The sequence below is a fragment of the Papaver somniferum genome, chromosome 8, assembly GCF_003573695.1.
Source record: "Papaver somniferum cultivar HN1 chromosome 8, ASM357369v1, whole genome shotgun sequence".
Lineage (NCBI taxonomy): Eukaryota > Viridiplantae > Streptophyta > Magnoliopsida > Ranunculales > Papaveraceae > Papaver > Papaver somniferum.
This window is the reverse complement of record NC_039365.1, coordinates 100,991,542-101,063,630: the sequence shown is the minus strand read 5'-3', so window position 1 is coordinate 101,063,630 and position 72,089 is coordinate 100,991,542. Positions and strand designations below refer to the sequence as shown.

The 72,089-nt window shown below is 37.4% G+C and overlaps 2 protein-coding genes across 2 annotated transcripts; both read left to right on the top strand.

The window, feature by feature from the left end:
* The first annotated feature begins 51,891 nt into the window (after positions 1-51,891).
* Positions 51,892-57,664, top strand: LOC113302306. The gene is made up of 8 exons (XM_026551214.1): positions 51,892-52,746; positions 53,625-53,789; positions 54,035-54,133; positions 54,301-54,402; positions 54,580-54,699; positions 55,238-55,375; positions 55,548-55,901; positions 57,211-57,664. The coding sequence occupies exons 1-8, from the start codon at positions 52,171-52,173 to the stop codon at positions 57,487-57,489; spliced, it is 1,833 nt and encodes a 610-aa protein (XP_026406999.1). The 5' UTR covers positions 51,892-52,170; the 3' UTR covers positions 57,490-57,664.
* A 2,197-nt stretch (positions 57,665-59,861) lies between these two features.
* LOC113302304 (photosystem I chlorophyll a/b-binding protein 3-1, chloroplastic-like) lies at positions 59,862-61,608 on the top strand. Its single transcript, XM_026551213.1, has 3 exons — positions 59,862-60,140; positions 60,658-60,719; positions 60,811-61,608. The coding sequence occupies exons 1-3, from the start codon at positions 59,955-59,957 to the stop codon at positions 61,424-61,426; spliced, it is 864 nt and encodes a 287-aa protein (XP_026406998.1). The 5' UTR covers positions 59,862-59,954; the 3' UTR covers positions 61,427-61,608.
* The last annotated feature ends 10,481 nt before the right edge of the window (positions 61,609-72,089 follow it).

Genomic DNA, 72,089 nt, shown 5'->3' with positions numbered 1-72,089 from the left:
AAGAATATATCAGACGAATTCGGAACAATTGTCAGAAATAAAGGTAGGCTCTTTGCTCAAGGATATTCTCAAATTGAAGGTATTGATTTTGATGAAACTTTTTCTCATGTTGCTCGTTTAGAATCAATTAGACTTTTACTTGCTTATGCCTGCCATATTAAGATAAAATTGTTTCAAATGGATATTAAGTCTGCATTTATGAATGGGGATTTAAACGAAGAAGTATTTGTTGCTCAACCAAAAGGATTGAAGACCCATTGTTCCCATATTATGTCTTTAAACTCAAAAAGCCTTGTATGGTCTAAAACAAGCTCCCATAGCTTGGTATGATAAGTTGACATCCTTCTTACTTCAAAAAGGATTTTCTAGAGGTGGTGCTGATAAGACACTTTTCACCAAATGGAGTGGTAAAAATGTTCTTGTAGCACAAATATATGTAGATAGCATCATAAATGGATCCACCTCAAAATCTCTAACAGATGAATTTCTAAATCTTATGAGTGGGGAATTCGAAATGAGTAATGTTGGAGAATTGTCATACTTTCTTGGTTTGCAAGTACAACAACAAAAAGACAACATTCTTCTTTCGCAAGAAAAATATGCAATGAATTTAGTTTAAAAATTTGAACTAAAAGGAGCAACACCTGCGGAAACTCTGATGCCAACTACCGGAAAACTTCAATCCAATCCAGGAGAAAAATCGGTTGATAAAAAACTATACAGATCTATGATAGGAAGCTTGTTATACTTAACGGCAACAAGACCAGACATTGCTTTCATTGTGGGATGTTGTGCTGGATTTCAAGAAGATCCTAGAGAATCACATCCAAAAGCTGTAAAATGAATCATAATATACGTTAATGGTACTGTAGATTATGGTTTATCATACTCTATGGATACGAACAACAACCTTGTTGCCTATTCAGATGTTGATTGGGCAGGATGTGTAGAAGATCGAAAAAGCACCTCTGGTGGTTGCTTCTATGTTGGTCAAAATCGTGTAGCTTTGCATGGCAAGAAACAGAATTCACAATCTTTTTCAACCTGTGAAGAAGAATATATTGTTGCTGGTACATGTTGTACCAACTTATGTGGATGAAAGAAATGTTTATTGACTATGGAATAAACATTTCAACTATGAACATCCTTTGTGATAACTCAAGTGTTATACGTTTGACTGAAAATCCAGTTGAACATTCTCGTACTAAACACATAGATATTAGATATCACTTTATTAGATAATTATATGAGAATGGACTTATCAAATTAGAGTATGTTCTATCTGAACGTAAACTTGTTGATATTCTCACTAAACCCTTAGATAGGGTTGTTAGATCATTGCTCGGTCGAACTCGCATGCGTTGCTATCTCAAGCATGTTTGTCAATGTTAGTGATCAAAACTATAAGTCTTGATTTCTAGTCTACTATAGATAAGTCTCGGACTAGGATAGAAAGTGTAGTTGAGCTCAAGAACTCCATGGAGGATCATCATACAAGACGAAGGACTACTCAAGGAACTGGTGGAACTTCATCGACTAAAAGGTATGTGGAGACTTGAACTTATCTATCACTCAAAAGCCTATCTACTCTATCTCTTATCTTGAGACAAAAGTCGTTTTGCTATATAGACTTTTATTATACACATTTGTTATTTCGAGCCGAGTTTATCTCACCTATCTATTTCTCGAAATATGTGTTGTTAAGCTTTCGCTTTGGCCAAGTTCATCTTTACCTAGTGACTTATGTCATGTTATGTTTCAATCACTTTGAAAATTGCTTTGACGAAAAATGGTTTGTGAATAACAACTATATAACGTCCTCTAAGAATGTTTCAGTGATTGAAATGAGAGTTTAGATTATATAACCAATGTTGGATATAAGCATTGTTGTGGAAAAACATAATGTATAAGTCCTTATTCCTTGAACCGAAGTTTGCAAACTTTGTTGATCAAGAGAACCGGAATAAGAGCCGCGAACCCAGTCCGCGAACTGGCGGAAGTTCTCGACCCGAGAAAATCTGTTGGAGTTTGAGAACTCATTCCGGGAACTTAAGTCCTCGAAACCAGTCCGCGAACTTGAGTTGGTTATATCTAAAGATGATTGTTTGTGAACTTATATTTATATAAACTAAGGGATGCTAATTACAAACCGTGGCTATAAAGTTCATGAACCGATTCGAGTGAATCAAATCGTTTTTGCTTCGATTGTGTCTTGTGTAGTTACATAAGATTTCCTTGCAATTGAACAACTCTCTAACTAGTTCATTTGAGTCATTTGAACTAGTTATGGTGAAGAAGAATATGGTTGATATGAAAGTGCTCATATGGATAACCTTTTGGTTAACTACTGTTGAACCAACAAATGTACATGCTTGGGTACGGTTACACAAACTTAGAATCGTGCATTTCATTTGTGTGTAACAAGCTAGGTTTCGATCTAACAATTGAAAGATATTAGCTTGAATCTAATCAGGTTTTCATCTAACGATGAATATTAAATGCTTTGTTACCAAGCTAAATTTGATTGCAAACCCTGATTTGAAAGACTATATAAGGGAGAACTATAGCAACTGGGAAACCTAATCCCCACACCTTATGTGTGATACTAGTTGTGTAATCTAGAGTCGATTCTCCTTTAAACTTTGGTTTCTTCTTTAAAACCAGGTTAACTACTTAAAGACTTCATTGAGATTGTAAAGCCAGACCGAAACTACTTTCACGTAGTTGTGTGATATGATCTTGCTGATTCTATTGTATTGAGTACAATCGTAACGATTGGCTTGAGATTGATATCTCTGATAAGCAAGATATAAAATTAGTCACAAACATCTTTGTATCATTGTTTGTGATTCCACGATATCTTCTTTCGCCGCGTCGATTAATATTATTTTGAGGTGATTGATAATACTAGGTTGTTCTTAGGGAATATAAGTCTGAGTTATCAATTGGTTCCTGTTCACCTTGATTTATCAAAAGACAAAACAAAAAAATTGTGGGTATTTCTGCGGGAGGCAGATTTATCTATTACCATAGACTTTTCTGTGTGATACAGATTTGTTTATTAAAGTCTTCGACTTTGGGTCGTAGCAACTCTTAGTTGTGGGTGAGATCAGCTAAGGGAATCAAGTGCGTAGTATCCTGCTGGGATCAAAGACGTAAGGAGCGCAACTGTACCTTGGATCAGTGTGAGATTGATTGGGGTTCAACTATAGTCCAGACCGAGGTTAGTTTGTAGTAGGCTAGTGTCTGTAGCGGCTTAATAATAGTGTATGTTCAATCTGGACTAGGTCCTAGGGTTTTTATGCATTTGCGGTTTCCTCGTTAACAAAATTAAGGTGTCTGTGTTATTTCTATTTTGTATTACATTTTGTTATATAATTGAAATATAACAGGTTGTGCGTTAGTTCAATCAATTGGAAATCCGACCTTTGATTGTTGATTGAAATTGATTGATACTTGAACATTGGTCTTTGGTACTGTTCAAGTGATTTCTATTGTATTCAATTAGACTCCCAAATTTATATTTTGCTTGAGTAAGAATTGAATCGATAAAGAGAGAGATAATTCTTTGATATGCTTTTTATAGATTGAGTCTTGTTGATTCTCTTAAAAGTATATTAGAGTTTGTCCATACAGATTGCTAAGCGAAATATTGGGTGTGGTTGTTGTACCCCCGCTTTTTCAATTGGTATCAGAGCAGGCAAACACCTTTAAAGACCTTACAAGTCTGTGTTTGCGGCAATATGAGTCTGAGGACAGAATCTCTTCTCTAGTTATACGCATACCAAGATGTCTTATAAAGCTTTTAACTATTCCAAATGTCTTGGGAACACCTCAAAGGATTACTCTTTAGCTGATTCTTCCGAATCCCGAGGTAGGAAGGTTGTTCCATCAAGTGTTAACATCTCTCTCTCCGATCATACATTGGGCTTTATGGAAAAAGTTGAAATGGAGCTTACGAAAATTTCAAAAAATTCTACTGAGATTATTGATCTTCAAGATCATGATCAGCTTATTGATGAATTTGAAAAGTCTCTTGATCGAGAGCGTGAACTCTATAACATCATCGAGTCCTTCTCCAAGATTATTGAAAAACTTCTCCAAGAAACTACTCTACAGCGTGAAAAGATTAGTGTTATTGAGGATATTGTTAAGGAAGACTCGATTAGAGAAAAACATTGCATCGAGACGCATTCATCAGATCTTAACAGACTTCGTGTCGAGAAAGAGAAACTAAGCGCATCTCTTATTCTAGCTCAGGAAAAGTGTAGATCCTTGGAAAAGTAAAACTATGTCTTAAGGAGAAACTCTTTTGTACAAACTAATTATCATGAATTACAGTACATGACGAAATGTTCTCCTGAAGAAGATTGTGTCAAGAAAAGTTTACATGACTTACAATCTTCTCATATGGATATGAAGTTAAAACAGGTGCCAATTATTGCTTCTCCTCCACGAACCTGTACATTCTGTGGAAAAAGGAATCACTATGCTATCCATTGTTTTTCCAGGAGGAAACAAATTTCTAAACTTCATAATTTGCTTCTTTCCACTGTCAATGGAATAAATATTCGGTCGACTACTGCAGTGAATCACATGCCCACAGAAAGCCAGAAACCTTATAAAAATGATCTCCTTGCTAGAAGTCATCACAGGGCTCAAGTGCATTCTAGTGGTATAAAATCTTGTGCTGCTGAGAAAAGCATTCCCTATGTTTATAACACTATTTCTGGTAAATCTAAGTCTAGAAAATGGATCCCCCTCTATCCTGATCCTCTTGAACCAATTGCAAGAGGTCCTAGATTTAATCCTCAGAGAAAGCCTTCTGACGGATCAAGCTGTGTCTTACTCTTCTGGGATGAAGGTCAACCAAAGAAATACGAAGAACACAAAGATCGAGCTGTCAGATGATATGTACAACTCCTTTCTCAATGATCATAGTGGGATTATTGATCACTCTACCACCTGATTCCAGGTATTCTTTTCCTTGTTCCTGACTTGAGAGGTGCAAGGACAATAATTGAGAATTACTCAAGTATGTTGTATATTTTACTGTTGAAGTGTTCCTTTGTGTGATGATGGTCCACAAACATTCACGTTCTCCTCTTGTGAGTTCATAGGGTTTCTAAAAAAAGAGTTTCCTTCTCCTGTTTACATACACATATATATTACTCTATATTGTGTTTTTCCATCCCTAACGAAAAATTATACGGAGAACTCTGCAAAATCTCAAGAGATTATGCATCTTGATATGGAGGAAGACGTTCAAGGACGTGAGTCAATTCAAGAGCTGGTTCTAAAGAAGATGCTTAAAAGAAAGGATCACAACTCCTGGATTGATGATTCTGTCAAGGATTTAATTCGTTTTCAAAACGATTCAAAGGTCGAGTTTGCAAATCTTCAACTTCAAATAAACCAACGCTTAGATGGTCAGGCCAGAATCCTTGCTAATCATAATATTCTGATACGGAATCAAAAGAAGCTCATCATGGACTGCGTCAAGGCTAGACAACTTGCTAGGGTGGTTGATCGTAAAGTTAGTGTTCTAACTCACGAACATGGTGTATCTATGGTCAAGAAAATAAATGAAATCACTGATACCTTCTTTGATGGATCCATTGAAAGGTACGAAGTTCTCAATGAACTTTGATTTTAGTTTGCCTAGTAAATCTTCTTTTATTGTTTTTATTTAGAAGAATAACTAGAGTTTGGAATAGCCATTATTGTGATTACACATAGCTATGTCCAACATTTTCATCTTCATGTTTTTAGAATTATTTGTTTAAATTCTAAAATTGTTTGGAAGATGATTTTTACAGTATTAATCTTTATGGTTTTATATATTACAATTTATTATGGGATATGTGTGTTTGCGTCCGTGAACTATGATTGTCCCATACCTTGTCAAAAGTTAAGTCTTTCGTAAGTCGATATGCATGTATTGATAAAAGAGTGAATGGACTTTTGACAAAATACATAAGTTAAGCCTATTATGTCATTATTGGTGGAAGATAGGATGAACTTTTGTTTGCAAGGATTATGTCTATTGTATGTCATTGTGCGAATAGTGATGGAAAATAGAATGAATCCTTGTGTATTCCGCAGTATTGATCTTCCCTGATCCAAATTTTATGTATTAATGTGAGGCTCCATAAGACATCTTATGTTGAGCATTATTGACTGGGTTGGTTATTTTATTATGATTAACTTAGTTATTGCTCCTTTGATTCTCTTATATTGAGCATGATCAATTAAATTCATCACTTTTTGTGGTTAATTTGGTTGTATATTTCCGATTAGATTAATTATGGGTTCTCTTGTGGTTAATCTAATTGAGTATGTTTGGATTCAAATTCATATTCGTATGTGATTTGTTATGTCCAAAGAAATCCTTCCTTTCTTTCGAAATTAAGGTCGCTCTTGTTGTTCTTTCGGGAATGACATATTATGGGGGAGAGTTCTTAATTAAAATTGTGCTTCATTGCCAAATCTTTGTGGGGAGTGCGGCTGTGTAATATTATAGGGGTTATCTTATATCTTTAAAATCCTTGATGAATGCATTTAGCTTCGACTTTATGATTGCATCTAAACAATTTGATATATGCTTTATTTTGGTCATGAAATATCTCTTTCGGAAATTTCATTAGGATCCTGTTCTTGTACCTTTGCCAATTTTATTGACAAAAATGGAGAGAATTAATATGTAGTTCGCACTACAAATACATATGGTCTTCGGATCATTATGTAAGGGGGAGTGGTTTCCATGTGAGATGGAGTATTGACTAAGGAGGAGTGATACATATCACCATAGTATTATTTTCAAAGTTGTGATACAATTGAACTTTGATGCCGTGTAATGATACTATGACACTGTATAACAATGATCGAGAATTTTGTTTTCTCATTGTTATTGCTACGGATTTTCAACAACGATGATGCTGAACTTACAACCTTTGGGATCATTGGAGTACTTGGAAGTGACGAAGATTTCGAGTAATGTTGAAGATTAGTCATGTGGAATAGGAGCTACAAAAGTTTATTTATCTTTTTTGTATTCCATATGTATTGATAGTTTTGTCACTAAAATTGACAAAGGGGGAGATTGTTAGAGAATTGCTCGGTCAAACTCGCATGCGTTGCTATCTCATGCATGTTTGTCAATCTTAGTGATCAAAAATATAAGTCTTGATTTCTAGTCTACTATAGCTAAGTCTCGGACTAGGATGGAAAGTGCAGTTGAGCTCAAGAATTCCATGGCGGATCATCATACAAGATGAAGAACTACTCAAGGAGCTGGTGGAACTTCATCGACTAAAAGTTATGTTGAAACTTGAACTTATCTATCACTCAAAAGTCTATCTACTATATATCCTATCTTGAGACAAAGGTCGTTTTGCTATATAGACTTTGATTATACACATTTGTTATTTCGATCCGAGTTTATCTCGCCTATCTATTTCTCGAAATATGTGTTAGTAAGATTTCGCTTTGGCCAAGTTCATTTTTACCTAATGACTTATGTCATGTTATGTTTCAATCACTTTGAAAATTGCTTTGACGAAAAATGGTTTGTGAATAACAACTATATAACGTCCTCTAAGAATGTTTCAATGATTGAAATGAGAGTTTATATTATATAACCAATGTTGGATATAAGCATTGTTGTGGAAACACATAATGTATAAGTCCTTATTCCTTGAATCGAAGTTTGCGAACTTTGTTGATCAAGAGAACTGGAACAAGAGACGTGAACTCAGTCCGCGAACTGGCGAAAGTTCTCGACCCGAGAAAATCTTTTGTAGTTTGAGAACTTTTTCCGGGAACTTAAGTCGGCGAACCCAGTCCGCGAACTTGAGTTGGTTATATCTAAAGAAGATTGTTTATGAACTTATATTTATATAAACTAAGTAATGTTAATTGCAAATCGTGGCTATAAAGTTCATGAACTGATTCGAGTGAATCAAATCTTTTTTGATTCGATTGTGTCTTGTGTAGTTTCATAAGATTTCCTTGCAATTGAACAACTCTCTAACTAGTTCATTTGAGTCATTTGAACTAGTTACGGTGAAGAAGAATATGGTTGATACGAAAGTGCTCATATGGCTAACCATTTGGTTAACTATTGTTGAACCAACAAATGTACATGTTTGGGTACGACACAAACCTAGAAACGTGCATTTCATTTGTGTGTAACAAGATAGGATTTCGATCTAACGGTTGAAAGATATTATCTTGAATCTAATCAGGTTTCCATCTAACGGTGAATATTGAATGCTTTGTTACCAAGCTAACATTGATTGCAAACCCTAATTTGAAAGACTATATAAGGAATAACTCTAGCAACTGGGAAACCTAATCCCCACACCTTACGTGTGATACTAGTTGTGTAAGCTAGAGTCGATTCTCCTTTAACCTTTGCTTTCTTCTCTAAAACCAGGTTAACGACTTAAAGACTTCATTGGGACTGTGAAGCCAGACCGATACTACTTTCTCGTAGTTGTGTGATATGATCTTGCTGATCCTATCGTATTGAGTATAACCGTAACGATTAGCTTGAGATTGATATCTCCGACATGCAATATATAAAAGTAGTCACAAACATCTTCGTCTCATCGTTTGTGATTCCACAACATCTTCTTTCGCCGCGTCGATTAATATTATTGTGAGGTGATTGATAGTACTAGGTTGTTAATCGGGAATATAAGTCCAGTTTATCAATTGGTTCCTGTTCACCCTGACTTGTCAAAAGACGGAACAAAAACTCGTAGGTATTTATGTGGGAGACAGATTTATCTGTTACTGTATACTTTTCTGTGTGATACAGATTTGTTTATTTAAGTCTTCGACTTTGGGTCGTAGAAATTCTTAGTTGTGGGTGAGATCAGCTAAGGGAATCAAGTGCGTAGTATCCTGCTGGGATCAGAGATGTAAGGAGCGTAACTGTACCTTGGATCAGTATGAAATTGATTGGGGTTCAACTGCAGTCCAGACTGAGGTTAGTTTTTAGTAGGCTAGTGTCTGTACCGGCTTAATACAGTGTGTGTTCCATTTGGACTAGGTCCCAGGGTTTTTCTGCATTTGCGGTTTCCTCGTTAACAAAATTCTGGTGTCCGTTGTATTTCTATTTCGCATTATATTTTGTTATATAATTGAAATATCACAGGTTGTGCGTTAGTTCAATCAATTGGAAATCCGAACGTCGGTTGTTGATTGAAATTGATTGATACTTGAACATTGGTCTTTGGTACCGTTCAAGTGATTTCTCTTGTATTCAATTAGACTCGCAGATTTCTATTTTGATTGAGTAAGAATTGTATCGAGAAAGAGAGATATAACTCTTTGATATACTTTTTATATATTGATTCTTGTCGATTCTCTGAAAAGTATATTGGAGTTTGTCCATACAGATTGCTAAGCGAAATATTGGGTGTGGTTGTTGTACCCCCGCTTTTGCAAGGGAAACTTTTGAAAATATAAGGAAGTCTATTGGAATTGTTAAGGTACATTTGTACCTTGTGTTTCGGGGTTTCAACTTTTGCTATGCATTAGTTAAAACCGATTTTCAACCTTTCTCTGGTAAAGGTTGGTTGTTGTTGTTCTTTTGTTCTTGCGAAAGGATGACAACATGATGATATTCTCCCCGGAAAGATGCGAATAAAAGGAGAATAGGATGCGGAACTTGAGGTAACGACTTTGTTAGTTAATCGTTTTCCTGTTTAAGAAAAGCCTGATTTTATTGCATATATCTATTGCTTTTGCTTAACAAAATTTCGGTACAATTGATGTTTTATTCCATTATTTGTGTATGGATGTGTGTGTGACTCAATTGTTTCCGGTTAAGAAAAAATATTGTTATCTTGTGTTATTGTTTGGTATCAATTGTTTAGTCTTACGAAATTACGATGCAATTGTGGTGTTTAATGTCTATGTTGTTTCAATTGCTTCCGGTTGAGATAATGTAAGTTGATTTATTTGATTTGTATGAATTGTTTATGGCTTAACAAAAGGATTTTCGGGATGAGTTGTTTAGTACAATTCAATTTCGTATAAGAGAAACTAAGTTAATTCTGATCTTAGTTAGACTTATCAAAGCGGAGGTTTCGGTTATTCAAGTCTAATCGAATGCCTTAACAAGAAATGCTAGTTAACTGACCTCGTACTTATCTTGTTTGAAAGTGAAAGGTCTAAGTTATTATTTGAATAATTAGAACCTGATGAAAAAAATAGAGTTAATTATGATCTTTATTTTGGTCTTGTCGAATAAGAAATTTTATTTGTGCAATCGGTTTAGCAAATGAACTAAGGTGCGTAGTCGATTTTTTGGTTTGCTAAACTATTAGGGAAAATTGTTTCCTTGATAACATATCAAAACAAAATTACTTGTAGTTTTTGTTTTAATATTGGTTATCTAAAATGGTATGTGGAACCCTCATGCTTAACTCTTATAGGTTGCAAGTCTTTTGAGATTTGTAAGATCCTTTCGTTTGTCCTTTATTTGCTCGTACCTTTGTCATTTTTTGACAAAAAGAGGGAGAAATATATGGAGTAAACAAGTGTTATTGGTATTAATTGGTATTGATTTGCTATCACTAAGGAAAGGACAATGGTGCTTAAACGTTTTATCTAACGAAAATAGTAAAGCATAGACTAAGGGGGAGTAGCATATCATACCTACAAAGGGAATAACAAAGACGTGCGGATTGAAAATTTACTTATCTTACCTTTAGGGGGAGTATTAGCTTTGTTATTATAGTATCAACAACGGAATTTACGGATTGAATGAATACATGTTATTATGTTGTTGAAATTGGGAATCAAGCGTATGTGTTATGAATTCTTGTAATTTGTTTATCCATATGATGTAAGAGTTTTGTCACTAAAACTGACAAAGGGGAAGATTGTTAGAGCATAGCTCGGTTGAACCCACCAAACGTTGGTATGTAAAGTTTGGTTGTCATATTTTAGTGAACCAAAACTCATTTAAAGAGTCGCTTGATTATTTACTAGAGTTAACTTCGTATAGGTTTACTAGAAAGTTATTAGCATATGAGACTTACAAGTATTACGTGAAGACTTGAAGAATGTGAAAACGTAAGGAGCTACAACGATCACATCATCCTTCCTATTGAGGTTAGTAATATTATACTTGAAAGGTTTCATTCCTAACGTATCTTTCAAGTTGTGCATATTGAAAACATAACTGCGAAGCTGTGAATAATTATACTCTAGTTAGACGTAGTAGTAAGGAATACAATACGAAGTATAATGCTTATCTTTTGAACTTCGTATATAGTACATCGACATAATCGTATGAATGCTATTGTGATTATGTGTATGGGTATGGGTGGAGATTTCGTCATAGGAAACAATGTTTTACATTCGTTTAAAGGAAGTAAATTCATAAACTTGTTTTGTGAATCTAAAGGGAAATCTCTAGGCTTATTGGTATTGTTATTCATTGCAAACCTTTGGATTACCAATATGTGTGTTTAGTATAACCGCTCATTACTTGCTTATGTTCGTGGTAAAACTATTCACAAGGCCTGACTTTTGTATTGGTATGACTTTTATTAGTGAAACCGATCTTAAGTAATCACCTGAGATGGTATGATCGATTTGTTGTAATTGGTATGACCAACTCTATACATTGGGCACCCGATCCTAGTAAGAGGTGCAACCGATCACAAGCAAAGGGGAATCGATCCTTGTAAGTGTTACAACAAGTCTTAGAGATTGGTAACCGATCCTATGACTTGTGCAACCGAATACAAGTTAGATACCATATATATGTGGTAACCGATCCTAGTACCTAGTCAACCAATTTTTCGAAAGCTAGTGTGACTGATCCTAGTACCCACATGGAGGTAAACCGAAACTTGTTTTTGGTAGAACCGTGAAACCCATGATTGGTGATTGAGTGTTCTTGATCAATCACATAGTTCTTGGAAGTCAGACGAACCAATTATAAACTTGTTTGGAAGTGTGGCAAATCGGTTCTAAGATGGTAAATATGAAAGATGATTTACCAAGTAAAGATGTCGACATACTGATAGGTGTAGAATACACCATATTTATTATCTATTGTGTATGCATTCTTTGTTATTTTTCTTTTGAATTATGTATTTTACGCGTGTTTTTGAGTTATTAGGTACTCTGGAGTCGTACGGAGGAAAAGTAGAAAAAATCACCCAATTTAAGAAAAAATGGCATAAAGTTCATTTCTCAGCGTCCGATAATGGCAGTCGAGTCAAGGATAAGAGGCAACTCTCTTTTGAAGAAGTATTATAAGACAACCAATAAAGGTTAGGGGAATGCTAGCTGGGTATCCCTTATCAAGGTGACCGGGCATCGAAAATAACCTACTTCTATAACCCTAGATCGATAATTTATTTCTCAATCATTCCCATTTTTATTTGCCTGAAAGTGAGAAAAGAAAGCAGCGCAGCTGCTGCCATTATTGCCGAGAGAGGAAATCAAAGTACAAAAAGAAGAACGAGTAGCGGCTGTTGTCGTTGATCTGGATTGAGGATATGGCAAGCTTGAGGTTGGAAATGTGATGATTTGCAGTTGGATTTCGAAGTTCAGAGACAGAATCGAAGGGTTTGGTGAATTTCTGATGAACTGAAGAGGAAAATTGATGGTGGAACTGGTTAGGGTTTGATGTTGAATAGAGAGAAGAGACGAAACCGCTCCTGTTAAACCTAGAAATTGAGATTAAATCTGGGAAAAAATGGGTTGAAATTGGTAGAAGTTGGAGGTCGAATTGACATATGGGTTCGAGTGAAGAAGAAGATGTTGCTGTCTATCTCAGAGATGAGAGTATTGTTGTTGTTCGAATCAGGGAAGAAGGTGGATTAATTGATGGCTCTAATGGCTGCTGTGGAATCGAAAAAGGGTTTGTTGTTACCCTTGAATTGAAGTTAGATGAATGGATTCAGTTGTTGTTGTTGATGTTCAATTGGAGTTGAGATGGATGAATTTGGAAATTGGAGTGTGTTGCTGTTGAATGATGAGATAGGAGATGAGTTCGATCTGATTTACAGTATCGAGGTTCTGCTGAAATGGGTATGGATTCTGGTGAGATGAAATTGCAGGAAAGAGTATGAGGTAGAGCTGAAGGACAAGGTGTTGTGGAATGGAGTTGCATATGCTTGAATGAATTCTTGACAATTTAGATGAATGTTAGGATATAGGCTGTGCAGGTACTGAAGAAAAGTGAGGTCTGAATTCAGGGAATAGACAAAAAATAAATGAAGTCTGTCGGATTTTTATACCGACGAGTTAACTCAGCGAGTCCGTTAACCAATCCAGACCTGTAATTCAGACCAGTAAGCTCAGTAAGACTGACTGAGAAGCTGATTCAAGATGGCTAACTCCTCCTCTCCTTGACTTCTTGACTGACGGTTGACCAGTCTGACTGTTAGCTTTAACTGCACTGTAAAGGAATATTCCGTTATCAGAGATGAATATATCAGCGACCGGCAGGGAGCTTTCTGGATGATTTCTGGTAATCCTAAGAACTATTCCGGCGACCCAAAATTTTAGATTTTTGTGTGGATTCTTATCATGGGTGTGAAGACTTAGACTTGGAATTAGATGAATAATTTGGCTCGAATTTGGAAGGAGAAGGTGGAAGAATTTTACAAAGACTTGAACTTGGAAAGAAGACTTACAAAGGAAAAGGGATTCTATTTCTAAGAGGATTGCAAGCAAATTAAAGCCTATAAATAGAGAAGTTCTTTACTTTTCACTATACACTTTTGCACACCTCTACACACACAACGCTTGTGTTTTTGCTTGCTTTTCAAAATTCTTCTTTTAATTATTTGTGTGAATTTCAAAAATTCTCCTTTTAATTATTTGTGTGAATTTCAAAAACATGAGTAGCTAATTTTCTTATTAATTGAGGATAAATTCCTAGTTATTAACATGTTTTGAGTTTTTTTTTAAATCTACTTTGAAGTTTTTCACATGATTATCGTTTGTTTTTACTAATTGGAATGTTTATGCATTCATGGTTGATTGATAGATTGTTTAGGTGGCCAACTAAATTGATTTGTTAATTGATCTAAAGCTAGTGAAAGTTAGGGGATAAGTAATCGTTTCTTGACTCTTTACACAAGTAGCAAACACGAGACCTTGTGGAGGGATTCCGTGGAGCAATTGTGTGTGAAAACAACTTTAGCAAGTAGACCTTGAGCTAAGAGTCTAACTACTAATATCAACCTAATAAATTCATAAATCTTAATGCGTTTAACTAAATTACATCTTGAGTGAGCTACTACTAGGTGGTTTGGTGAATAGAATCCGGTAGTCGAGAACTTCCGTATCCGGTGATACTAGGGATTTAGGAGTTTAGCACTGAGCTAGCTGCTTTACCTACGGTTGGTGATAATCTGTAACTAATAAAAAGTGAAAAAGAACATAACTTGATTTATTGTTTTTCAACGAAGAAGGATTCCTTGATCTAATCTCTCTTATTGGTTTCAACATACACTTTTAATTGCCTTGTTTATTTTATTTTGCTTTTCAAAACCAAACCCCCCCCCCCCTTTTCGTGACAACTTTATAACTAAAAATCTCTTGCTCCTCGTGGGAACGAACTTGACTAAACTATATTACTTGTTAATTAGGTGGAAAAACATTAATTAATTTGTTGATGTTACGACACGCATCACATACCTTGAACACGTACAGTGATTCTTACCTTTTATTGTTCAAAGATATTCATTAATAGCTAAAGGAGAATCCCGGATCGAAATAAATTGAGAATCTTTTAATTAAGGTTTTTTAGTTTTATATGTGTTTGTACCCTGAGTAAAATTGCCACCTATCGGGCCAGAATTTTACCTGGGCCACTGTTCAGATCTCATCCAAGCCTGCCACCAGCCTACCGACTGAAGTAGCTACCAGCTAATCCAGTGATCCATGAAGTCAACGCCCGGTCAATGGTCAAAGTCAACCGTCGGTCAACTGTCGAAGTCAAGTTGCAAGTCACGCCTCTAGCCAATTTCCAGTCATGTTGCCAGCGATGTTGCCAACCAGTTCCCTGCCATCTCCCTCGGCCATGTCCCTCGGCCATGTTCCCCGGGCATGTCCCCCTGCCATCTCCCCCGTCCATGTTGCCCAACACTGTCCACAGGTGGAATCCTCCATCCATACTGCCAACCCATATGCATGTCATCCAGTCAATCCAGTCTACCAGCATAGCGAATTAATACAGGGAGGCATGTAGGGCAGTTTCATGCAGAGTTAATACAGTGAGGCATGCAGGGCAGTTTCATGCAGAATTAATACAGGGAGGCATGCAGGGCAGTTTCATGCAGAATTAATTCCAGGAGGCATGCAGGGATAATTAATACCATTTAAGTTTATCTCGAAATTAGATGTTCAACTGTATAAATAGGGATGCCCTGTAGAGGGAAGAGGGGACTAGCGAATACAAAAAAAATCCATTGTAATTCTCATATCAATAAAACATCACTCCCCAAAGGGATTCGTCCGTGGATGTAGGAAAAACTTGTCGAACCACGTTAAATTTGTGTGTCTGTCATTCTTGATATCGCATCTGCTGCAATCCAGTTAATCACAGTTACTGCAGTCAAGTTGATCGCAATTGCTGCAGTCCAGCTTCACAGTTTGAGGTTTGCTGAAACTATTGCCTTCATAAGCCACCAAAATTGGACCGCCACAAGATCGTTAAAATTGTTGGCTGGATGTTCGATCCGCAACATGTTCATGTTCAAAGTTCGAAGAATTTGCTTCCCAGAAAAAACATCTCAAAAGGTTCCAGAAAAGGCCACAAAGTATAGCGAAAACGGTGGCGGAAAAGTCTATGAGAAACGGAAACAGTGTTCAAAACCGTTGCTTAAAGTCCCAAAGAAAGTTCATAAGAAACGGTAACAGTCCTCAAAAAATTGTTACTGAAAGTTAAGGCACAGAACCTCTACAAGAAGGAGAGATGGAAAAGACAATAGTTCTAAAAAACTGTCACAAAAAGTTCAAAAGGAAAGACCACTGATCTTGAAAGAGCGTCACGAAAACGTTAAAAAAAATCATCAAAGGCCGGCGGCCAAGCCAAGCCGCCAAGTCGAGCTGAAGCCGAGCCGAGCCACCAGGTCAAGCTGCGTATGCAAACCAAAGCCGAGCCGCCGAGTTGGACCGAGTTGAGCCGTTTCAATCCGCAGTGATGCTCACCCACGTAAAGGTTCATGTTCACCCTCGTTAAGCATTCATTCACCCCTGTTAGAAGATTGTGTTCACCTACATCAAGAAAGATGCTCACCCACGTCAGAAGCTGATGTCATCTTCCACGTCAAACAACACGTCAGCAAAAATGGTGCAACGTTGTTTACCACGTCACCAAAAGAAACCAAGCTTGTTTCTGCGTCATCAAACATGGTGCTGGCATGGACCACCACGTCAGCGCGTCGCGGGTGCCGCATCAACCATATGTCATGTGGACTGCCATGTCATCACCCCTGGTTTCCGCCACATCATCAATGTTCGCCACTTGTTTGACGCCACGTCAGCACAGTAGTCCAGTCAGCAGCGCCACATCAGCAATGCGGTCCAATCAACAGTGCTACGTCAGCTTCAGCGCGCGTGCTAAGTGGAAATCTTGTTTCGTCGATAACTTCTTCGCTTTAAGACCGAATCAAATGATTTTTGGTTCGTTGGAATCGTCCTTTAATTCCCTACAATATGGAAGTGAAAAATCATGAGTTTGGAAAAACAAATTAGGTTCCGAGCGGCACGTCAACCACTTTCAAGTGAAAACTACATATCATATTCAATGTTTGCGAACGCTATTGCGTCGAGTTTCTACCCACAACATGCCCATGTGCAAAGATCGTGAGTGCTGGTTCGATTCATAAACCTCAACACGCACATGTTCGGTGCTAGTTAAAACTGCTAAAGTCCAGTTATACGAACTATTGTAGACCAGTTATCCTAAGCAATGTTGTAGTCCAGCTGATCGTAACTGCTGCAATCCAGTTTTTGTCACAATTGTTGTAGTCCAGTTCTGCAGTAACAGCTGCATTCCAGCTCCAATATAACTGCAGCAGTCCAATTTTGATTCAACTGGTGCAATCCAGTCTGGCAGAAAATCTAGTGGCTAAGTCGAGCCAAACAGAGCCGAGATGCTCGAACCATCTTCTTCAGCATGACGTCGTCGTGAAGTTACCCCCCATTCACAAGAAAAATATCGTCGTGATTTTTCCCTCGAAAGTTCGTTAGCAGCAGGATCGATCTCGAGCAACTAAATTGATTTTACAGTTAGGAAGAGTTGCTGCCTGGAACGCTTTTGGTAACACACTGTTCGACAATCATCACCACTGAGAAACAACAACATATCCAGTGGACATCCTAAATGCCACATATACACAGAGTCGCAATACCACATCTCATAAGGTATGAATACAATTAAATATTTTTGCATCATTTCATATAATCATGCATACTTTTTTTCACTAGGACACCTACAATGTGGCGAGCGTTTTCACATGCCAAGGCATGAAAAGATGCACACATCTCAATTCTGTGCGAATCTGGAATAGTGGGATTGGCCCCTTGCGTGAATTCCAGATAGCAGAAAAAGTTTTAACCTCATTCCATGCGTGAAGCAAGATGCAGCAAGGAAGTGCACCCTTGTGCAATCATTGAGCAACATGATAATAACTATCTTCTGGGGGCGAGTTGCACATCACTTCTGAAAAGGCGAGGGTACCCAAATATACCTCAAACTAAAACTTTTCCTACCTATGAGTCATTTACTCGAAAGTGATTGTCTATGGACTGCGTCGAGACAATACAACTAATCGGTTCACACTTCGTGTGATCGTCTATGGACACGAGATAGAAACAATACAACAACGAAGTATGTTTACATTTCTATAGACTTTGAATGAAGATTCTTCATTTCTAGAGACATTGCATCTTTCCACCTTGAAACATCAGATCTCATATCCTTAATGAAAGAGGTATTACCCTTTACATTATTTATCCTTTTAGGATTGTTTCCTTTTGGATATGATTTTTAATTTATGTAAAAATTCGTTTGTCTCACTGGACAATGGTGATCTGAGATTTTTTTCGAAAAAAAGTTATCCAACTCTTTTGAGACATATGATAGAGCATTCTGCATCTTTCGAATCTTACACTCCCTTTGCATATGACCTTTTTCTCTACAATAAAACAATGCTTATTGAAAAGTATATAGTTTTTAGACTCTTCTTCTGTTTGTATTCGGGGACCTTTTCTGGTGGATTCTCACTTGAGCACTTGGATGAATTATGTAAGCAAACTTGCACCGGTGGATCTTCAGGAGTAGGCAGACAGACAACCTTTACGAATTTTACCTCTTTGTTGATCGATGAAGTATCCATCCCATCATATCATATTTCGCGTTTGTCGCCATGACATCTACCTGCGTCTGACATGGAAGATAAGTTAATTGCGCTATCATTAATTCTTCTCAACCTCACAACTTTTTCATCTAGCACCTTGATTTTTTCAAGAGCCTCAGCTAGTTGATCTTCAAGAGGATTTTTCTTGACAGATTCAGACTCATGCTGAACGATGCTTGTTGAATGTTGAGAGTTAATCATATATAGCTTCTGTCTCAAGAAGTTTTTTATTCAACAAGAAATATTTCCTGTTGAGATTTTCAAACTCAAGGGTTTTTTAGTGAAGACTTTCTTTGTAGTCTTTAAGAAGATATCTGGAGGTCTGATATCCATAGAAGAATCCAGAGAAAACTTTTCTCAGTTTTCTGTCTTCTCTGCTGAGAGGAGCAAGAAGTCCAATCACATATGAAGAAGATAGTTTCTTTGTAGAGACAACTTCTAGTAGATAGGAGTATTCAGCTAGATCATCTTCAACATCTTGATCAATTTCTTAATCACCATCTTCAGAAATCTCATCAAGTTCTTTTTGAAGGCAAGTTTGCCAATCACCAGAGTCTACATTGTAGAGATCAGCCTGATCAGTAGATTCATAAAAGGTGTTATCTTCAAGAACAGATTTATCATCTTGACTTACGTTAACTGAATCATCCTTTGGATTCATTCTTATAGGTTGGATCGCACCAAACACAGATTGTTAGATCTTTTCGTGTTTGCCTGCTCCGATACCAATTGAAAAGGCGAGGGTACCCAAATATACCTCAAGCTAAAACTTTTCCTATCTATAAGTCATTCCTCCGAAAGTGATTTGTCTATGGACTGAGTCGAGACAATACAACTAGTCGGTTCACACTTCATGTGATTGTCTATGGATACGAGATCGAGATAATACAACAACGAAGTATGTTTACTTGATACAAAGGTTCGGACTTAACCAAACACAATAAGATTGCTTATCAAATAAATAGGAATTAACGTTTGTGTAATTTACTTTAATTATAATAAAACAATTATAATGCGGAAATATAAAGTAAATGACATAGCAAGATTTTGTTAATGAGGAAATCGCAAATGCAGAAAAACCCCGGGACCTTGTCCAGAATGGAATACTCTCAGGATTAAGCCGCTACAAAAAATTACACCTAACTTCGTATAGTTGAGACCAAGCAACTAAACCTATAGTTCACCTAGTTCCGTCTGTATTCCCACGCCTCCAACTTATAAATAAGTCACGTACTTGGAACAATTCCTTTGGTTCGTATTCCAAACAGTGAAGGAACAACAAATCTGTTTGGTATCAACTCTATTCAACCAAGTGATATGAGTCGGACAAAGGCTCTTCCGTTTATCTTAACATAAACTCCTTCGTCAGGTCCTTAGATCTAGAGCTGTCAACGGGGCAAGCTAGGGTCAACCCGGCCCTAGCTTGACAATCCATGGACGGGTTAGGGTCAGCTCTAGCCCTAGTACTATTCATGTACAAGCCAAAAACCCCAACCCTAGCCCTAGACGGGTTGGCTCTAACGGGTTGCGGGTTGGCTTGTTAAATGGGGTGGTTGAAACGTAAAATCACTTAAATGTATAAAAAATTTAGTGCGCAGAGAGATCACTACTCCGTAACCCTAAATCAAATGAAATTTGGATTGTATTAAATCATTTAAGGAAATATGAACTTTTATTTCTAGCACAAAACCCTAAAATTCTTAAATTAGTAACTTAAAATTCCTAAATTAGTAACTCACATGAAATTGACGGGTTGGAGGGTAACCCGCGGGTTGACCCTAACCCGACTTGTTTTTACTAGGGCTAGATATGACAACCCTAACCCGGCTTGTTTAGACAACAAGCCAAGCCGAGCCGGGTTAAAACAAGCCAAGCTAGGTCCAACCCGCGTGCCGGGTTAGAAATTGACAGCTCTACTTAGATCTATCTTATGTTCGATTATCGAAGTAATCGTTTAATATTAAACCAACAACACTCTTAATCCAAAGAATTGTGTTGATGCCGATCTACTCAATTAATCAATCCAATCTACCACAATGATAAACCGATTATTAATTGGATCATCTTTTACCGAAATAAGTATTGTGCACACCAAAGATTATAAAACCCAAGTCAGATCTTCAATATCTTCTTTGTCTTCAAATCTTATTAAATCTTCAATAAAAACCTGCACACAATCACTTGAATCTCTTATGATCAATCACGCACAGAACGGAGTCTGTTAACAATGGATTATTACAAGATCGTCTTTATAACTCACAACAGTCTAAAGATCCCTGTCGAAACTCTGAACTAGTTTGAATGAATCTTATATCAGAATAGAAGATTCTCAAGAATAAACAAATTAGGTGCAATCAAATTTCAACCACCATTAGTCAATCAAATCAATCGAAAACAAATGATAAACCGCAATTATCTAGTTTCCCGCCAACGGTACACGCTAGAGCTTCTCAATCCCAAATAAGACTTTAAACTGAGCGGCCGTAAGAGATTTCGCCTAATTAGGTTACTCTCCTCTCTGAATAGGCGGCTACACCAGTAACAACAACAAAAGAGGAAGTCTGTTGTTACGAAGGATTAGTTTGCTAGAAAGGCAAACTTTAAGTATTTATAGACAAGGAAGTTTGGACACCAAGGAATTTCCAAAACCGAAAATATTCTCAAGATATTCATTAGAGCACAGATTCGGTTTTCATAATTCCTGGAAATGCTCTGTCCAAAAATAATGATCGAAATCTCTCGGAAAATCTAATTAGTAAATGCACATTACTAATTCTAGAATTTCCCTACAAAATGAAATTAATAACCTTAATTAAAATATTCTTAACTTACTTATGTTTCGATCCTGGGATTCTCTTCCCTTAGCCGTTAAGAAACATCTTTGAACAATTAAAGAAATAAACATTCACAACACGTGTTCAAAGTATGTCGACATCCTTACTTTGTAAGTTCTCTTTCACTCTTACAACCTTGAAACCGATTTGCCACACTTCCAAACAAGTTTAGAATTGGTTCATCTGACTTTCAAGAACTATGTGATTGATCAAACCAACATTCAATCACAATCATGGGTTTAATGGTTCTACCAAAACAAGTTTCGGTTCTACCTCCATGTGAGTATTGTGCATAGTCGCAATAGCTTTCCAAAATTCCGTTGACTAGGTACTAGGATCGGTTCCCCACATATATATGGTATCTAACTAAAACGTGTTGCAATGTCCATAGGATCGGTTCCCCTTTCTGCTATAAACCTTGATGCACCCCATACAAGGATCGGTTCCCCTTGTGATGTACTGCACCTCTTACTAGGATCGGTTCCCTTTCCCATAATTGGCCAGACACACAAACCCGATCATACCATCTCAGGTGATTACTTAAGATCGGTTTTATTAATAAAAGTTATACCAATACATAAGTCAGGCCTTTGTGAATAGTTCTACCAAGAACACAAACAAGTTGTTAGCGGTTATACTCAATCACACATATTGGTTGTTCATAAGATATGCAATGAATAACAAAACCAATAGGATCGGTTCCCTTTCCCTTACTAGGATCGGTTCCCTTTCCCTTACTATGATCGGTTCCCCTTTATGTTATAAACCTTGCTACACCCCATACAAGGATCGGTTCCCCTTGATGTAATGCACCCCTTACAAGGATCGGTTCCCTTACTGGGATCGGTTCCCTTTCCCCAAGGTCAGACGTAATCCGATCATACCACATGTGATTACTTAATATTGGTTTTACTAATAAAAGTTATACCAATACATAGGTCAGGAATTTGTGAATAGTTCTACCAAGAACACAACAAGTTGTGAGCAGTTATACTCTATCACACATATTGGTTGTTCATAAGATATGCAATGAATAACAAAACCAATAACACCTGGCAATTTTATTTTCTGTTCACAAACAAGTTTATGAACTTACTTCCTTAGAACATATGTAAATATTGTTCCCTAGGATAAAATCCTCACCTCATACCCATACATAATCACAATAACATTCAAATGATAATGGTGATGTCTTATCTACAAAGTTTAATGGTTAAGCAGTAAACCTCGTATTGTACTCCTTAATACTATGTCTATCTAGAGTTCAAATATGCTTCACATTTATGTTTTCAATATGCACGACTTGAAATATATGTTAGGGAATGAAACAGTTCAAGTCAAATATCACTAACCTCAAGTGGAAGGATGATTGTTGTCATTGTATCTCCTTGCTTCTTCACATATTCAAGTATTCGCAATACTTGTAGTGTCTCATATCCTAATACTTTCAAGCTAACCTATACGAAGTTGACTCTAGTACATAATCAAGCGACTCTTAACATGAGTTTTGATTCACTAAAATATGACAACCAAACTTGACATACCAATGCTTGGTGGGTTCAACCGAGCAATGCTCTAACAACTTCAACGTGGATCACCATCACTTGGGGGTGAGATATGTAACACCTAACGGTCTAAAGTAACTCTTTTGGGGTAAGCTGTGTAACAATCCACACACTTGGGGGCGAGGTACGTAGCACCTAAATGCGATGCAAAATTCAGCTACTGGAAATCGAAACAAAAAGTAACCCGAACTTCTTAATTGTCCAACGAGTTACAGGATTAAGAGGGGGCTAGCATACACCCTAATATTTTGGCGTAATTATCGCAAACAGTTGTGTTAATAACTGCTACAGTTAAGTTTATCAAACTACTGTATTCCTGTTCCTAAGAAACTGCTGCACTCAGTTGGACGCAACTGATGCAGTCCAGTTCTGCTCATCAATTATGTACTCAGTTGGACGCGACTGATGCAGTCTGGTTTTATTTTTAACTGTTACACTCAGGTTGATCGAAGGTGCTGCAGTCCATCTTTGTCCATAGCTCATGTAGTCCAGCTGATCGCAGCTGCTGCACGTCGCTGCTGCAGTCCAGCATAGTTCGTCGCTCCTGCAGTCCAGCAGGTCGAAGCTACTGCAGCCCAGCTATGTTCGCAGCTCCTGTTGTCCAGCTGATCGCAGCTGCTGCAGTGAAACTTTTCTCGTCGATGTTGCAGTTCAGCTGATCGAAGCTACTGCAGTCCATCTATGTTCACAGCTCCTGCAGTCCAGCTGATCGCAGCTGCTGCAGTGCAGCTTTGCTCGTCGCTGCTGCAGTTCAGATGATCGAAGCTACTGCAGTCCAGCTATGTTCGCAGCTCCTGCAGTCCAGCTGATCGCAGATGCTGCAGTGCAGCTTTGCTCGTCGCTGCTGCAGTTCAGCTGATCGAGGTTGATGTAGTCCAACTATGTTCGCAACTCCTGCAACCAAGCTGATCGCAGATGTTGCAGTGAAACTTTGCTTTGCTGCTGCAGTCCAGTTGATCGAAGTTGTTGCAGTCCAGCTCTGTTCGTAGCTCCTGCAGTCCAGATGATCGCAGCTACCGCAGTGTAGCTCTATTCATCGTTATTGCAGTCCAGCTGATCGCAGCTGCTGCAGTCCAGCTATGTCCGCAGCTCCTGCAGCCCAGCTATGTTCGCAGCTGCTGCAGTGCAACTTTGCTCGTTGCTGCTGCAGTCCAGCTGATCGAAGCTATTGCAGTCCATCTATGTTCGCAGCTCCTGCAGTCCAGCTGATCGCAGCTGCTGCAGTGCAGCTTTGCTCGTCGCTGCTGCAGTTCAGATGATCGAGATTCCTCCAGTCCAGCTATGTTCGCAACTCCTGCAGCCCAGCTGATCACAGATGTTGCATTGAAACTTTTCTCGTTGCTGCTGCAGTCCAGCTCTGTTCGTAGCTCCTGCAGTCCAGCTGATCGCAGTTGCTGCAGTCAGCTGATCGAGGCTGCTGCAGTCCAGCTATGATCGCAGCTGATCGCAGCTGTTGTAGTGTAGCTTTGCTCGTTGCTGCTACAGTCTAGCTGATCAAAGAAACTACAGTCCAGCTCTGTTCGCAGCTGCTGCAGACCAGCTTTGCTTAAAGTTGTTGCAACCCAGTTTTTCTCATTACTGCAGAGGACAGGTTTTTGTGACCGTCGCAGTCCAGTTTACCGCAATCATTGCAAACCAGTTCCATAACAACTATTGCGATCTAGTCTACATCGCTGCTACTATCCTGATTCATATAACTATTGACGACATATAAAGATCGATGTCATATCCAGTAGAACAATCAAGACCGTTGGGGGTCCAACAACACACAAAGTCTGTTACCATCCCAACTATTGAAGGATCACACTCTTTTGCTCGCAACTACCGCAGCTCAGTCTGTAACTGACAACAGCTTAATACCAACAGCTACTACTACCCAGTTTGGTCGGAAATTATTGACAGTCTGCAAATTCAAGTTTCGTTTACAACAACAGATCACACAGATTCCAGCTGAGTGACTTCAAATATAGCTCATCTTTTTCAGACAACTATTACTAGTCTAGTTCTACGCAACTACCACAGTTCAGTTTTTACATCAACAACTACAACTTACTTTCAACACCACTCCGCTTATGCTGCAGACCAGTTCAGCCTTCAGTTCAGTTTTTGCATACGACAATGGTTCATACTCAATTGTTGCCCGCCGATATTCCAGTCACAATAGCCTCACTTGTGGGCGTCTTGATTATGATTTCTGCAAACAATAAGGGAAGGCATCCAATCACCTCAGCAACAATAATCCACACTTGGGGGCGAGTTTTGTCATTGAACAAGAAAAACGAAATTTTCTTAACCCCCAACAAGTTGGAGGTTAAGAGGATATGATGTTTGTACCATGAGTAAAATTGTCACCTATTGGGCCAGAATGTTACCTGGGCCACTGTCAGATCTCATCCAAGCCTGCCACCAGCCTACCGACTGAAGTAGCTACCAGTTAATTGATAGGTGTCATAAACACCTTCATTTATATCTATAGTTTATGCTTTTTTTTACTATTTTTCTTGTGAATCATGTATCTTATGTGTGAGTTTGAGTTTATTAGGTGCAATGGAGTCATTGGGAGCAAAAAAATGAGAAATCTTCCATTTGGAGCGTAAAAGGCAAAAAGGTTGATTCACAGGCGAGTCATACTTGGAGCAGACTAGGTTGCGCAAGGAAGAGGTGGAGAACGAACCGTCAGTTTTCCAGAACTGACAGTCGAATAGAGAACTAGGTTGTCGGCTCTCTGAAACCGACTGGCCGTGTGTGAGATGGTTACCCCTTAACAACTAAAGTGGGGTGTCGATAGCAGTTTTGGTTCCTACACCCACCTTGAAAGGGAGGAAATCATTTTTCTCCTCTTCATTACATTCAACCTATATTTCAGAGCTGTAAAGAGAAAAATGGCTGCCGCTGTCTTTGGAAATTGAGAGGAGATTCGGATCTGCTGGTGATCAATTGAACCACACAGAGAAATTGGTTTCGTTTCCTAAAATGAGAGAAGATTAAGAATATGGATACTTGTCAGTTGGTGGTGATAATAAACTCAGGGAAGAAAAAGGGGATATGTGATGTTATGGAGCAGATTGAGTGTTTCTGAGCTCGAACTCAACAACCAGGATCAGATGGAGAAGATTGAGAAGCTACAGGGTGACAAATTAAAGAAGGGTTTGATGTTTGCTTCTTAGATTGAAGAAGAATGTGGGAGATCTGAAGTCGATTTAGGGTTCCTGCTAAAAATATGGTGATTCGAAGCTGAGAAGAAGTTGCAGTCAAGGGTGTTGGTTGTGAAACTGTAACTGAGATGGTGAATGGATGTGAACTGAACCTGTCAATCTGGAAACAGAAAAGATATGAAGATGTAGATGCAGTTCTTAATGTGCCCTGGTGCAAGAGAAATGGTAGACTGGTTGACATGGCAGGTGCAGTACGGATAATGCAAAGCGTTGGAGTGTGGTTAGTGTTGTTATTGACAGGTCAAGAAGCTGTAGCAGATGGCTAGATGAATACAGATCGGTGTTGTAATGTGGAGGTGCAGACTTGGGGATTTGAGGTTGCTGTGATGGTAAACTTCAGAGATAGAAGTGTTGTTGGTGATGAGGATGCAGGTGAGTGAAACCGTGATACTGAAACTCGTGGTAGTAGAATGGTTGCAATTGTAGTTCTTTGTACTGCCGAGTATGATTTGCAGGCATGACGATAGAGCTGCTGCTGCAATAGTAGGTTAACCGGAGTTGTAAATGAAATGAATGAATGGGTTGGTGATTGTGGAGGTTATGAATGTTACAAAGACAAGAAATTCAAGATGAAATGGAGTTGTGATGCAGGTGAAGCTGTTATTGGATGCAGTTTGTATAACAATATGTGTTTGAACTGGAATCGCAGCCCTGATTGTGGTCAGGCAGAGGGGTTGTTGTTGCTCTGAGCTGAAGGAGGAAGAACGAATGCTATAGATGTATGCTTAGGTTATGAGGGAAAGGAATTGAAATGAGTTGTTGCTACAAATAGTACAGTTAGTTATGGACCAAGTCTGAAGAGGAACTAGTGTTGAATCTGTGCTGAAATGAATGGGATTGTGGTGTTGATTGAGTTGCAGGAGCTACAACACAGAATATGGGAATGATGTTATTGAACTGGTTCAAGGTTATGATTCTGGTGGTGCAAGGAATGGAGAATTTGGATTGGAAGTAGCAGTGGAAGCAAGGGAAGGAGTATGCTTGAAGTATTGTATAAATGAAGTGCCAACACGGATGGAGTTGAATTTGTGATGCATCAACATGGTGCAATATTGAGTACAAGAAGTGCAAGTTTGCAATTTTCTACGCCAAGACCATTCAGCTCAGTTAGACAATGACTCAGATCTGGCTAGAGTATCTGACTCAGACCTGACTCATCTGACCTGGTTTGACTCAGTGGCTTTGACCGAGTTGACTGACCGGTGACTATTGACTTTGCCGGTCAATTTCCGGTGACTATTTTTTTGGGGTCAGAGTTTATATTGATCTACTTTCACGCATTAATCACATGTTCTTGGAGATGGACTTTGGAGGTTATGACCTAGTTTTGGAAAGGAGATACAAAAAGAACAAGTCTTCAACAACTTGAGGGGAGAAGGTATTACTACTTGGAGTTTTGGAGGAGAGCGGCGATTCAACTAGGGTTTGCTTTTTGTTTATTTTTCATTTCATTATTTTATGAAAATGATTATGATGAACTCCATTATTATGAGTACCTAAACACAATTATTGGTTATGGGATAAAAGTTGATTTCTCAAGCATGATATTTAAATCAATGGATTAGTTTTGTCTCAACTTTATTGTTTATGATTCATTGTTAATATTGTTGCATGATTTGAGTGCTAGTTTGATTGAGTCCGAAATCAATTAGATTGGTCTTCATATCTATTGCTCGATTAGGTTTTATTATACGAAAAAGTGATAAATTCCTGATTACAAGTAGCATAAATGTGAGTAGTGCTTGTAGTGATATATCCTACTAGTCACATATGAATCATAACCTTCGTTAAATCGAATTAGTGCTTTTACACGTTCGGCTGCTTTGATTAGTCTTATTCCATAAAATTTATTGATCTTAGGGAGTTAAACTTTATTGTGCTTTTACACTTTAGGTTGCTTTCTAGGTAGAATTCACATATGCATCTTTTAATGTGGTTGTGATGAAATCGGGGAATTAGCGGGATATTCTTGCGATCAAGGTATCCTACGACTTTTAATAAATGAGAGATTAAAATATCAATTCTAGTCATTGATGAAAATACATGTTTGTGAATGATACTATCCCATGATCAATATCTCCTCCTTATTGATTATTCCATTTATTTCATTTGCTTTCGATTCATTTTTGTTGCTTTGATAAAAAACCCCTTGGTTACTAAGACACTGAAATTGTTTAACAACAAAAGCCTCTCTATGGGGACGAACTATTTCTTATCACATACTATATTTACATCTAGTTGAAGTGGGAAAGTGAAATTATTTTTGACGCATACGACTGCGGTCAAGTTTTGGCGCCGCTGCCGGGGAGGCATACGACTTGTTAGTTACTCCCTCCGTCCCTATTATATAGGCGGAGAAGTAAAAAAATGTAGTCCCTATATATAGGCAGACATGTATTTCCAATGTGATTTCTTCCTTATATACCCTTATTAAAAAATATGATATTCACAAATTTAGTTAATGTCTTTGGTAATTCCCAAGACCAATTATATTTTTAAATATTTTAGTGGATAAAAACTTTTAATAAATTAATATTTTCCATATTTCCTAGACAAATGTATTGGAATTGGTGAGGGTAAATCAGGTACAATTAGGAAAATTTATGAAAACTAAAAAATTTCTTATTCTAAGAGAATTTCACTTTTCCGCCTATATATAGGGGATGGAGGGAGTAGTTTTAGTTTCTTATTTTTATTATTTCTGCTTTTATCTTTGTTTTTCGTTACTTGTCTTGTTTCTCACTTGTTTGCGAGAATTGTTTTCAAGTACCTAATCCCTGGCTTCTAAAGATTGGAACTACGCAAGGTGCGGGATAGCTACTCGAAGAGGCACAATACTCCAACCAAGGCAAGATACAACGGAAGAACAAGAGTTGGAGGTAGAAGACGAAATTCTTCATCAAGAAGAAGAACAAGAGGTTTCATTCGTAGAAGAACCACTAGTTGAATAAGAAGAAACAATGGGTGATGCAAATCGTACACTCAAGGAATTGGCTTCTCATAGGATTGATGCACAACGGTGGTGTATTCAAACAAACTCAACCTTCGAGATCAAGCCGGGTTGATTAGAGAGTTGCCGAAGTTTCATGGCATGGTAAATGAGGATCCAAACAAGCATCTCATGGATTTCAACAACCTTATCATGGCTATGCTTCCACCGGAGACTAATGCTGATGGGGCGATGTTAAAAGCTTTTTCATTCTCTTTGGCGGACAATTCTAAGGAGTGGTTGTATTACTTGCCATCCGGAAGTGTCACTACATGGAATGGGTTGAAGAAGCTCTTCTTAGAGAGGTATTTTCCGGCGTCGAAAGCTACCCAAATTCGCAAGGATACTTGTGGGATACAACAAAAGGATGGAGAGTCATTGTATGAATGTTGGGAACGATACGAGAGATTGGTTGCAAGCTGCCCTCACCACCAATTTAGTGACGTGATGATACTAAAATAATTCTACGAAGGTCTCCAATTAAGTGATCGGTAAATTCTTGACGCTGCGGGTGGTGGAGCACTAGTAAACAAGACGGTGGCCCAAGCTACAGAGTTGATTGAAATCATGGCTGCGAATTCACAACAATTCTACACAAGAGGTGAACCAATGGCTAGGCGAGTGCACGAAGTTAATGATTCATCATCACACCGTGATCAAAGGATAGACAACATGGAGCAAATGATGCAAAAGATGGATGTGGTTATTTTACCTTCATATGGTGAAGAGTTGGAACAAGCTAGTGCGGTCTTTCCAAATCAGCAAAGACGGTATGATCCTTATTCTAATACCTACAATCCGGGATGGAGAGATCACCCCAACTTTAGCTATGCCAACAAGCAAGGAGCAGTTCAACAACCTACTTTCAACCGTTCGAGTGGATTTCAACCACAACAACAGCAATTCCAGCCGCAACAACAACAATTTCAGCAACCATAATGCAAAATCAAGGTTCCGATATCGATGCAAAGCTTCAAACAATGATGCAAGGCATTGGTACCATATTTAAAGAAAGTCAGCAAGAAACCAAGAGTGCTATCAAAGAGTTGCAGACACAAGTGGGTACCATGGCACGAGTGAGATAAACAAATTGAAAGCACAAAATAGTGGGAAACTTCCTTCTCAACCTATTAACCCAAAAGAGGGTGTCAATGCTATTACATTGAGAAGAGGTACACAACTTGTGCAACCTGAAGTTACTGATTTGGGTAAAGAAGAAGTCCCCATGGATCCGGTTTTAGAGGAAAAGAGGGATGAAATTCCCCAAACACCCGAGGTACCTATTCCTAACTCTAAAACTCCGGTTTCTACTTATGTTCCTCCTTTACCTTTCCCTCGCAGATTTGCAAAGTCCAAGATGGAGGAACTAGAAAAGGAGATTTTAGACGTTCTTCGGAAGATTCATGTGAACATACCACTCATAGATGCTATAAAGCAGATGCCAAAGTACACAAAGGTATTGAAGGACTTGTGTACCGATAAGCAAAGGCTCAAAGGCAATGAAGTGCTAAGTGTGGGGGAGAATGCTTCGGCAATCTTACAACATAAACTTCCACTGAAATGCAAGGATCCGGATAGCTTTGACATTCCCGTCACAATTGGTAACACTACATTTTACAAAGCTATGCCTGCATCAATGTATAATTCACTTGATCTTGGTCCTCTTAAAAAGTCTGGAATTGTGTTGCAATTAGCCGATCGCTCTAATGTCTACCCAATGAGTATTGTTGAGGATGTTCTTGTGCAGGTTAATCAACTTGTATTTCCATCTGACTTTTGTGTGTTAGAGATGAATGAAGGTTCACCGGACTCATCTCTTCCATTGCTACTTGGGCGTCCCTTCATGAAAACGGCAAAAACCATTATTGATGTGGATAAGGGAACTCTAACTATGGATTTTGATAGAGAAACAATATGTTTCAACATTTTCGAGACGATGAGATATCCTAGTGATGTCCACTCTTGTTTCTCCATTGATGTTATGGATACGTTGGTACAACAAGTGTTTGAATTGAATGGTGGCGATGCTTTGGAAACCGTTTTAACTACATCCACGAATAATGATGTAGAGTGTGGTAATGAAGTCAAGGAATCCCTTGGTGATCTTAACTCACTACAGGGATGCTTGGAAACTCATAACATCTCTTTTATTTCTTTACCATGCAGTGATGAAAAGCTTGTATCTTCCATTGTTAAATCTCCAAAGTTATAATTGAAACCTCTTCCAAGTCACTTAAAGTACTTGTACTTGGGTGACAAGGAAGAGTTACCTGTGATTGTTTCTAACGAGCTTAGTGAATTACTGGAGAAAAAACTTCTACGAGTTCTAAGGAAGTACAAGACGGCCATAGGATGGACAATTGCTGATATCAAGGGTATAAGCCCTGCCGTTTACATGCACAAAATCCGTTTGGAGGACGATGCAAAGCCTACAAGGGAAGCGCAACATCGTTCGAACCCCCCCTCCCCCCCATGATGGAAGTTGTGAAAAAGAAGATACTCAAGCTTTTGGAAGTGGGTGTTATCTACCCCATATCTGATAGCAAGTGGGTGAGCCCGGTACAAGTAGTATCAAAAAAATCAGGCGTGACGGTGGTGGAGAATGATAAGAACGAACTTGTCCCAACTCGTGTACAAACCAGTTGGAGGGTTTGTATTGATTACAGGAAATTAAATGCCACCACTAGGAAGGATCATTTTCCATTGCCTTTTATTGCTAAAATGCTTGAACGTTTAGCTGGACACTGTTACTATTGCTTCCTTGATGGTTATTCAGGTTACAATCAGATCGTGATAGTGGCGGAGGATCAAGAGAAAACCACTTTCACTTGTCCTTTCGGTACTTTTGCTTATAGAAGGATGCCTTTTGGCTTGTGCAATGCTCCAGCTACCTTTCAAAGGTGTATAGTCAGTATTTTTTCATAATATGTTGAAAACATAATTGAAGTGTTCATGGACGACTTTGGTGTCTTTGGTGATTCATTTGACCTTTGCTTGAACAATTTATCATTAATCCTTGAACGATGTGTTGAAACAAACCTTGTGCTAAATTGGGAGAAGTGTCATTTTATGGTAACTCATGGCATAGTTTTAGGCCATATAATATCTTCTAAAGGCTTGGAAGTCGATAAATCTAAGATAGACCTTATTCGTGCTTTAACCCCTCCCACTACGGTGAGGGAAATACGCTCTTTTCTTGGTCATGTAGGTTTTTATCGTAGATTTATCAAGGATTTTTCCAAGATAACATCACCACTTTGCAACTTATTGCAAAAAGATGTGGTTTTTAACTTTGATGAAAAGTGTATGGCGACATTCAATCGTTTGAAAGAACTTTTGATTTCAGCCCCTATCATTAAACCACCAGATTGGAGTAAGCCTTTTGAGCTCATGTGTGATGCAAGTGACTATGCGGTTGGTGCAGTGCTTGGGCAACGTGTGGGGAAGATACCTCATGCTATTTATTATGCTTCTAGAACGTTAAATGAGGCCCAACAAAACTACACAACCACTGAAAAAGAGTTGTTAGCTATTGTTTTTGCTTTGGAAAAGTTTCGCTCTTATCTAATTGGTACAAAAGTTGTTGTCTTTTCTGATCATGCAGCACTTAGGTACTTGCTAATGAAAAAAGAGGCGAAAACGAGGCTCATACGATGGATTTTACTCTTGCAAGAGTTCGATATTGAAATCAAGGACAAGAAAGGAATTGAGAACACCGTTGCGGATCACTTGATCCGTCTTGCTGTGGACAAGGAAGCTATCCCATTGCGTGAAAGTTTCCCGAATGAGCAACTATTCTCAATTGCCTTTGGAGAACCATGGTATGCCGATATTGTCAATTACTTGGTATCCAAACAAATCCCAAAGAACTTTTCTCGTGCTGAGAGGGACAAACTTAAAAGGTTAAGTAACCAATACATATGGGATGATCCATATTTATGGAAACAAGGTAGTGACCAAGTATTACGAAGGTGCGTTCCCGAATCTGAATTTAATTCTATCTTGTCTTTTTGTCACTCCTATGCTTGTGGAGGACATTTTGGGAGTAGGAGAACCGCTCAAAAGGTATTTGAAAGTGGTTTCTATTGGCCAACCTTGTTTAAAGATGCATATATATTTTGTACAACTTGTGATAGGTGCCAAAGAACATGCAATATAGGTGCTCGAAATCAAATGCCAAAAACCTTTATTCAATTTATTGAAGTTTTTGATGCATGGGGTATTGATTTTATGGGTCCTTTTGTCAACTCCCATGGGAATTATTATATTCTACTTGTTGTTGATTATGTCTCCAAATGGGTGGAAGCTAAGGCCACCCCGACTAATGATTCTAAAGTGGTTTCAGATTTTGTGCAAGCTAATATTTTTGCAAGGTTTGGAATTCCAAGAGCCATAATTAGCGATGGGGGTTTACACTTCAAAAACAGGTTCTTACAAAACTTGTTGAAGAAATACAATGTGTCGCACAAGATTGCAACACCTTATCATCCACAAACAAATGGACAAGCCGAGGTTTCAAACCGAGAGGTGAAATCCATTCTAGAGAAGACGGTGAATCCAACAAGGAAGGATTGGAACATGCGACTTAATGATGCTTTTTGGGCTTATAGAACTGCATTCAAGACACCTATAGGGATGTCTCCCTTTAGGCTTGTGTATGGTAAACCTTGTCACCTACCCGTTGAGATTGTTGAGCATAAGGCATTTTGGGCTATTAAGCAATGCAATATGGAGATGGATGGTGCTGGAAAGCAAAGGAAGTTAGAACTCCAATAGCTTGAAGAGCTTCGTAATGATGCATTTGAAAGTTCACGCATTTACAAGGAGAAAACGAAGGCATTTCATGATACTATGATTTCTAGGAAAAAATTTTGCATTGGGCAGAAAGTGCTTTTGTTTAATTCTCGCTTGCATTTATTTCCGGGTAAATTAAGGTCACGATGGATCGGACCTTTTATTGTTACTAATGTGTTTTCTCATGGTGCAGTAGAAATTCGTAGCATATCTACAGGAAAGGAACTTAAAGTGAATGGGCACCGGTTGAAACCATATTATAAGAACTTCACTTCCGAAGTTGTGGAAGGAGTTAATTTTATGGATGCACTCCCTCTGGAGGAGGCTTAGCAAGCAAGGAGATAGTCGAGCTAACGACTTTAAACCAAGCGCTAAATGGGAGGCAACCATAGGATGAGTATTTCTTGTCTTATTTTTATTTTCTTGTCTTGAATTTATTTACTTTTTCTGATTTCTTGTCACATTTTATTTAAAATTTCCCACCTTGACTCTACTTGGATGACTCAATTTACATTAAGGACAATGTAAAGTTTAAGTGTGGGGGAGTGGTTAAGCTTGCATTGTAAATTTTCAAAAAAAAAAATCAACTTTTGTGTAAATTAATGAATAAAAACTCCAACTTGTAGTTAGTTTAGAGTCACATAGTATACATGTCGCTAAGATTACATCGAGATTCTCATAAGAGTGATTGAACTTAGAGATGACGGAGAATATGATCGGGTTTCTTACCTGTATGAGAGTTAAAGTTAGATTTAACCATGCCAGTGGAAAATGAGGTGCAGACTGAATTCGGTAGTAGAGTTATGGTCCCCTATAGTGGAGACTACCCATGTTACATCATGAGAGGCACCGACCTTCACTTCTTTGTACGTGTCTAAATTTGTGCTTTTAGAGTGTGTGTCACTGTACGTAAACTCTGGGTAGAATGGTGAGCTACCCAACCTCTCACCAATAGAAGCACTATTTTGATCTCTTGAGTGCTATTTTATCAATCATGATGGTGACATCGAATTTCTAACTTACATACCACTTGTAATCGTGTTCGCAGTTAGCACCATCCACTTTATCTCTCTCTACACCAACAGGTTCATAGAAACACCATCATCATAAACAAGAGGAGCATCACAAATTCGAACGAAAGTTGAAGACATTCAAGGTTTACAAGCAACGATACATAAATGAGCAGATTTCAGATTCAAGTATAGCAACAAGATAAGGAGCAGAATTTTTACAAGTTGAAGACTATTGTACAAGAGTGAAGATTATCAAGATGAGAATTCAAGAAGTTTATGATATCGAGACATACAAGTTGTGAAGAATTGAGCGGTAAAGTACTTACACCATGGATTTTGTACTTGCATTTTTATTTTATTTGTTTGTTTGTATTTTATTTTCTCTTGTCTAAAAAAAAAAAAGGAAAAAACTTGGGACAGAGCCATCACTATGCTAGGTCCCTTGTAAAAAAAAAGACAAGAGAAAATTTGTTTAGGTTCATTATTAGTTTTATTATTTTGTTTTGTTTCCATTTTGTTTTTGTTTATTTTTCTTGTCTTAAAAAAAAAGTGAAAAAGAAAAGAAAAAAAATCCATTGCACATATTTTGGTTTGTTTAGTTCGTTTTTGGTTTTGTATTCATTCAATAAAGCCAATGGAAGAAGAAATATTCATAATGAATTTTCAAGCAATAAGGAGTTAGCGGAAAAGAATCACATTGTCAAGATTCTACGAAGTTCAAGAATTATCATCAAGAGTTGAAGATCGAATGCGAAGATGAAGACAAGGATTGAAGACCGAAGACGTTTCTATGGATTCTGTGAGAGTGGTGCTAGCTGCACGTCGAACGAATAACGAGGTAAGTAAGCATATTCCCACCTTCGTTAAGTGGTTGATTTCCTTTCTTAGAGATCGTCATAAAAAGGGTTTTCAAAATGAATAAAAGATGTGGGTTTTCAAAACGTTTCGGAGGGTTTGGCCTTCCTAGTATTCAACGTGTCGTAGGATTCTCTCTTCACTCCTACCAAGACACATGTTGACCCATAAGAAGCTATTTATTATTGAGAGCAACTTCATAAAACCCTTTCTTCTGAGGCAGAGTCGAGACTTTTGATCACTCCGAACCCGAATTTCTTTCGAGAAGGGATGGTTATTTCTCTCTCAACTTTTAATGATGAGATTGTGTTCATATATGTGTCTAACTTCTTATGACTAGCGTGCTGAATTTTTATGTCTTCTTAGCGCGTTGGATGTTATCATTTCGGAGAACTTGTAAGTTGGAAAAGTAGCTTTTCTGGGTATATCTCTAGTAAACCCTCATAAGATGGAGTTGTATGTATCCTTTAGAATAAGTTTTGTGTGATTTGCTCGAGGACTAGCAAAGTCTAAGTGTGGATGAATTTGATAGGTGTCATAAACACCTTCATTTATATCTACAGTTTATGCTTTCTTTGCTATATTTCTTGTGAATCATGTATCTTATGTGTGAGTTTGAGTTTATTAGGTGCAATGGAGTCATTGGGAGCAAAAGAAGGATAAATCTTCCATTTGGAGCGTAAAGGGAAAAAAGGTTGATTCACAGGCGAGTCATACTTAGAGCAGACTAGGTTGCGCAAGGAAGAGGTGGAGAATGAACCGCCAATTTCCCAGAAATGACAATCGAATAAAGAACTAGGCCATATGTGAGCTGGTTACCACTTAACAACTAAAGTGGGTGCCGATAGCAGTTTTGGTTCCTACACCTACCCTGAGAAGAAGTTGCAGTCAAGGGTGTTGGTTGCGAAACTGTGATTGAGATGGTGAATGGATGTGAACTGAAGCTGATAATCTGGAAGCAGAAAAGATATGAAGATGTAGATGCAGTTCTTAATATGCCCTGGTGCAAGAGAAATGGTAGACTGGTTGACATGACAGGTGCAGTACGGATAATGCAAAGCATTTGAGTGTGGTTAGTGTTGTTATTGACAGCTCAAGAAGCTGTAGCAGATGGCTAGATGAATACAGATCGGTGTTTTGATGTGGAGGTGCAGACTTGGGGATTTGAGGTTGCTGTAATGGTAAACTTCATAGATGGAAGTGTTGTTGGTGATTGAGGATGCAGGTGAGTGAATCGGTGATACTGAAACTGGTGGTAGCATAATGGTTGCAACAGTAGTTCTTTGTACTGCCGAGTACGATTTGCAGGCATGACGATAGAGCTTCTACTGCAATAGTAGGTTAACTGGAGTTGTAAATGAATTGAATGAATGGGTTGGTGATTGTGGAGGTTATGAATGTTAGAAAGACAAGAAATTTAAGCTGAAATGGAGTTGTGATGCAGGGAATTGCAGGTGAAGCTGTTATTGGATGCAGTTTGTATAACAATGTGTGTTTGAACTGGAGTCGCAGCCCTGATTGCGGTCAGGTAGAGGGGTTGTTGTTGCTCTGAGCTGAAGGAGGAAGAACGAATGCTATAGATGTATGCTTAGGTTGTGAGGGAAGGGAATTGAAATGGGTTGTTGCTACAAATGGTACAGTTAGTTATGGCCAAATTCTGAAGGGGAACTGGTGTTGAATCTGTGCTGAAATGAATGGAATTATGGTGTTGATTGAGTTGCAGGAGCTACAACACAGAATATGGGAATGATTTTATTTAACTGGTTCAAGGCTATGATTCTGGTGGTGCAAGGAATGGAGAATTTGGATTGTCAGTAGTAGTGGAAGCAAGGGAAGGAGTATGCTTGAAGTATTGCAGAAATGAAGTACCAACATGGCTGGAGTTGAATTTGTGATGCATCAACATGGTGCAATATTGAGTACAAGCAGTGCAAGTTTGCAATTGTCTACGCCAAGACCATTCAGCTCAGTTAGACAATGACTCAGATATGGATAGAGTACCTGACTCTGACCTGACTCATCTGACCCCGTTTGACTCAGTGGCTTTGACTGAGTTGACTGACCGGTGACTGTTGACTTTGCCGGTCAATTTCCGGTGACTATTTTTTTCGGGTTCAGAGTTTATATTGCGATACTTTCACGCATTAATCACATGGGCTTGGTGGACATCTTGGTGATGGACTTTGGAGGTTATGACCTAGTTTTGAAAAGGAGAAAGTCTTCAACAACTTGAGGGGAGAAGGTATTACTACTTGGAGTTTTGGAAGAGAGCGGCAATTCGACTAGGGTTTGCTTTTTGTTTATTTTTCATTTCATTATTTTATGAAAATGATTATGATGAACTCCATTATTATGAGTAACTAAACACAATTATTGATTATGGGATAAAAGTTGATTTCTCAAGCATGATATTTAAATCAATGGATTAGTTTTGTCTCAACTTTATTGTTTATGATTCATTGTTAATATTGTTGCATGATTTGAGTGCTAGTTTGATTGAGTCCGGAATCAATTAGTTGGTCTTCATATCTATTGATAGATTAGGTTTTATTATACGAAAAAGTGATAAATTCCTGATTACAAGTAGCATAAATGTGAGTAGTGCTTGTAGTGATATATCCTACTAGTCACATTTGAATCATAACCTTTGTCAAATTGAATTAGTGCTTTTACACGTTCGGTGATTAGTCTTATTCCATAAAATTTATTGCTCTTAGGGAGTTAAACTTAATTGTGCTTTTACACTTTAGGTTTCTTTCTAGGTAGAATTCACATATGCATCTTTTAATGTGGTTGTGATAAAATCGGGGAATTAGCGGGATATTCTTGCGATCAAGGTATCCTAGGACTTTAAATAAATGAGAGATTAAAATATCAATTCTAGTCATTGATGAAAATACATGTTTGTGAATGATACTATCCCATGATCAATATCTCCCCCTTATTGGTTGTTACATTTATTTCATTTTTGCTTTCTATTCATTTTTATTGCTTCGATAAAATAAAAAAAAAAAACCTTGGTTACTAAGAAACCGAAATTGTTTAACAGCAGAAGCCTCTCTGAGGGAACGAACTATTTCTTATCACATACTATATTTACATCTAGTTGAAGTGAGAAAGTGAAATCATTTTTGACGCATACGACTGCGATCAGTGTTCCATGAAGTCAGCGCACGGTCAATGGTCAAAGTCAACTGCCGGTCAACTGTCGAAGTCAGGTTGCAAGTCGCGCCTCTAGCCAATTTCCAGTCATGTTGCCAGCGATGCTGCCAACCCGTTCCCGACCATCTCCCCCGGGCATGTCCCCCGACCATGTTCCCCGGGCATGTCCCCCGACCATGTTCCCCGGGCATGTCCCCCGGCCATGTTTCCCAACACTGTCCATAGGCGGAATCCTCCATCCATACTTCCAACCCATTATGCATGTCAGCCAGTCAATCCACTCTGCCAGCAGAGCGAATTAATACAGGGAGGCATGCAAGGCAGTTTCATGCAGAGTTAATACAGGGAGGCATGCAGTGTGGTTTCATGCAGAATTAATACAGGGAGGCATGCAGGGAAGCTTCATGCAGAATTAATAACTGTCGGTCAACTGTCGAAGTCAAGTTGCAAGTCGCGCCTCTAGCCAATTTTCAGTCATGTTTCCAGCGATGCTGCCAACCTGTTCCCGTCTATCTCCCCCGGGCATGTTCCCCGGGCATGTCCCCCGGCCATCTCCCCGAGCCATGTTGCCCAACACTGTCCACAGGCGGAATCCTCCATCCATACTGCCAACCCATTATATATGTCAGCTAGTCAATCCAGTCTGCCAGCATAGCGAATTAATACAGGGAGGCATGCAGGGCAGTTTCATGCAGAGTTAATACAGGGAAGCATGCAGGGCAGTTTCATGCAGAATTAATACAGGGAGGCATGCAGGGAAGTTTCATGCAGAATTAATTCCAGGAGGCATGCAGGGAAAGTTAATGCCGTTTAAGTTTATCTCGAAATTAGATGTTCAACTGTATAAATAGGGACGCCCTGATATAGGGAAGAGGGGGCTAGCGAATACAAAAAAATTCCATTGTAATTCCGATATCAATAAAATATCACTCCCCAAGGGGATTCGTCCGTGGATGTAGGAAAAACTTACCGAACCACGTTAAATTCGTGTGTCTGTTATTCTTGGTTATTTCCTGTTATTAACCCTGTTTTCATCAACAACACCAAAATCATCGTGTTTAGTGCTTGGAAATATTTCTGGGTACTAACAATATGCTTTTAATTTCCAGCAATTAAACACATATCTTTAGAAAGTGAAAATTGGTAATCTGCATTTATTAATTGAATATTTTCTACTGAGATTTCGGTTAATATTTGGACAAAGCATTTCCAGGAATTATGGAAACCGAATTTGGAAATATATTGCATATCTTGAGAATATTTTCGGTTTTGGAAATTCCTTGGTGTCCAAACTTCCTTGGTCTATAAACAACGAAGTTTGCATTTCGAGAAAACTAATCCTCAGAGCCAACAAAACTACCTTGTCGTGTTTTTACTGGTGGAGCCGTCTATTCGGAGAGAAAAGTAACCTAATTAGGCGAAATCTCTTACGATCGCTCGTTTTAAATACTTCTTTGGGATTGGGAAGCTCTACGAGTACCGTTGGTGGGAAACTAGATCATTGCAGTTCATTATTAGTTTTCAATTGATTTGATTGACTAACGGTTGTTTAACTTTGATTGCACCTAGCTTGTTTATGCTTGAGAATCTTCTTTTCTGATATAAGATTCACTCAAACTAGATCGAAGTTTCGACGGGAGATCTTTAGACTATTTTTAGATCTAAAGACGTCTTGTGAGAATCCAACGTTAACAGACTCCGTTCTGTGTGTGATTGATCACAAGAGATTCAAGTTGATTGTATGCAGGTGTTTATTGAAGATCTAAGAATATTTGAAGACGATGAAGATTTCTTGTTTGAGTTCGTAATGTTTGGTGTGCACAAAACTTAATCGGCTGGGGATCCAACTATAATCGGTTTATCCTTGTGATAGATTTGATTGATTAGTTGAGTAGATCGGCATCAACACGTTTCTTTGTGATTCAAAGTATTGATTGCATAGTCTTGACAATTACTTTGGTAGTTATTGAATATATTGATCTAAGAACCCGACAAAGGAGTTTATTGGGATAAACGGAAGAGCCTTTTGTCAAACTCATATCACTTGATTGAAAAGAGTTGTTACCAAACAGATTTGTTGTTCCTTTACTGTTTGGAATACGAACCAAAGAATTGTTCCAAGTGCGTGACTTATTAAAAGTTGGAGGCGCGGAGATATAAACGGAACTAGGTGAACTATAGGTTTAGTTGCTTAGTCTCAACTATACGAAGTTGGTTTAGATTTTGTATAGCGTCTTAATCCTGAGATTATTCAATTCTAGACAAGGTACCAGGGTTTTTCTGCATTTGCGGTTTCCTCGTTAACAAAATCTTGCTTGTGTCTTTTACTTTTCTATTTCTGCAATTATAATTGTTTTATTATAATTAGAAATAAAATACACAAAATTTAATTCATATTTACTTGATAGCAATCTTATTGTGTTTGGTTAAGTCCGAACCAATTATCAAGTAAACATACTTCGTTGTTGTATTGTCTCGATCTCGTATCTATAGACGATCATACGAAGTGTGAACCGATTAGTTGTACTGTCTCGAGTCAGTCCATAGACAACCACTTTCGGAGAAAGGACTTATAGGTGGAAAAGTTTTTGATTGAGGTATATTTGGGTACCCTCGTCTTTTCACATTAAGCACAGGGTTTCACAATTTTAGCCCTGAACTAAAAACCACCATCAACAACCTAATAAAAATAACTTGGATTCAAAAAATGTGTCAAATCCTTGGAAAGTATTTGTTGGTAAAGCTTTTCACAGGAAAGAGATTTAACCAGCTTTGCAAACCTCGTAACTGAGACCAAAAGGCAGAAGAGATGAATGACGTTCTCTAGAAAACAAACCAGCAATAATGCTTGGCTTCCCGGTGACAAATTATGAGCCTCATGGATAACTCAACCTATTTTTAGATGACCGTAAGCAACACTCGTCAACCAGACCCGTATATGCTCATTAAAATCATCAGGGTAAAATTACAAACCATTAGTGGTTGTATATTATATTAAACTGCAGAGAAAAAAACATGTGTACGAAATATTCATGTTCAACAAGATGCCATACCTATAGTATATTAGATAGGTCAAACTGCACATTCTTTAACTTTACTAATGGATATTAGATAGGTTAAATAATACATTGTATAACTTAAATTCTCCAACCATGGTTGCTATTTACAAGATGCCTTATTAATTAAATTTCAGCTTAGTTTCATTACAATCACACAATCAACAAGTTCTAAGAAGAACATAGTTGTTCACATAACAAAAGTATTAGAATATCCTTACTTTGGACAACAACAACATCTACCTGTAATCACGAACCTTAACTTATTAGATAGACACACATATGGATATTTAAAAAGGTAAATCTTCTCATGAAAGCTCAGAGAGATTCTCAACTCAACTTAATGGAAAATCACCAGTAACCCAAACTTTTCAAATAACCTTACCTAGGTTTTCCTATTTTACCTCTTTCTTTCTCCCGCTGGAATAAATTAAAGCTGAGGGAGAACAACGTCTTTTATGCACATCACATACTCATTACTTATTTTGAGAACCTCTCAACTAAAATCATAACACGGCTTGACAGTAGGTATAACTGGGCTTGCCGAATTTTGGTTATCATTTACTAGCCTCAAAAATAATTTTCTTTGATTCACCCCTAGCTTCAGAATGGGGAAGCCTTAACGTACTTCCGCTCCTGGATTTGAAAGAACAAAATATAAAAACGGAATAAGTCTAGTCTGTAATTACTGAAGGATGATATCTTCGATACCGCTTCAGTCTTCGTCAGTAACCATAGTAAGTCTCAACAATTCTATGTTCCTCTCTTTACATACAGAGAGTACAAGAATTAAATGGAAAAGATATTACATTACAATTCTACTTTTTTTTCGGTTATTAGGTATGGTTTTAGGATTTTTGGGTTCGTTTTTTACTTTCTAATCTGGTTTTCTATATAACGTGTTCTTAAGTTTGGTCACGATCTGATCGACATTTGCTCCAAGTTTTGGTGATGATCTTTTCCGACAGTTTATCCAACCATCTCTTATTGCAATTGTTTCTTAAAAGGAGGTGGTCATCATAATGAAAATTAAATATGTTCTAAGATTGTAGATCATGCTTAAACAATCCAAACTCTCTTGTATATACACAAATCTTACTATTACTAGATATTTTGTTACTGGACATTTGTCAGTTAATCTTCTATGAAAGTCATTTGCGGTCAATAATGATGTATTTAGTTCATGGTTTTTTGTAACCTTGGGATTATCTTTGGAAAAAAACAAAAGGACGTGATTTTTTATGAATGTTCTTACCTTTGTTGAAAAGTCGGTAACACCTAATAAAAATAACTTTGCTTCAAGAAAAATTTCCAAAGCCTTGGCAAGCATTTGTTAGTAAAGCTCTTCACAGAAAAGAGATTTAACCAGCTTTGCAAACCTCGTAACCGAGACCAAAAGGCAGAAGAGACGAATGACGTGCTCTAGAAAACATACCAGCAATAATGCTTGACTTTCTGGTGACAAATCATGAGCGTCATGGAGAACTCAGCCTATTTCAGATGACCATAAACAACACTCGTCAACCAAATCCGTGTCTGCTCACTAAAATCATCAGGGTAAAAATTACAAACCATTATTGGCTATTTATTATATTAAACCGCAGAGAAAAAAACATGTGTACAAAATATTCATGTTCAACAAGATGCCATACCCATAGGATATTAGATAGTTCAAACTGTACATTTTTTAGTTTCACTGATAGATATTAGGTAGGTTAAATAATACATTCTATAAGTTAAGTTCTACAACCATGGTTACTATCTACAAGATGCCATATTAATTAATTTTCAGCTTACTTTCATTGCAAGCACACAATCAACAAGTTCATTTAAAAAGGAAGATGTAATTTATTCATATATTTCAATTGACCCGGAAGTCAAACTATACAGCCAAGATTTAGCTTTATTTTTCAGGGAGAAAGGAAATAACCTAAGTTTTAGTTCTTTATCATCTAGGTTTCTAATCCTTAGAGTATTACAAATTTCCTCAAATCCCTAACATGGAAATATGGGTTTTCATTTTCCATCCCTAAAAGGATTGGGAGCATTTGTATGGTCCCTGGTTTCAGTTCATATGTTGCATCATTTTCAGCTAACTTAATGCACGTGGACGAGTGGTCCTAATAAGATTCAGCAAGGCTTTCGAAGTTGCCATTTTTGGTACTATTGGATTCTTAAGGGTTCTCTCCTTAGTAACAGACGAACGTTCTAAAACTGGACTTTCTAAATTAAGGTAATCGAGACTCTTAGAACTACTAGATTTCTATTTAATAAATCGACCTAGCGTGTCTCTTTTACGTTCAGGCATACACAAGAATTCAGAAAAAATCCATGCACATGCAAATACTGGGCTCACTAATTCAAGTAAGCTTGGGTTGCCTACAACAAAATATACCTACAGTCAAAGACTGGTCAAAGGTACGAGGCTGAGGTTTGTGGACTTTCATCTGGTAACTCCCATAAGGCCCAAGGCACATGTTCATCTTACTATTCTACGAGTTTTCCTAAACTCGGTGATTCTGACGAAGGTGCAATTGGTGTGTGCACGTGTATTTTTGTATTTTCAAAGCCTTAACACAAAAGAAAACCCAATAATAGGGGATTCGTGGGTGGATAGAGTTTTACCTCCCGTACCAGACGGGCGACGAATCGGTGGTAGTCGACTCAGGCCACCGACTCTTATGTCAGTGTACGAACCTGAGGGGCCAAGATAGTATCCTAACAGTCTTCCTTCCCTGCAGCAGTTTTTATTCAATACTACCCTTTTGTAGGGTTTAAAAATATTAAAGTCCCAAAAGAATGTCCAAAATAAAATAAAATAATAAATTCCAAAAAGTCCAAAAATAGAAATAGAAATTACAAAAATTACAAAAAACCCTGTTACAATTTTCTAAAAATAAAAATAATATCTTCTTCACTCCTTTTGGATTCCTCTTTTTTTTTCTTTCTTCGGCTTTGCTTTCCTTTTCTAGCGCTTTTTCTTTCCTTGTAACTTGGCTCCAAATCTGAATCGAAAAATACCAAAGGCATAAAAGAGAACAAAAAAAAATGTAAAATCTAAAAATTAAAAATAAATCTAAAACCTAAATACAAGTCTGCGTCGGCGACGCCAAAAATTGATGCGATTTTAACAAGTTGTAGAAAGTGGTAGTAAAGATTCGTTCAACTCGGACGTGTGAAGATTGATTTTAGATTTAAACTAGCAATTAAATAGAAGTGATAACAATTTTACGAGAGACCGGGACTTAGGATGGGTTTGGTAATGCTTTTATTTTTCCAAAAGCACTTTCAAAACCTATATATGTCAATAATTTTTGAGATTGGTGTTTGGTAAAAAAAAATCAAAGTGCTTTTTACCCAAAGCACTTCCCAAATTTCTCAATTTTTAAAAGCTGGGAGGAGGAGCTTTAAAATCTACAAAAGCATAAGCTTTGGTCCCACCAAAATTTAATGCTTGATTTATCGTTTTTGTCCCTATTTTATTTTGTGAATGACAAAAATTACCCTTATATATATATACAATCAATTTTTTATTTCTTATAATTTACTCTCTAAATATTATTATATTTTATTTTCAAACTATTTTATGATACCATTTCATTTAATTTATCAAAAATAAAAATAAAAACAAATATTTAATAATTACTTAATTTTAGTTTGATTTTTTATTTGAAAATTATGCATATATATATATATATATATATATTAAAAAGTGGTTAAGTAAAATAAATTTTTTTTAACAATCATAATAATAGTAACACTTAGTTAATTTAATATTTAATATATTTTTTTTAAATAAAAAAGATAATTATTTTTAAACCCTTTAAAATTGAATAAAACTATTTTCAGAGATATGTCTGTTTTTGTCATTTGTCATAACAACAATAGTTGAATCTAATACTTTGCCAAACACACTTTGGTTGCTTTTTTAATCAGCTTTAAACTTAATCAATATTTTACCAAACGTCTAACTGCTTTGGTCTCACAGCACAACACAACAATGCACAGCAGAAAAGTGCTTTTATAAAAGCTGCAGCAATACCAAAATAAGCCTTAGGATTCCACCATTAATCACAATCAATTGGTTCAAATATTGATTCATAACAATTTTAGCTCTTTTGAAGACTCTTATTCTTTGCCAAGGTAGATTTTATAAAGCATTAGATGTAAATCATAAGCATGGTGCATCAAGAGTTCTTAGACTAAGCATACACTATCAAACAAAATCAATGAAAATCATAAATCATTTAAAACAATTGTAAAAAGTCACAAAGAATCAATAATTATTACCAGTCAATTGCGAAACATGGCTTCCTCCATTGTCTCAGTATTGGGGTTTAACTCCTCATGTCGAAAATACGCTCATCATATTTATTTATAGCTCAAAAGTGTGTACAAAGAGGTGAAAAGTGGAGATTTATAAAAGATATGAGTGGTGCGAATACATTTTTACAATAAACTATAAAAGAGATGTGTTGTTAAATTTGCGACTGTTCCTTTGCGTCTAATGTTCTTCGTGTTCTTCAGCAGCAGAACAGCTTTCCTGCAACTCTTGATTTCGTCCTCTGTTCTTCTCCAAACTTCCCCAAAATTCTCGATAAAGTTCAATCCCCTTCCCTGGGACTCGAGTAACTCTTTTATACACCTTCATAACCCTAGAAAATACGTTTAATTCTGGATTTTTTCTTCACTGCCAAGATACGATATTTTATCCTCAAGTCTTCTTCACGCATATGTTGCAGCTGTAATGCCTTTCTATGATAAAAACAAATCTCACCGCAAATATACGCTCCCTATTTTATCACATAACTTATATATTTTACAAAAAATACCCGATGTGATTCACTACCTTGTTTTCTCTCCAGGACGATTATCCGGCCCAATTCCGTTGATTCAAATACCTATAACAGGCATGTTTAGCTTAATAAAGTACAACTCAACTTACTTTGGCGACTGAATCTCTCTAGAAATATCCCAAAATTCCAACCCTAATTCTTTTCCGTGAAAACAAGTTTTCCCGCCAAAATTCATAATTCAAAAGGTAGGGCATGAGTTCCCCTTACCTGACTGATGGGGTGCGATTAGAAATTTGGGTACCCCTTAGTAATTGAGGTACCCCTTATCCAAAGTGGGGTCCCTTTAGCATTTCTCCAAAAACGCCTACAAAGACATAAAAACCCAAAATAAGTACAAAAATGGGTACTAACAATATAGAAATTCGAGATCAAAATAGACACATAAATGCGTCTATCATTCATGTTTTTTTTGTAACCTTGGGATTATATTTGGAAAAAACAAAAGAAAATGTGCTTGTCTGGAAACTCGTCCGGGAAAAATGTTGTACCGCCTAAACTGTGTTTTTCTTAGAGGAAGGTCGGACATTACTGTTTTTTTTATACTAAGAATAAATTTTATGAATAGCTTGGAAATTAGAACAGAGTTTACATCAGCCAGGAATGTTGATACAATAAAATTTGGTGGATTTGTAATCCAACTCCTAGTAATCTTAAAAACACGAGAATATCGAGCCATCTTATCATCTGGATCATTCGACTTCATATTAATAAATTTGCAAGCCCAAAATAGATGCTTACGTAGATAGTTAATAATGTTAGAGCACTGCTCGGTCGAACTCGCAAGCGTTGTTATCTCAAGCTTGTTTGTCAATGTTAGTGATCAAAACTACAAGTCTTTGATTTCTAGTCTACTTATAGTAATGTCTCAGACTAGGATAGATTGTGTAGTTGAGGATTAGACTTCACGGTGTTCATCAATTGAAGATGAAGAACTACTAAGGAGAGCTTGTGGAACTTCATCAACAAAAGGTATGTAGAGACTAAAACTCATCTATCACTTGGAAAGTTTATTTCTACTCTATCTCCTATATTGAGACATAAGTCTTATTACTATATAGTATTCGATTATGCACATTTGAGATTTCGAGCTGAGTTTAACTCGCTTATATATTTCTCGAAATATGTGTTAGTAAGCTTTCGTTTCAACCAAGTTCATCTTATATTCTTGACGAAAGTCAAAAGATGATCATGTGAAAATCGCCGATAAACATTTTACACGGTTTGTGTGATACAATCATTCGGTGCAGACTGAATGTTTCGTTATGATTATTTTAATAACTTGAAAATTGCTTTGATGCTAATAGTGTGTAAAAACGGCTATTGTCATCCTCTAAGAAAGTTTCAATGATTTAAATAGAGTTAAAACACTTAAGCAACATTGGATTATAAACATGTTATGCACTCTTGCATATATGTAATCCATGTCCGGGAACCATAGTATGCATACCCGTATGCGTACCTGTTGGTTTGAGAAGTCCCAGAACCTAAGTAAACGTACCCGTACGCGTATTGGTGAAGGGTTTGAGTCCGGATAATTCTGCTAGGTTTGGAGGTATGCGTACCCGTTCGCATACTGGCGAAAACCAAACTTGGTCCGGCTACTTAAGTATGCGTACCCGTTTGCATACTTGAGTGGTTAAAGTTCTAAAATTGGTTGTGACATGAACTAATATATTTATATAATAAGGAATGCATTCTTTGCAAACCGTGGCTATAATGTTCATGAATTGATTCGAGTGAATCAAACCTATTTTGCTTCAATTGTGTTCTTGTATACCTCTATGAGAATATAGCAATTGAACAACTCTTTAACTAGTTTCATTTGAACTAGTTATGATTAAGATGAATAACGTTGATATGAGAGTGTCCATATATTTAACCACGGTTAACTACTTTTGAGCCAACCTAGTGTACACAATTAGGTACGGTTACTCAAATCTAAATGAAGGTATATTTCATTTGTGTATAACAAGCTAAGTTTCGATCTAACAGTTGAAAGATATTAGCTTGAATCAAATCAGGTTTTCATCTAATGGTGAATATTGAATGCTTTGTTACCAAGGTAACTTAGATTGCAAACCTTGATTTGAAAACTATATAAAGGAGAACTCTAGCAACTGGGAAACCTAATCCCCATACCTCTTGTGTGATATTAGTTGTGGCTAGAGTCGATTCTCTTTTAACCTTAGGTTTTTCATGAAACACTGTAGATTAACGACTTGAAGACTTCATTGGGATTGTGAAGCCAGACAACTATTTTCTCTGTAGTTGCATGTTCTGATCTTACTTCTACTATCATGATTGAGTATTATCTTTGCTAAGATTTGCTTGAGATTTATCTCCGATAGGTAAGATTAAAAGTAGTCACAAACATCTTCGTCTCATGGTTTGTGATTCCACAATATCTTGTTTCGCTACCATACGATTAAGATTATTGTGAGGTGATTGATAATACTAAGTTGTTTTTCGGGAATATAAATCTGGTTTATCAATTGGTTCATGTGTACCTTGATCTATCAAAAGACGGAACAAAACTCGTAGGTATTTTTATAGGACACATATTTATCTATTCCATTAGACTTTTCTGTGTGAGACAGATTTGTTTATCAAGTCGTAGACTTTGGGTCGTAGCAACTCTTGGTTGTGGGTAAGATCAGCTAAGAAAATCAAGTGCGTAGAATCCTGCTGGGGTTCAGAGACGTAAGGAGCGCAACTGTAGCTTGATCAGTGTGATATTGATTAGGGCTCAACTACATTCCAGTCCGAAGTTCATTGGTAGTAGCTTAGTGTCTGTAGCGGCTTAATACAGTGTGGTGTTCAAAGCTGGACTAAGTCCGTGGTTTTTCTGCATTTGTGGTTTTCCTCGTTAATAAAATTTCCTGATAACTACTAGTTTGGTATGCTGACTTTATTGTGAATTTACCATGTCGAGTATGAGTGCACATTAGTCTGTCTTGAGAGTATTATGGTATTCTCATAGAAGCAATCTTAGTAACATCTTGAGTTGAGAAAAGTTGCAGAATTATTGATACCTTCCAAGTTTTTGTTTCTGAGTCAATAAAATCAGCCATCATGTAATAATTAATAACCATATCAAAATTATGTGATTGGAACTGGTGGTATTTGCTTGCCTGTGATCCGATTATCTTTCCATGTGGGTATTTTCTTGGCATCCCCTAACAGCTAGAAGCTATACTTCCAAACAAACTGAACTTCATTGTAGATACTCTGCCATACCCATGTTGAATTCTTCTTTTTTGGTGCATGAAGAAGTGATGTATCTGGAAAATGCCTTTCTTTTAAAGCCTTTGCCATAACTGTTGTGAGTTGTTACATCATCACCATATTGTTTTAGCCAATAATGCATGATTGAAACATAATAGATTTCGAAAACCCATTCCTCCAAGAGCCTTGTCACTATTAACTTTTGTCCATGATGTTAGATAAACTCCTTTTCCATCATGTTTTTTAAACTTCCTCTAGACTTTGTCCCTTTGTTTGATTGTTTCCTTACGAATTAAAAAAAAGAAGAAGAAACATTTAATGTGATGACATTGCGCTACAGACATGCTTCAATATGATTGATCTTCCCGATTGTGTCAAGAACTTACCATTCCATTTTAGTAGCCTTGTCTTCATACCCTCAACGAGACTTGAGAAAGATGTAATTCTGCGTCTGTTGAGAAATAGTGATATCATAAGATACTTCTCGTCTAAAGACATTTTTTTCATCTTTAGTCTTCGAAGTAATATTCTGTACTGTCTTGAGTGTATATGCTTAAAGAAGAATATTGTTGATTTTTGGAAGTTAATCAGTTGGCCCGAGACAACACTAAAGTCATTAATTGTTTGTAATAAATTATTCACACTCTGAAGATCATCTTTCACAAAGACTAAGCAGTCATCCGCGAATAGAAGGTGAGATAGCATCGATGCATTCTTCGCGATCTTTATACCTTGAATTTTCTTGTCAGCTCTTGCCAATGATATTGTGAATAACTCCATTGTTAAATTAAACAAATAGGGTGAAATTAGGTCACCCTATCTGATTCCTCTTGAGGGTTTAAAAGCGTCACAGGGTGACCCATTCAACATCAATTGAATTTCAGATGTGCTGATACGTTCTTGTATGAGATTACAAATGTTTTCATAATCCTATCTAAGAAGATCCACTCAACTCGATCAAACTCCTTCGGCATATCAATCTTTAGCGCCAAGCAACCTTTTTCTTTTCTTTTTCTTCATACAATGTATCCTTGCAAGATTAATGTTATCACTTATCCGCCTCTTTAGGACGTAAGTTGTTTGCATTGGATATATCATCTTATTCATTAATGACTTAAGTCTCAAAGACAATATTTTTGTTATCAGCTTATATGTGATGTTGCGTAAAGCTATCGGTCTATAGTCACTTGGAGTTCATGGAATTTGAACCATTGGGATGAGACATAGATTGGTGTTATTCATCATACGCAAAATTCTTCCATTAATAAAGAAACTTTACACCATCTGAATAACTTCATTTTTTATAATTCCCCATTGTGTTTGGAAGAATCCAGGTGAAAAATCATCAAGTCGTTGCTTTCCATGGTTGCATATTTTGAAGTGCCGTAAAGATTTCAGCTTCACTTGGGATGCTAGTCAGTGCGTTATTTTCTGACTCAGTAATAAGATGAGAGGATCTTTCATTTTCATCTGGATTAGAAGCACCATGATGCTTTTAACGTGAGAAGCAAGTAGTTCTTCCAAAATTTTCCCCGTAGTACACCAATTTCCATTAGGTGTGAGTAGTGATTCAATTTTGTTCCTCATTTTCCTTTTATTAGTTTGTTGGCGGAAGTATTTAGTGCTAGTACATTACATCTCTGGATTGTTGCGTATAGAACTCTTTTTCACGTGCATTCCATTTCATTAATTTCCTGTTAAGTCTATTTTACTTGAGAAGTATTGTCTTCATTGGTAGTCGACTGCTGCACCAAAGTTTGTTTATCTTGCAAGCACTTAATGTTATGGGACTTTTACCGGTTTAACTCCGATTCCCACAACTATTTCAAATTCAAAAAATTTAAAGAACTTTCTTCGAATTTCAAGATGTGGTTAAATTTGTAATTACGAGACTAATAAGGGTATTGATTTAAGAATGACACGGATACGTTACAAAAAGATTATCTGGTCTCCTACTAATCACGGAAATTTCAATTTATTTTTCTCCGCCAAACTTTCGCCCAGAAAATCAAATCCATGTCTTCTTCCCTTTCTCACCTCCTCCTCCTTCTCTTCCTTCATTACACTCAAAGTTTATTATTCCCTCTCTTCATGATTAAAAACCCCTAATCATTCCAAACCCTAGAAACCCAAAAGTATAAAATGTCAAAAATCCTCAATTTTTTAATTTGAAATTCATTTTTGAAATATCAAGAAATGGCTACAGCAGCATTCAAATCAACATCAAAGAGATCTTCAATAAATTCTTCATCATCAACAAAAGATGCTGAATCAGATAATCGACATCGTCGTTCTAGAAGTCTAAGTCGATTTTCTGGTCGTTATAATAATGAAATAGAAAATGAATTTCTTGTTCCTAAGAAAAACCCTAAATTTGTCAATACAGAAAGAGGATCAGCTGGGTTTCCTGAAATTAGTCTTGATGATTTAGTTTCCGAGTTTTTTCCTTCTGAAAACAACCATGATAGAGGTAGGTCATCACTTCGTAGTTCTGGTAATAGTAGTATTAGTAATTCTATGTCTGGAGATGTTATAACTAGGCGAGGAAGATCTGTTTCTAGGCAACGAGGTCAAGCAAGTGTTCAAGATAGTAATTTGGGTGGTGGTTCTGGAATTAGTAATTCTAGAAGAGGAAGGTCTGTTTCTAGACAACATGGTACAGTAGGTGATGTAAAGGTTATTCAGGAGAATAGCTTCGGGAGTAAGGGGGTTGATAATTCCAGGAGGAGGCGTTCTGCGTCCGTCGCCAAGTATCAATTTAGCGATTCTGAGGTAGTTTTAGTTTTCATTTTGCATAATACATTTTGTTATTTTTCTTCCTGTTCTTATTAGATAGTGATAAAATAAAAGGTGAAATTATGATCTTTAATGGAGGTCCATTCAAGCACGAAGAAGATGATTTGAAATTTTGAGCTTAGGTTTTATGTAAATGCTATAGACTGCCTTGTGTACCTCATAAATGTATGACAATTTATGGAGTACGAAAAATGAAAATATTTTGTTGTTTCCAAAAATCGGTAAAATTATTCTAAAGTACATTTAGATTTAGAACATTATGACATACATTTTTAGAGATTATATAGTTACGTGCGGTTTTAAGTTGGTTAATTAGAAGATGAATCAAATATAGAACTAAGGGGTTCTCCATTAGCATGGTATTTAACAATGATAGCGAAGTTATTGAGGTTTTATCAACTTATGATTTAATGTTATGGAGTGTTCTTGATAAGAAGAAAGGTGTTGTTTGTAATTGCAATATATTAGAATTTGGAACTTTTGTATGTCTACTTTGTTATCTAAACGAGCAAATTTTTACGGAGAATGTTCCATCCATCTATGAACTTTTCATATTTGTGGTGTGCATAGACTAGTGCTTATTTTTATAACAGCTATTAGGATATTTTTCTATCTTGAATTTTTAAATTGAAAAACCAATATCACAATATCTTCTTCATGTGCATGGATTGTTGTTGGTGTAGATAATATCTTATCTTTGGAAGTATGGACTCTTTTCCTTTTATGTGCAGCCTAACATAAAACATAATACAAATGTTCCTCATTGATCCATCCATTTCATTTGACATATTTGTATGTTCATTTTGTTTTCATCTATGTAGTTGACCAGTTTGTTCTTCGGTTTCATTTTGTAGAGTGATAAATCTATCAACTCCAAGAATACTGCCAACTTCAAAAGTTCTAGAATCGTGAACGATCAGAGATCTTTGATCCATATGCCAACTGCTAAGACCAGTCGACGTGTTTTAAGGAGGTCGCTGAGTCAAATAGATTTATCAAGATCACATGATGGTTACTCAGTAAGACTTTCTCCTCCATACTGAGATTTGATTTATTTTTTGCTTTTGCAAGGAAAATTTGTGTTTCTGCAGCATTATATAGTAGAAAGACGGCGTTAGTATTATAAGGAAAAACCGTTAAATTCTAGTATTAAAAAGTGCTTGAGTTGCTAACTTTACTCTCTGTTGGTCTCTCTGAGATCATTGTTTCATTCGTTAGTTGTGAAAGTGAGGCAATAGTAAAAGTGTATTTTGAATTTTTGCAGAGCCAGTCTTCAGCTATAACTGATGATGAGTCACCGGATGCTCGTTCCAGCAGAAATGGGACGGAGAGGACAATACGAGCAGTATATGCACAGAAAAAGGTTAGGTTTCTTTCTTCTAATTTCTTAAGCAGTTGAAGATAAAGATATTATACGAATTTCCTAATTGCACACTACCATTGAAGTATTGTATAAATGCTACCATTAGACTCTTACCAAACAAGATCAAAGTCTTTCCGAAAGCTTGACTGTTCAAGCTACATGTTCAGGTTGATCATCCTGTTGGGGATGGAGGAGAGACTGGTCTGTATGATGTCATGCGTAAAGAGCTTAGATCTGCTGTTCAAGAAATAAGAACGGAGCTTGAAGAAGTATGTAACTATTAGCTTGTGTCAACTTACTTTTTAACACTGATCAAAACTGATGCGATACTAGGAACAAAAAAAAAAAGAACTTACTTTTAACACAGATTTCTCTTGAACTTGAAATGTAGTGTTTTCACTCAGCTCCTTAGCAAAGTTTAATATGCTTCTGCATCATATCTGCAGGTCATGGTTAAAACAAAGCCGTCTGATTCAACCCACAATGATAACTTGCAATTAAATAACGCTAATGTTCTTCAGGCTGTTTCCGTGATCAGAGATAGTTATGCTACAAGGCTGGAACAGGTATGGACTAAAACCCAGAAATAAAATAAAATAAATCGCCGAGTATTTCTTTGCAGTGGCGTGCTCCTTGTTGTGGTATCCCTAAAGCTTGCTAACTAATGTTTAGATTCATACTGCACATACCGCCTAGGGTTAGTATGCAGTACGCCAATGTTTTTACTTTGAGTAATATCCTACATATCCCAATTGGACAACCCTGACTGTGCAGATTGCAATAGCGAAGATAGAATCCTTGTATGATGACTTCAATAATAGGATATATCCCGGAGACATCTGTGGTGGACCAAAAGTTTCTCCTCATTCCTTCTGGGCCATGTAATTTTAGAATGTGGTTAGCATTTCGAGAATATCCACCATGTATAATGAATAAAGGAGTTGAAGTTTGCAACTTTTGGTTAATGTATATCCTTTATAAAGGGTTTTAGAATGCAGTAAGTGGGAACATGAAAGCTGCTAACTACTAATTTGTCACTTCCGATTTGGCGAATAATGTTCAGTACCTTATGAATATGACTGTTCTTTTCCTCAACTGTATCAGTCGGAGAAGCGTAAACATGATCTTTTAGCTGAAATAGTGGTTGAAGAGCAACGTGGGAGGGAGCTCTCTAAGATTGTTAAAGACTTGCTTCCTGATGCAAACAATGCCGTTGCGCAGAAGCCAGCACGTGTTAGAAAGGTATAGTTATCTGCGGTGGATCTCAATCCTTTTAGTGTGGTAGTATTAGGACTACATTTGCTGTATATATTTTCCCCTTTCAAATATTATAGATTCACAATAGTGAAGAGACATCAACTTTTCTTTTCAAGTTGCTCCGCGGTTGATAATTTTTCTACTCTGATATTATCAGAGGAGCAACGATAGAAGTAGGATGTCTAAATGCTTGACTGAAGAGGCAGAGAAATACTTCGAGGGGTTCATTTCAAATGTTGAAGACACTGATATATCTTCACTGGATGGAGAAAGAAGTGATGCAAGTTCTAAGATTGGTGGAAGGGCAAATTTAAAGGACTGTACAGTGCATTTTGAGGCAGAAAACCGTGTACTTCCAGCGAAATTGACTTCTCTTCCTAAGGATGAAATGGATGGAGTTGTTCTGCCTTGGTTGGAATGGGAGACCACCAGTGATGTTTCTCCTGTAGTATGCAAGAGTACGTCAAAAGCGTCATTGACGCCAGGAAATAACGTACATGATACCGCTCAGGTAATTCACGTTACACTGTTATCCTCTTTAGTCTTTTCATATGCTCCCAAATGTTATCATAGTTTGACTATTCTTTACTCTTTTTCTCATACTTCTAACTCAACCTTATGATTCAGAATTTGGTTTAATTATTCTGATGGTAGGTTGTAGATATGTGAAAAACTGAATCTCGGCATATCCTTTTACTCAATTCGTCTTGCAAAAAAACCTGACAAACAAATTGGTTAATTAAGTAGGTTAAACTTTAAACCAACAGTTACAAATAGAGATCTCTTCTCTCGTATTATATATGTGTCTTAAAATATAACAATCTTAAAAAGAACTAAACTCTCCTTTTGGAAGGATGCTTTGTCCAGTCTTCTACTTACTGATTGGGGACTATTAGCTCTGTTGTGGGACCTCACTGATAATTAGCAAAGTGGATAATGGGCCAACCTATTTAACTATGATTTTAAGATGCTCTTGGTTTTTTGATAATACTAATCTTAGACACTACAATTATGAAGTAAACTACAACAAACTACTGGATAGCTATCTGAATTCCATCTGGGAGAGCAGAAAGTAACACCCAGTTACCGAACCCCACCTACACAAATGTAAGGAATGTGGTTGGTGAACTGAATCCGGAAGTTTGTTTTGTCTAACTTGTTAGTTGTTACCAGAGACCTCAAAGTTCAAATGAAGGAGATCATTAGGAGTTAAAAAAAGGTTTAATATGGAAGTCCCTCTTTTCCTTGATCGAGAATCTAAGATATTCAGTTTCTTTGGGTAGCAAGTCCTTGGCCTCCTTCGGCAGAACTGATTTGCAGAACTTAAATTTTTTTAATCGAAAGATCTCTTTGCTGCAAATGACGAACTGTATTTTGTTCTAATTTATTTTTAATTAAATGCTTCGATTCTACGACTTCTTCGAACTGTCAATTACCTAGCCCCCTTATTTTTAATCCAATATGTTATGTTTGTAGAAGTACATATGAATATTTTTCTCTGTAGCTTTACAGTGGCCGCAAGCCTTTTTGATATGTCTTTTGTTCTTTATTTTGAGAAATACATTGTAGCGTCCCAACATGCAGCATGTGTGAATGTTAACCCCAATTGCTCCTTTTCTTTCTTAATCTTGGATGATGCGATCGCTTAGACTTTCCCTGCAGTAAATATTGGATACCTCTGGAACAGAAGCATGATGTATCAATTCTTGTCATATTTTCTGCTTAAAATATACCCCGTGTTTCTCGTATTTTGCATGATATTCTTGCTTATTTCTGATTTAAGTATCCTACTTGACATTTTGATACATGTCTTTGATCAGGAACTTGTTCAAGGGATGAGCACTGGATTCAACAAAACCAATTGTTTTATTAGCAGCCGAGGTAGTTGGAGCCCTGGAGGTGACAGCCTTTCTGATCTTTCTAAAGACTTAGCAAACATTATGAACGGAGAAGTGGATAGCAAACCGAAGGAACCATGGTTTGACATGGATGAGTACCTCCACCTCCAACGTGAAGAATCACGTATCTTTGAGAATTGGAGGCAACGTGGGAGAATAAGCTCAGGTGGGTTGTTACTGTGTAATAGCAAATATTTCTAGTTCATAGTTCTAATTCATCATGCAAAGGTGTTCCTTTACATAGGCCTACTTGAATTATTGATTCTCTGTAAATGCGCAAAATTCTATCTTAAGTCATCAATTGGCTGGGTTTACACCTGCATGATATGTCTCAATTGATCACTTCTTCTAGCAATAGATAATTTATGTTTAACAATGTGTGTTTTTGTTTATAGTTCTAGTGTACCTGCTTAAGACCATAACACTACTGAAGACTGAAGTAAACACCACACTCCCTTACTACTAAGTACAAAGGGTGCATAACCACTGTAATTGGTAAAATGGTTCGCCCAAGTCCGCTCATCTGTCTGACAAATTGTGTATCGACTTTTCACCAGCATCTGTCAAACGCCTCCGTCATCCATCATTTAGCTTCTGAATTTTTCGATTCTCTGGCCATGTTAGAGTTAGGTAAAGTGCCTCAATATTCCTTTATTTGGCCCTTGCCCTTGGCAATTCTGACCCATCCAGACGCCCTGATTCTCTGGCCATGTTAAAGTTAGTTGAATGTTTCCAAGGCCTCATTATTCCATCATCTGGCTTTTGGGAAATTCTGATTCTTCGACCATGTTAGAGTTAGTTGAATGTTTCTCAATGAAACTTTAAACACTATGATGATTTTGACAATTATTTGTAACTCGTTATACGGGCGGCATGGTTTATTAGAGGGGCGGCATTCTAATAGGACAAAAAGGATCATTCCATGATCATTCAAGGAGTCTCTTATAAAAAAAAAGTACTGGAAATGACAAATTAACCCTCATAATTGATAACCTAGTTTAGTGATGATAATTAAGTTTAGTGTTAATGATTAATTTCACTTATATTAACTCAAAATCAAAACCAAAATCAGAATTTTAGAGTTAAAAAAAAAGTTTAGAGGAGAAGGTCAATCTCAATCAATTGAAGAAATTAACCAACAAAATGAATAACCAGGACCTGAAAATGACCGGGTATACTTCTAAATTAGTCCCAACTAGCTTTTTGTTGCACAAAGTTATCTAAAGTACGTAAAAAAATCAATTTTTTTACATTTTCAGAGCTAATTACGGTTGGAATTTTGCTCATAACCAACCGTAAATCGAAGTTACGGTTCGTAAAAGATGAACTACCAACCGTAACTGGTTAAATTTGAAGAAAACCCAATCGTAAAACCAGTTACGGTTGGTAACTAAATGCTCGATACCAATCGTAAACTAAAATGGTTACCAACCGTAACTGAAGAAAATTCTCAAATATAAGAACATACGGTTGGTAATTGAACTATTACCAACCGTAACAACATCAAAATATCCAGTTACGGTTCGTAATTGAGTTAAAATCAACCGTAACTCACATAAACCCAGAAATTTCAATTTCAATTTTCATCTAAAACCCTAATTTTTGATAGAAATTAAACTTAAATCGAACAAAATAAACCAAATCGTAACTGGGTTTTCAAAACATATCTCATATAAGTCATTACACTACACTCGATTAATTTTCAAATCGTCGATTAATCGAAGACGATGAAATTTGAGTTTTAGTGGAGGTTACGGTTGATGGGAGGAGGAGAAGAGAAGAAGAAAGAAAATAAATTTTCAATTTAATTTTGATTTAGGTTAAAAATGGGGAGGGTAATCTAGTTAATTTACACCCCCTATAGGACATCCCCTAATCAACTAGAGGGACATTACTATCACACTGCCGCCCCTTTAATAAACCATGCCGCCCTATAACAGGTTACATTTGTATAGCTACAAAAACTAAGCCCATCCCCAGTGCTAGGGGTCAAGGTCATAACGAATAAGCAGGTTTGTGAACTTAATACTCAATTTCAATTTTCTAATCATTTGCTCTTTTTTCTGGTTTAAGTATAAGTCTACCACTCTCACTTAACACAAATGACATCAAATTAGTGGAAGCTAAACTCTTGGGCCATTTTGTTGGGAAGAGTCACTCATTTGCAATGCTGCATTTGTGCAGCAAATTCAGGCAGTACATCCAATCATCAGTCTAGCATATATAACTCATGTATGAATAGTATTATATCTTAAATACAGGCCACACAAGAATTGAGTGAACACCATACATCTCACAAAATCTAATCGACCAACAGTTTTTTTTTCCAAATGAAAAAAATATATAGTAAAAAGGAAAACGAACAAAAAATCTGAAGTGTCTTTACAAATCAGGAGCCAGACACCAACTACTGGTTCAGAGCAACTCCATGTGTCATTGAAGTTCCAAACTAGCTTAAGATCCCCTTATCCAAGAATCCTGCCACATGTCCATGAGTTGTTGGTTAAGACCATCACCTAATCTAGCCACATCATATCCTCCAAGATTTTCGTACCCTTGTTTTAGTATTTGGACACAAAATTTAGCACAACAAAAACCCAACTTTGGTAGAGTAAAAATAAAGAAAAAGAAAACCTAAAAAAAAAGGAGAGACTTGAAGAAAAACAATGGCAACCCACACTTTGGTTTCATCTTCTCTTACTTCATCTTCTCTTACTTCATCTTCTTCATCTTCAATGGAAGCTGCTAGACAAGTATTCAGAGGAAGACCACTTCAATATGCAACTGTTAACGTTGGCTCTTCAAGGAAGGGTTCATTTGTTGTTAGAGCTGCTGCCACTCCACCTGTTAAGGTTAGCTTAAACTATACAAATCATGAACACTTCAAAGTTCAAACTGCTTACTTTGTAGTTTCTTAAAATATCATAGGAAAGAAAAAATGAATTTAAAAGACCCATGTATAAAATAATGCAATCATATCTTTGGTCTAAATTTTTTGAGATGTGATTTTTTAGTGTCTCTACTGAGCTCGCAACCACATATAATTACTGCAAGTACTATGCTCAGATAGTCAGATTAGATCAGAACTCTTAGCTATTATTAGCATGTTAGCTAGTGTAAGCTTGCACGGTTGCATCTCTCTACTTATCCGTGAAGCGTTAAGTTCATAAAGAATTTTGTAGTTTGCAAGATCACACAAGTCTCAGTAACAAAGCTGCCAAAATTCTTATGAATAATAATAACAATAGTATTTTACTGCAAGTTGTAATAGATATTGTTAAGTTTGTTCATTTGTCTTTTAAATTTTATATCAACCAAAAAAATTGTCAAACAGATTTCATGACGATTGTTTACATGTTTATGTTTCAGCAAGGAGCAAACAGACAGCTTTGGTTTGCATCCAAACAGAGTCTTTCTTACTTGGACGGCAGGTAAGCGCCTCTTTCTCACTCTCTCCCTACTTGTGCATGCACTGATAATATAAGAATATTAATTGAGGACTTTTTTTTTTCATCTCGACAGCCTCCCAGGTGATTTCGGGTTTGACCCACTTGGCCTTTCAGATCCAGAAGGAACAGGAGGATTTATTGAACCAAAATGGCTAGCATATGGTGAAATTATCAACGGACGTTTTGCCATGTTAGGAGCAGCAGGAGCAATCGCACCAGAAGTCTTCGGCAAACTCGGTCTTATCCCACCTGAAACCGCACTCCCATGGTTCCAAACTGGAGTGATTCCACCCGCCGGAACTTACAGTTACTGGGCAGACCCCTTCACACTATTTGTACTAGAAATGGCTCTTATGGGTTTTGCTGAGCACAGGAGATTGCAAGACTGGTACAACCCTGGATCCATGGGCAAACAATATTTCTTAGGTTTGGAAAAGGGTTTGGGTGGATCGGGTAACCCTGCTTACCCGGGTGGACCTTTCTTTAACCCACTAGGATTTGGAAAAGATGAGAAGTCAATGAAGGAATTGAAGTTGAAGGAAGTGAAGAATGGAAGATTGGCCATGTTGGCTATTTTAGGTTATTTCATTCAAGGTTTAGTCACAGGAGTTGGACCTTTCCAGAACTTGTTGGACCATTTGGCTGATCCAGTCAACAACAATGTCTTGACCAGTCTCAAGTTCCATTAAATTTCTATGCCCAGGTTCTTGTACTCTGGGACTTCATTATTCTCTTCTCTATTTTCCTTTTTATTTTCTCCTTTTCTCTTTATTTGTGAAAGTTTATGGAGACTCTTGTAATTTGTAATTAAGATTAGATAAACTGGTTTATATTATGGTGAATTTATTTTAAATAATATCATCTTAAATAATTGCAAGTCTTGCCAAATAATATTTGTTAAAAAAAAAAGAAAAAATAGTAATCAAGAAAAATATTTGGGTTATTTGGTTTTTGGTATTCAGGTTTTGACCAAAACCTGATTTGGTCTACAAGCCTTTGCGTTTGGTCTAAAGACCAATGTTGACCGCGTTGACTCGGTTACATGGTGACGTGGTTAACTGTTTGACTTGGTTTATTTATTGTGCACCCCTAAATAATTGGGTATTCACAAAACCATCCCCAAAATGGTAGCTCCTATCCATCTAAAGGGGTGCCTTCAGCGTCTCCATGAGTTTTAATGCTTGCGGTTACAAATCAACCGCAGGGAAAAGGTCTTCTAGACTGGATTCTCGGCAAAGTTTTAACCCCATCATCACAACAAACACCACTGCCCTAACCCATTCTGTCGTATTTCTTGGCTTCGATTCCAGGTCCTAACCATCTGCAAAGGCTCATCAGACCCATGGCTAGCCGTAACTTGGTTGAAAAACTGGTCGGTCCGGCCTTTTGACGAACACCTTACCTGCGCCTATCAAACTGGTGAAGGTTTATGTACCGTCTGTATATAGGAGATTGTACAATAACTCCTTCCCTGCAAATCCATGTCTAAACACATTCAATCACACACATTTATTACTTCAATCAGACAGCAGCAGTATCATCTTTCTTGATTAGTTTCTCTGCCAAAACTTCATTCACAAATGTTCCCTAACTCGAGTTTGCTTTGCTGCCAAAACGAATAGAGATTAACCCATTGTTCCTTATCTTCTGTAAACTTTCAAATACAACTTCATCTTCATACACTATCATTAACCTGTGTTATCAGTTCAAATCAGACGATTATATACGAACATGGACCAACTTAATAGCATAGATAAGCACATGTTTGAACTTGCCCAAAGCAGACACCAGCATATGAAGTCCTTGTCTTTCCATTGCTTCATTCAAACAAACAACTACATCTTTTCCTCTCTGTCATCGATTCGCAATCACATTTAACACCAACATATATTACAATCCAAAAGAAAATGTGATCATACCGCACCGTTCCTGAAAAAGCAAACCCTTTCGTCCATTTAATCAATATGCCTGAATCAATGACAGTCTGTTTTACTGGGAAAGAAAATGTAAAGCCAAATTCATTACTAGCTCATGCCTGCACAATCCTACACATCCATCTAGCATTTATAACAACTTTAGTCATATCACCAACTGCAGCTCACAACCAAAACCAATTCAAATTTTGAACAATAAGCATCCTTTATAATCCTAGCAGATGCTTTAATCTTCAAAATTGATCTCTAAAAACCATCACAGCAGCTCCCACCTTCAACAGCTGTCACAAGATAAAGAGATTGTGCTGTTGTAGCCAAGAGATAAGAGAAAGCAGAGAAATTAGGGATCTGCTGAGAAGAATTGAGAGAACATGATGAAGAATTGAAGGTAGAGATTTGAACTGAATCAAATTGAGTAATTGGGGTTCGTAGTTATTGTGGAAGTGGTAATTCGAAGACAAGAAGCAGATGAAGCTTGGGTTAAACTCGAGCCTGTAATTGGCAGGAAGCATGGTTCGATTTTTGAGTTGATAGTCTGCATCTGCAAATTAATCATAATGCCACTGTTTATTCAGATCCGGAAAACTTCTCTCTCCTCCTCTTTCGGCCATCGCCACCGATTCACCACTGTCTTCTCTCTCCTATAAATTTTCTTTTTGATAGTTGAATTATTGAATCAATGATGCAATTGAAGAGATGATTTTCACGCTAAAGAAATTTAGCCGTGTGTACTTTCCCCTCTGTTGAAGAAGATGACTCGTTTTCTACTGATTTTTTTATAGTTCTCTGATTTGATAAATTAGGAGCCCCTGGTAGTAAATACATGATAATATAAGGGGTACACAAAAAAATAACTAAGTAAACATTTAGACACCTCGCCATATAACCGAATCAACGCGGGTCAACGTCGGTCTTTAGACCAAACGCAAAGGCTGGACAAATGTTAGACCAATCGCAAAGGCTGGACAAAATATGATTACCAAAAGCCAAATAACCCAAAATATTTGTGTGAGAGTAATAACAAAATTAGTTTCAGACAACAGAGATTTTCGTGTTGGTTCATTGCAGAGACAAACCTCTCAACCTCTGCGAGGCGAGATTCAGACAAGTAACTCATCTCGAGTCGAGGAGCAGCATGGAAGTGTTAAAACAATAATCAAAATCAGCCCTAACATATTTGATTTTCTTTCTATTGTGTGAAATGGGAATCATACTATGGGGAGTGAGTTCAAGTTAGTCTAAAATCGACAATATCTTCATCTACTGCTTGGTTAAGTGGTATCACATTTGGAAACAAGAACTTTGAGATATTACTGAGAATTTCTCCGAGATAAAGTTTTCAAGGTGTCCCAATGTAGACCGAGACAAGATCTGACTTAAATTTGTAGATTGTGTATGAATCTAAGTTGGTTTAAGAATGTCAACTTATGACGACATATTGAAGTACGAAGATATTATGTTTTTTTAGGACTCATATTCGTTATTTTATTTTTTTTGTTTTCATGATTTTATTGTATTGTTATTTAAGGGTTATTTAGCCTGGCTAAATTGGGGCCTACTGTGATTATTTTGGGCCTATAAATTACTTCATTTACCTGATATGAAATGATAAGGGGTGTCTAAATTTGCTGAGGCTACCAATTTATCCTCTAAAAATTATTAATACTACCAATTGATCCCCATTAACTCTTAATAATAAAACTTAAAAACAAAATCAGATTTTCATTTCCATCCTTTATAAATCGATTCTTCTCTTCTTCTTCTCCCTCTTTTTTCATTTTTTTTGAAACCAAAATATCGTTGCTTATCGACGATCCAAAAACGATTAATCATTTTTTTTCTTCTATATAATGACGAAACAACCACGAGTGAATCATGCTACTAACCGGAACTATCCCAGTGCGAATAATCCTGAAATTGTTCAAGCGATTGGAAACAAACCGAATAAGAAAACGGTTGAGGAAGTTGAACCATCTTTGATCGCAAAAGAGGAGGAAATTGGTCGAATCGGGTACTTTTCTATCAACCCAATCCTCTAAACTAGGTTTTAGTATCATGCAATCGCTCAAAAATTAGAAATTTTGAAATCAAAATTTTCTGGGTTTACCAGAATCGGACGATGTTAATGTACTTGTGGACTGATTGTATTAGGAATCGGTTGTTTTTCATGCCCACAAAGATTGATTGACCTGCATGTGTTTTCTGGTTTGAGAAATTTGAACCATAATCGGTCAATGTTAATACCCACATAGCCCGATTCTATAGCTGTAGGGATAACCGTTTTCCTGTAACTTTTTTCATTAGAATCGGTTTACATATGTGTCCACATAGCCCGATTGTGTAGCCACTGCTTAGCCATAATCGGATTTCATTTGCATATATAAAATCAGATTGTTGATGTATAATGTTACAATCGGGTTTTATAACAGTATCGAGTAAACCGATTGTTGTAAGAAAGAATGGCCAATGTTTCTGTAACTTTTTCTTGTTAGAATTTGGTCTTTATATGTATATCGAGTAAACCGATTGTATACCTTGAATTCAAAAATATGCATTGAATTCCATTGTTGTTTGTCGCTTATCTCCGTATTTTACAGGCCAAACAAGGGCAAGCAACAACGTCAAGCCGAAAATAAATATAAGAGGAAAAATGATTTGGATTCTCCTCAGAGTTTGATACCTCGTCGAGAGGGTGGTCAAAATTTAAATGCTTCCACCAAAGGGGCTCGGGGATTAAAGCCAAAGCGATCCACATCAATGAACCACCACTTTAAACGGAGCAACCAGCACAAGAAGAATCTGATTCCGATACACCTATTGAAAAATGAGGTGGTGATAGAGAAGTTGCTGAAGAAGAAAGTGGTGAGGAGGAAGGTGATGGAGAAGAAAGTGATGGCAAGTAAGGTGATGGAGAAGAAGGTGAGGATGAGGACGATGGAGAAGAAAGTGAGGATGAAAGTGATGGAGAAAAAAGTGAGGATGAAGGTGATGGAGAGATAGGAGAAGTTCAAGAACGAGTCCAAGGAGGAGACGCTCAAGAACCAGTCCAAGGAGGAGACGCTCAAGAACAAGGTAAGACAGATGGTAAGAAAGATAGTCCAAAGAATAAGAAAGGGGACCACATGCCCGCCCTGGAGAAGATGTTTCCTCGCTGCCCTAATGATCGTGTTTACGGGTTACCCGGCGATGAAGGAAGGGTTTTATGGGGGTAGAGAGAGAGTTAGGCCGCGGTCGTCTGCCATACCATAGTAACTACCTAAACCTTATGATATGTAATATAAAACTTATTATCCGTGTAGTGTTTTGATTATTGTCCATCGGATTTGTTTTGTTTTATAGGATCACAGGGATGTCGTTCGTCGTATGAAGCCAAGAACGTCAGTGAGTATGATGAGGAATTGTCCACTGCAAGGAATAGAATCAACCATTTGAGAAGTTGATGAAGTAATCGATCTAATCAAATCTACGAGGTTGTTTCCTGCGGTCGATAATTTGGATCTTGGTTACGACAAACCTCTTTGTTCCGCCTTTTCCGAGAGGTATTACAGAGAAACGGATACTTTGCATCTTCCGTTTGGCGAAATGACGATAACTCCAAATGATGTGAAGTTCATTACCGGGGTAAGAATGGATGGTAAAGCCGTGAAACACAAAGAATACGCGCAAGATCTTGAGCGGGACAAGATTTACGCGTTCACCAAGGAAGTGTTCCAATGGGATGAGGAGATGACCAAGTCACAAATGCTAGTAGGCAAATCAAAGCAGAGGATATTCCATCTCTCGAAGTTGAGGGAACTCTTCAGTGGAACAAAAAAACTTCGTGCTGAGGGAAAAGAGGTGACCAAGGAAGGTATCTTCGCCACGGCCAATGCGTATGTCCTCTACGTCCTGGGATCTGTTATATTTCCCGACGTTTCCGTTGCCCGTGTGAGCGCCAACTTTATTCAGCTGTTGTAACCATTTAACAAGATTCATAAGTACACTTGGGGCACTGCCATCCTTGCACACTTGTTGTTGAACAAGTTGAGAAAGACTTACAGGGCTGACAGGAACCAAATCGAAGGGAATATGGCTTTTCTGCAGGCGCGGATATATTTGCACTTCCCAATACTTGCTGCAAGGGATTTTGAGAACAAGGAATGGTACGGTAACTTTTATGGAGACATGTACATCTACAAGAGTAAGGAAAAGTCCCAAGATGCGTTTTATCTGAAATTGCGACGCCAGTTGGACAACTTCTCGACGAAAGATGTTGTCTTTGACCCTTACAAGGGGGGTTTGGCCAAAGGAAAAGGAAAGATGGTTGGGTGCAAATAGGAAGCTCATTATTTTTAGCCGTTGTTTCACCCAAGAGGATATGTAATATACAAACCGACGAGAGTCGCAAGACAATGCGGATACATACAAAAAATCCCATAGGAACAAAAGAAGTTTCAAATCGATGAGAAGAAAACCAAGTCATTTGATAATGATATTGAGATTGTTCACGACCCTTTACCATCATGTAAATATTGGGATGACATAAGGTTCAACAGATATGGTATGGATGGTCGATTGAAAACATATGATAAGGCAATTTCGGGTTACATGTCGTGGTACCTCAATATTTCGCATACTCGAGTGATACGAGTAGATGAGAGGCCCCGAATAGAGGATAAAGATACAACTCTCAAATTCCTGGTGCGTATTATTTCTCAATTACGGTTTTGTTAATTGTTTTAGCATTATTTGTTTAATGTTTGTTGTTTTAAATGGAAAAAGAGAAGACGAGTCGGGCACTTGATAACCCAAGCACAGCTAGCTATCAGAGTAGGGAAAAATGTTAAGGCCAATGAAAAGCTGATTGATGAATTGAACAGTCTCGAAGATATAGAAACTGGTGGAAAGTTTGGGAAACCGGTGGAGGAGGAGGAGCCAAAGAAAAAGAGGAAGAAAGTCGCCTCAAAAAAAAGTATTCTGAAGGTGCTCCAACTGCTAAACGACGACGAGGTGGTTGTGGTCGTGGAAGTGGTCGTGGACGTGGTCGTGGTGGGGGTGTTGATGAATGAACAGTTTCAAACTTATGTATTTAACTATGGATAATTATCCTCGTTTAATTGGGGGCCCCAAAAACAATTGGGGGCCTCACACTAGAGGACAAAAGGGTCATGAAATAGCATTTGGAGGATATCCCTTATCCTAAATCTATTAAAATACCAAAACTACCCTTAAATTATTACATATGATTAAGTTAATTAAGTGGATTAAGATATTAATTAGTTTAGTCAGATTAAAATCATATTTGGGGATAATTTTTGGATAAAAGGAATATTGTGTTTTTGTGTTGTGGAGAATGAGAAGTTTATTTGTTGCGGGAAAAGTTAAGGTTATTTGAAATGAGTGATTTTAGTGGAGGAAATGATGTTGGTGAAGCTTCAAACAATAACAATGATTGTGTTGATGGCAACATTGTCTCAACTAATCATATGGATTGGATGTTTGATGAGGAGATGTTGGTAGAGGAAGCTATGAACAATGGTGCAAATGAAGATCCTATTGCTCAAAATGAAGGAAACAACACTCAAAATGAGGAACCCCAAGCTCAAAACAATCAGGTAAATATCTTATACCCTTAGATTTGTCTGTTTGTTGCTCCAAGTGGTCGAATCATCCACACCATGGAAGAACTCAGTGTAAGGGTCGTCATAGTCGGGGTGGTTAATAACCAAACGACTCTAGAATGTCGTCACTATATTGACACTCCCAATGACGACTAAAACCTGCAACTTTCCCAGGTTATGAAAAATCGTTAGGTTAGTGTGATAAATAGTAACGACCCTTTTTACCAGGTCAATTAGAGTCGTTATGTCAATTTGTTTACACAAAAACGACCCATTCTCTGTAGAAACATAAACTCAGGGTCGTTAAAAGTGTAGTCCTATAAAATGACGATCCTTATTTGCCGTTGCAAATTTTAAGTGACGTCGTTAGGTTCCCTGGTAATATTGCATAACGAATCTCACACTGGATTATCATAATTTTGATTTCATAAAATCATTTCATTGAATCTTAAAAGGCATACATCTTTCACATGGCTACATTGAAGGAAATGAAACACAATAGATATCAACGATGGTCGTCTACACTTGTTCATCTGAAAACGCAAACGCAAACATACTTAGTTAGTATCGATCAAGGCATTGGATATGTTTTACCTCTTGTTTAAATACTTACTCTTATAACACCCATCATATCTAGAAAAGCTTCCCGTACGGCCGTAAATTCTCTTTTCAAAACATCACACTCTATTTTTATCTCCTTGAAGCGTTCCTTGACTTGTTTCAAAGACCTTGAGTTGCGATTTCCGTCCAACGCCACAAAAACGATGAATACACAGTTCCACCAAGCATCCGATGTTTGATCAATGTCTTTGTCTTGATCTTCAAACTGGTTTGTGACTGTCAACCAATCTCTCGTAATGGCAAAATTCTCTTCGGAAGTGTATGGAGTAGTCATCTTGAAGATATCTTATTTTTCCTTTTGAATGTTAAATCTATGAGAAAGGTTGTGAATGTTGAGAATTATGGTTTGGGTGAGGAAGAGGTGATATATGGGTCTCTATTTATAGACTTGAATCACCCAACTGTCATTTTTTTGAATTTTTGTCCGTTGGTCGACTCAACCACATTAGGTGAATTCAAAACACACATTAACTGCTAATATGGTCATCACCTTATATATTAACAAATTGACGACTCTTGCAGATATAAAAAAGTCGTCATCTGTTTTGTTTGCACACCGGAACGACCCATTAAGAAAACTGAACATATTGGTGTGTGTTTTTACGTCAAGAGTCGTTAGTATTATTTTAGTATCGTCGTTTTCTACCAGTTGAGTCGTTCTCCTACTATAACGCCCATGACGACCTATCCCTGGTACACATTTGACATCTCCTCACTCCCTATTTGGTCGTCAATCTGCTAAAATAGTAAGTGACGACCCTAGTAAATGTAAGAAGTTCCAATTTTTAAGGCTTTGGAGTCGTTGGTCTCCAAGTTCCATGTATGACGACTCTAGCCTTGGCAAGGTTACTTAATATAGCAGTCGTTATTGTTTTATAATACATATTGACGACTCTCTAATGAATGTTTTGTGCTATGTTGCAGTTGGTGGTGCAACCAATCTCTCAACCAGAACCAGTCAATATAATGGGTCCGTACACCTCCCAACACTATATGATTGATTTGGTACATTTTCCTTAACCGTTTAGTAATATTTAGTTTAGCATTTTTTATTTAGTGATCTCATGGATGTGTAATTTTTTTGTTGAGTGTAGACATGGAGAGACAAGGCTGAGGCCAAGGAATGGCTTATCAAAAAGGCAAAAGAGATGATGTGCGTGGTTGTTCAAAGCAAACACGTCGATTGTAAGAAGATGGAGATGGTAAGTGAGAGGGCGGGGAAAAGGGAGAAAGTCATAAAGGTAAGAATTACAAATATGAGAAGAAGACGACTAGGGTCTACAAAACAGCATCGAAGAAGTGTAAATGTCCGTTCAGGATTTATTTCAAAAGGCATCATGAAACTGGTCGATGGAGATTGGATAGTATTCCTGACGGTCGTCACAACCATCCTCCAGCTAAAAGTTTATATGGACACCCTGCATATGCCCGATTGAAACCGCATCAAATGGAGAAGTTCCGTCAGATGAAGGGATGTAGGCCTCTTAAGATCCTAAATGTGATAAGGAAGGAAGATAAGGATGACTTTCTACCATTTCCACAATCTACGCTGCCAAAGCAACGATCAAGAAAACCGAATCGAATGGTATATTAATTATGCAACAGTCTGAGTGGTTGGCAGAAACACTTAACTACGCCATGCAAACCAGGGTGGGTGCGGACAATAAGGTGACTCATATTTTTCTTTCCCATCCTAGGATGGTGGATTTGGCTCAGTGTTTTTACCAGGTTCTGTTCCTAGATTGCACCTACAAGACAAACAGGTATAACATGCCGATGTTGAACGTGGTCAGTCATACTTAGGATAAACAATCATTTACCGTGGCATGGTGCTTTATGGAAAAAGAAGAAATAGAGGATTATGTTTGGGCGTTGGAGCAAGTGAGGTTGATTTACCGTGGCGAAGAGACACCGCAGGTTATATTTACGGATCAGGATTATGCAGTTATGTGTGTCGTCCGTCAAGTTTTTCCACTAGCTCAACATTTTCTTTGTACGTGGCACATCCAAAACAATATTTTATCTAATTGCAAGAATCAAATCCAAAAGATCCATACTAACAAGGGTAATCAACGTTCGAAGGAGGAAGACGAGCGTCTAAATAAACTTTCCAAAAAGGAGCGAGCGGAAGAGAGAATAAAAGAAAAGGAAAAATAGGACGAAGAGGGGGACCTATGGAAGGATTTCTGCACGGATTGGGACTATTTGGTTCATTCGAAGACAGTGGTCAAGTGTTATGCTAACTTGCAGAAGTTTATTGATGATTGGAGCACAGAACATAAGAAGGTGGTAGACTATTGCCTAGGTACTTGGTTGCATCCTTGGAAGCAGAAGTTTGTTTATGCATGGACCAATAGGTACAAGCACTTCAAAAATGAGTCTACAAGTATTGCAGAGCAGTCTCATGGACGTTTGAAAAAAAAATGGAAGAGAATAATGGTGGGGTAGTTATGGTACAAGAAGCTATTCACGAGCACGCATAGAATGATCTACGCAAAATAGTGGCTCAAATAGAGATAAGTAAAGACCGTTTTCAAATGCAATTTATAGAAGACCAAGATTTGCTAAGAGGGGTAGCACACCAAGTATCATGGTGGGCGATAGAGCATATGATGGAAGAACTTAAAAGGTTTAGAGCAAATGAGGCCATTGGAAAGGTGATGCAGTGTAATTGTACAACCGACACATGGCTCGAACTCCCTTGTAAACATAAACTTGGTGGGTACAAAGATATCATTCCTCTTGGAAATATCGATCCATTATGGAAGCAACTATCGTTCGACCAAAATCCCACAGGTGACGCTGAGCAAGAATTCAGAGACTTGGAGATTGGCAAGTACATTAACGAAAAATACCGAAAAATGAATTGTGCAGGAAGACAAATATTGGTTTCTAATTTTTGGCCGGCTGCCCGTAAGAGTTTGGGAGTAGAAGAAGATCCAATCAAACAAAAACCACCGGGTAGACCAACAACTAAAAAGTCGTTTAGAGAAACGGTGAATGGGGACAAGAACTGCACAAGTGACCCATCACGTCATGAGTATGTCCAGGATGAATATACGGAGTATGAGAACTCGTTTCTTCCCAAGAAAAGGGGTCGGCCAAAAAAACAAGTAGTCAACCAAAGTCATATACAAGCCAATGAAAAGGTGGATATGGATGTTGTTGAGTATACGATTGGTACCAAACAAAGCCAA

Bases quoted from the DNA above. Each gene is read 5' to 3' on its own strand.
- LOC113302306 (XM_026551214.1), top strand. From the start codon at position 52,171: ATGGCTACAGCAGCATTCAAATCAACATCAAAGAGATCTTCAATAAAT. The intron at 52,747-53,624 runs GTAGTTTTAGTT...TTCATTTTGTAG, and splicing joins ATCAATTTAGCGATTCTGAG to AGTGATAAATCTATCAACTC. The intron at 53,790-54,034 runs GTAAGACTTTCT...GAATTTTTGCAG, and splicing joins GATCACATGATGGTTACTCA to AGCCAGTCTTCAGCTATAAC.
- LOC113302304 (XM_026551213.1), top strand. From the start codon at position 59,955: ATGGCAACCCACACTTTGGTTTCATCTTCTCTTACTTCATCTTCTCTT. The intron at 60,141-60,657 runs GTTAGCTTAAAC...TTTATGTTTCAG, and splicing joins CTGCCACTCCACCTGTTAAG to CAAGGAGCAAACAGACAGCT. The intron at 60,720-60,810 runs GTAAGCGCCTCT...TCATCTCGACAG, and splicing joins CTTTCTTACTTGGACGGCAG to CCTCCCAGGTGATTTCGGGT.